The 72,089-nt window shown below is 34.0% G+C and overlaps 1 protein-coding gene across 1 annotated transcript; it reads right to left on the bottom strand.

Annotated features, from left to right (window-relative positions):
* Positions 1–44,516: 44,516 nt before the first annotated feature.
* Positions 44,517–48,734, bottom strand: LOC135847327 (uncharacterized protein K02A2.6-like). The gene has a single exon (XM_065366799.1). It carries the CDS (start codon positions 48,732–48,734, stop codon positions 44,517–44,519), a length of 4,218 nt encoding a protein of 1,405 aa, XP_065222871.1.
* Positions 48,735–72,089: the final 23,355 nt, after the last annotated feature.

Raw genomic sequence — 72,089 nt, 5'->3', positions numbered from 1 at the left:
ATTTTTTGCCCCAAACATTTCAAAATTTGAGTTATTTTTTTTTAGTAATTTCAGTTACTTATGAAAAATAAAAGCAAAAAACTCGAACGAAGTGAGGGCTAAAGTGCTCAAAATTTGATACTTCGAGAAATAAAAAAATATTTGTTTTTAAGGTGCGGAGTTTATTTGTGGATTTTTGAAAATTCAATTATTTACTCATCGGTTTTCATTTTTATTCTTTTTTTTTTTTTTTTGGAGAATGAACAACTGCGCCTGGTGCACAGTGGCACTCGATCCACTACTGACAATATGGTTTCAATTGAAATAATCATCAGTTGATCACTGATTGTAAGAGGGTTTCTTCTTTCTGTTTTGTGTTTGTTTTTAAATTTACATCTTCACACATTCGAAGATCAAACTTTTGTTTTACAATACACTTTTCAGTATTTTGTACTTCCTAATTGAATCCAACAGAATTGAATAGGTACCTATAAGTACGATGTTGCAAATCATAATGATTCTGTGAATGTTGGTAATATCTTCAGAAATATGTTTTCATATGTTTTGAAATGATTTTTTGTCATTATTTATATTATTAATATCAATTTTTTTTTTAAAATAAAAGAACAATTTTTCAATTTTTTAAAATATAAAAACGCCTTTGCGAGTGAAATACGGAACCTATTCGAAAGGAATGCCATGGAAGCTATAATATGGTAAGTTATTTTTCTCCTTTCTAAAATATCCCACAAAGAATTGAATGGAGTTTCAAAACATGGTGATATTGGTAAATGTTTGCTATAGAAGCTACATATGTACATAATTATAATAAGGTAAGTTATTTTTTCCCCTTCTAAAATATTCACGATTCACAGCATTTCGAGTAGGCCCTTTCACAGCATGTGGAATCACACTACAGAGAAATAATTCTAGTCCATTGGCGCCCCAAGCTAATTCAGCGCACAAATTGGTAAAATTCTTGTACAAAAATTGTATACTGAAAATTTGGTTTCTGTTCGAAAAAAAGTGAATTCAAGTCATCACTCGATTGGAAATCTAGAATTTATCTCAACCTTCTCGGTACCCTAACTGTTTCGAGGAGATTGAGACAGACATCCCTTGAACTCGTCTGGACTAATGATGTGTCGAGTTTGAAGCTGCACTGCGTTCCTAGCCGCTTTTCAAAAAAACAAACAAAAAAATAACTGTAACCTAAGCAGCCACATTCTGGGAAGATTTCAATTTCATAATAAAGAACCCATTACTTTCTGAGAAGATTTCAATTTCATAATTATGCAAAATAATAGAAACTTGCTCCATGATTTCATCGCCTACAAATGTATCCAATTTCTTCCTTCCCAATTGAATCTCGCAGAATTAAAGAAGTACGGAGTTGCAAATCATAATGATTTTGTGAGTACCTAATTGATAATACGGATATTGTAAAGAAATTTGTGAATATCGATATATCTCGATATTTTTCCAAGAAAGGAATTGATTCCTCGATATTAATTTTAAACTGAATAAAAAGTACCCAGCCTAATTGCACATTTTCAAAATGTAAATAATATGATGTCATTCAGTTCAATTAAATAACAGAAGTTTTTGGTTTTGAATGAAAATGACATAAAATGCCCAAGTGTCCTCATTTTTCAAGATTTTTTAGGCTCTGCAGCATGAAACAACAAGATTTTTGCACAGCTGGTCATATTATACCTATTACTTTTCTCACAGATATAAGTTATACAATATTTTTCCCACCCTGTTGGTTGGACTAATTTTGGGAAGTGAAAATACAAATCATTATGGACGATCGATGCACTCTGACCAATGTAAGCATTAATCACTTATTTGATGATTTCTTGCATAATGATACCTCTATTAGTAATTTGATATTTCGCTTTCATTCTTTCTATTTTCAACAAAATTGAGATTAATTTAATTGCACAAGCAGACCGATTGCAAGACGTTTTTTGCTTTTTGCTCACAAGTTGTTTTTTTTAAAGTTTTCAACTTTCGACGAATGCAATTTGAATACTAATCCGCAAATGAAAAGAAAATCGCAGGATTTCGAAAAAAGGGTGCAACTTTTATTCCGAGTTTCTAGTCGCAGAAAAATTTCCATCTCCAGAGTTGCCCCTGATGGAAAGATATGAAGCCTCAAAGAGTGGACATTTCCGATAGAAAAAAAAACCTTGGTTTCTTCGTTCTAGCTCTCACCCAATGTGTTTGGAAAAAAAAATGGTCGAATTTCACAAGGTCTTCGGTTTAGAAGATTAAATTGAGCTGTAATAAGGTAAGTCATTTTTCCCCTTTCTAAATTCATGCAAAAGTGAGAGTTATTTTTTTTAATTATTTATTTTTTTTTGCATTTTCAACACACTTGCTGTATTCTTCGTGTCATTTGCTAACTTTTGATCAATACCTACGTTTTCCATGCGAGAAAAGAAGATGCAAATAGCACGAGCCAAGCGAGGACAAAGGCTCTGAAAACGTGTAATTCAAAATCTAAAAAAGTCGACAAATGAGCCCTTTTTTACAAAATTTGTTCACTTTTGGACAAAATTGTTGAAACATTTGACTTTAGTAGGACTAAAAGAACTTTTGAGAAAAAGTAGGACTTTTAGTAGGACCTGTTAGACACCTTGAATAAGGTATGCAATTATTTTGAATTCGAAATTGCAAAAAACGGAAAAATGATTTCAAAATTTGTTTGAAAGAGGAGAAAATCGCAAATTCGTCCAGCCTGGGCAAAGCGCTATGACAGCCAGGGCCCTTATCCAGGCTACGGGCCTGCCGCAACGCATTATTTTATGGAACTCAAAGCTAAAGTAAGTAAATCAACTTATTTTCTGAAAAATCGATCGAACGTAATCCATTGCCAACGTTTTGTTCAAAATTTCTGGTTCTAAAAGTATGCTTAGAGTTTCATCAAAGTTGCATAAACGATCTGCGCTGACGATTAATTATTAAAGATATCAACGTAACATATGAGAACAGAACATGAATATTGAATAATTATATGAGAAGTGCCTTTTTTGCCTTGGTTGGCCCACCCCTCTTCTTCTTCTATCCCAGAGGCACATTTCTTGCATCTATTGCTAGGTGTCCACTCATTTCTGGAAATGATTTTCCCTGACTTTTCCAGGATTTCCAGACCAATTTTCCCATTATGACCTAAATTTCGTACTTATGCAAAAAAAATCAATTAACTAGGTAAGTAAGTAAATATACATTTTTATTTCAACCGAAATTCCTAAAATTCTTAAAATTTGACCCAGTTTTATCCATAGGTATTTGATCACGATGTCAATGTGATAATTTTTTTTTGTGAGCTGTCCAAGTTGCCAAAAAAAGGAAGGAATTAAATGCTGTGTTTTCGGGGCATTTTTTTGCTTCTCAAGTCTCACATGCGAACAATTATTGAAGAGAAAAGATATGAAAAAAATTCGTTACAGATGAGATTATACAGCCAAATTTCCATAAATTTGACTTTTCGACTTTTCAATTCCATTTGCATTTTTAAATTTGGCATTAAAAATCCACATACTCATGAAAATAAGTTTAGATCAAAACTGATTACAAATTCTTGATCAGATTTTATCTTCACAATGTTTTCAACATTGGATCCCATTTATATACCGTAGTTTGGGGTAATATCGGCCTCCTGGGTTAATATCGGCCACTCTCATTTACGTTCGAATTTATTCCACTACCACTCCTAGTGATGATCAAAAGTACTAAAATTTGGTATCATTGGAAAGAGAAAACTCAGGGCTATCGATTCGTGTAATTACAAAGCCTGTAGAAGTAACTGGGGAGGTTTCCGGTATCAGTAAACAAAAATGTGAAAAAAAGAGAAAATTTTTTGTCTGCAAAACTCTTTCTCGATCATAATGAAGATATAGAAATACAGTAAAACTGATTGCAGAAATGGATTCCTTGTGTTTTTTAGCATCTAGTTACGAAAAAAAAATGGCCAAAAGATTAATTTGCGAGAGAGTAGGGCACATTTTATTGAAAAAAGGCTGTGATTTTGCTGTCAAAAAAGTTGATATTTTCACTGTTATCAACGCTATTCTGCCAAAATTATGTCGAAATGAATTTAAAATTGTGAGTGGTGATGTTTTAAAAACACGATCTAGTATAAAAAGTAAGTCCGAAGATAAGAAATGCAAAATTGGGCCCACCATAAGCAATTTTTGAAATTTTGAACAATGACAGCGCCAATACAGTAGAAATATCCGATATTATCTTTTGCACTCGACCAATTTTGGGCAGATGGACCAATAAACGCCTAAAATGGGCTGCTTTTCAATTTCTAACAGTAAATGAAAAATTTGAGAAATTTTAAACTGATTTTTTATGGGAAATTTTTAAGGTGGCCGATATTAGCCGAACTGCTGGCTAATATCGGCCACCTTTTGAGAAGCCATAAATCAAAAACATATAATCCAAATCCAATTTTGCACACATTAATCGATAGCAGAAGGTTCAAGGTACCTTCATTTCAAATTTCAACCCCCCAAGTCTCCCCATTGTGGAGACGCATTGAAAAAACCTCCAAAACCCGGCCGATATTACCCCAAACTACGGTATCCAAATAAGTACATAATCATAATTTCGATCTAATTATAATTTTTTTCAAACGAGTGTGAGGGGGGGGGTTGAAACTCACAACGTCATATTCACTAATTAATAGGTATGCCATGCCAGCTGTAATATGGTAAGTTATTTTTCCTCTTTCTAAAATATTCGTGATTCATTGCATTCCAAGCTGTCCATTTGACAGCATGTGCAATAGTGCATTGTGCAATCATACTACAGAGAAATAATTCTAGCGCATTGGTGCACGAAGCTGATTCAGCCTACAAATTAATAAAATTCTTGTATATACAAAAATTGTACTGAAGAATTGGTTTATATTTTCGAAAAAAAAGTGAATTCAAGTCATCACTCGATTGGAAATCTAGAATTTTTCTAAAATTCTCGAAACAATTAGGTTACACCCGAACTGTTTCGAGGAGATTGAGACAGACATCCCTTGAACTCGTCTGGACTAAGGCTGTGTCAAGTTTGATGCTGCACTGTTCGTAGCAGCTTTTCGAATTGAAAAAAAAACAACTGCAAGCAGCTACCTTTTGGGAAGATTTCAATTTCATAGTAAAAAAAAACAACTGAAAGTCCTATACCTACTATTTTGAACAGAATTAAACCGATTGCAAGATGTTTTTTGCTTTTTGCTCACTGGTGGATTTTTTTTTCAAAGCTTCAACTTTCGACGAATGCAATTTGAATATAGGTACTAATCTGTAAATTCAATGAAAAGAAAATCTCAGGATTTTGAAAAAAAATGAAACTTTTATTTCGAGTTGCTGGTCACAGAAAAATTTTTACCTCCGGAGTTCCCCCTGATCAGAAGATATAAGGCTTCAAAGAGTGGACATTTTCGAAAGAAAAAAAAAATAACGTTTCTTTGCTATAATTCTTACCCAATGTGTTTTGAAAAACATAGTCCAATTTCAGAAAAACGATGCAGTTAAGAAGATTAGATTAAGCTGTAATAAGGTAAGTTATTTTTCCCCTTTCTAACATTCATGATTCATAGCATTTCGAGAGTAGGTAGGCCATTTCACAGCATGTGCAATCTTACACTACAGAGAAATCATTCTAGCCTAATGTTCAAATTACAAGAAAAATTCTCGTACAAGAATTTGTACTGAAAAATTGGCTGATGTTCGAAAAAAAAATGAATTCAAATCATCAAGTGATTGAAAACCGAGAATTTTTCTCAATTTCAGGTAAAGTGAAGTTTTGTATCAACGATTGTGCAGTATTCAACTTCGAACAAAAACCTACCTATATGATTGAAAAGAACCATCAGTTGTTCGCTGATTGCAAGAGGATTTTTTCTTTTTGTATTGTGTTTGTTTTTAAATTTACACATTCGCACTGTTCTAGATTGGAACTTTTGTTTTACGATAGACTACACAGTATTTTTCATTTCCTGATTGAATTACACATAATTGAAGAAGTATGAAGTTGCAAATAATAATTATTTTGTGAGTATTGGCGCATATTTTGAAGAAATGTTTGGCTTTTTAGAAATTTCATTTCATCTCTTCTAAAAAATGTGTTTTCATATGCTTTGAACTGACTTTTTGTCATATTTATATTATTAATATTATTACTTTTTTTCCCTATATAAATGTACCTACAATTTTTCAATTTTTTAAAAATGAAAACGCCTCTGCATGTTACGTCAATAGGTATGGCATGGCAGCTGTAATATGGTAAGTTATTTTTGCCCTTTCTAAAATATTCATGATTCACAGTATGTGCGATCGTACTTACTCAAACTACATAGAAAGAATTCTGGGCCATCGGTGCCCCAAGCTAATTCAACGTACAAATTAGAAAAATTCTTGTGTGTACAAAAATTTGTCCTGAAAAATTGGTTGTTGATGTTCGAAAAAAAAGTGAATTCAAGTCATCACTCGATTGGAAATCGAGAATTTTTCTCAATCATCACGAAACAATTAGGTTAGGTATACCCTAATTGTTTCGAGAAGATTGGGACACGTCCCTTGAACTTGTATGGACTAATGCTGTGCAGAGTTCGAACCTGCACAGTTCCTAGCCACTTTTCGAATAAAAAAACTAACTGTAAGTAGCTATGTAAGTACCTTCTGAGAAGATTTCAATTCCATAATAATGCAAAATAATAGAGAAGCTTGCTCCGAGATTTCCTCAACGAGAAAGTATCAGTTCGAATTTTCATACAATAAGTAACGAAATTACGAGATGATTTTGAATCATGATTTAACTATTCTTCAGACAATCCGGTAAAAGTGTCGAATAGCATGTTTTCGAAGGTAGGTACCTTTTTTTTTGGAGGGGGGTTGCTTTATGCGTAATGCTATTAAGCCAATACACTATGCCTTAGGCTTATAAGTAGGTACCTACATATGTATATGTATATGCTTTACTACGACTAAACTGAATAGAGCCATGTCCCAGTCATGGCACCCACCCCTTGGGGATTGATGAAGCCTGCTAGAGGAAAACCCTGATGAGTGTTTTGTGTAAAAATGCTTCATGTGCCTCTCCTAATCAAAGTCGGCATTGAAGAGGTTTCATTTGCCGAGCTTGTTCAGATACCCATAGTTCCCTCACTGTTTATCGTAGGTATGTATGTACTTTCTGTGAATGGGGTCTCATGAACATCTGGTAGGTTTGTTGGGAGTATCCGTAAATTCAATGAAAAGAGAATCGCAGGATTTCGACAAAAAATTATGCTCAATGAAAGAATCATCGCTACGCATCGCGCCGAATTTTCAAAGGTATCAAACCAACTTACAAGTAAGCAAGTATAGATTTTTATTTCAACCGAAATTCCAAAAATTCTCTACATTTGAGCCAGTTTTATCTCTATTTGGTCACGATGTGAACATTTTATCTTGTTAGCTGTCGAAGTTGCCCAACAGAAAAGAATTAAATGCAGTGTTTTTTGGTACAGTTTTTTTCCTTCTCAAATCTCACATACGAACAATTGATGAGAAAAGAAATGAATAACATTTTCAATGGATAAGATTTTACAGACAAATTTTCATCAATTTGACTTTTCGATTCATCTTTAAATTTATACCCATAAAAAAAATAATTAACTAGGCAAGTAAGTAAATATACATTTTTATTTGAACCGAAATTCCAAAAATTCTCTACATTTGACCCAGTTTCATCCATATTTGATCACGATGTCGATGTGATAATGTTTTCTAGTGAACTGTCCAAGTTGCCAAAAGAAAAGGGATTAAATGCTGTGTTTTGGGGTATTTTTTTGCTTCTCAGGTCTCACATACGAACAATTCAGGAGAAAAGAATAAAAAAAATTCGCTACAGATGAGATTATTCAGCCAAATTTACATCAATTTGACTTTTCGAATAACTTCGTCTCACATATTGTTCCTCATATTCCTTGATTAAAAAGATTTTAAAAGCTTATACACTTTCTTTTTTCTAAAAGGCTCTGAACTGAGGAAAATTTCAACACTTACTTATTGCAAAATAACACAGATTCGAATGTTTTTGAAGATTTACGCAATCAACTGACTTTGAAACATCATATTTTGATATATAAATCTATATATTTATAATTGAATAGGTAGAATCGCCCCCCCCCCCTTCCTTCAGAATTGTGGGAGAAAAATTTGGTCTAACTCGATCAACTTTGACCAAGTTGAGTGATACCTAAGTATGTAGTTACATTTTATGATTAAAAGAACCATCGTCGGTTGTTCACTAATTGCAAGAGGATTTTTTTTTCTGATTTGTAGATATTTGTTTTTAAATTTAATATCTTCGCACGGTCAAGATTGGAACTTTTGTTTTACCATAGACTACTCAGTATTTTTAATTTCTTGATCGAATTCCACAGAATTGAAAAGCATGGAGTTGCAAATCATAATGATTTTGTGAGTGTTAGTTAATATGGATACTTATTGAAGAAATTTTTGACTTTTTAAAAATTTCATGTCTTCTAAAAAAAAAGTGTTTTCATATGTTTTGAACTGATTTTTTGTCATAGGTAAATATTTATATTCTTATTTCATCTAAATAAAAGTACAATCATTCAATTTTTCAAAAATGAAAACGCCTTCACATAAAATGCATATGAAGACTGAAGAGTTTCATTCGAATATAGGTATGCCATGTCAGCTGTAATATGGTAAGTTATTTTTCCTATTTCTAAAATATTCGTGATTCACTGCATTCCGAGCTGTACATTTCACAGCATGTGTAATCATACTACAGAGAAATAATTCTAGCCCAATGGCACCCCAAGCTAATTCAGCGTACAAATTAATACAATTCTTGTACAAAAATTGTACTGAAGAATTGGTTTATGTTCGAAAAAAAAGTGAATTCAAGTCATCACTCGATTGGAAATCTGAATTTTGTCTCAAATTCTCGAAACAATTAGTTTATACCCGAACTGTTTCGAGGATATTGAGACAGACATCCTCTGAACTCGTCTGGACTAAGGCTGTGTCAAGTTTGATGCTGCACTGTTTTCGAATAAAAAAAAAACAACAACAAACTGTAAGCAGGTACCTTTTATAAAAAACCCAACTGTAAGTTTCTGATTACCTTCTGAGAAGATTTCAATATCATAATTATGCAAAATAATAGAAACTTGCTCTAAGATTTCATCGCTTAAAAATGTATCCAATTTGGTAAGCAAAAATTATTTGATGACTTTTTGCATATCTTTTTTACAGGAAAAATGATAGATTCATTAACAAGCTGATATTGATTAAAATTAATTTCTTCTATTTTGAACAGAATTAAACTGATTGCAAGATGTTTTTTGCTTTTTGCTCACTAGTGGCTTTATTTTTCAAATCTTCAACTTTCGACGAATGCAATTTGAATAGGTACTAATCCGTAAATTCAATGAAAATAAAATCCCAGGATTTCGACAAAAAGTGGAACTTTTATTCCGAGTTGCCAGTCGCAGAAAAATTTTCACCCCCGGAGTTGCCCCTGATTGGAAGATATGAGGTCTCGAAGAGTGGACATTTTTCAAAAGAATAAAATACTTGGTTTCTTCGCTCCAACTCTACCCAATGTGTTTTGAAAAACATGGTCGAAACTCACAACCAAAGAAATTTAGGGGATCAAATTTGAGCTGTAATAAGGTAAATTATTTTTCCCCTTTCTAAATTCATGATTCACATCATTTCGAGTAGGTAGGTCATCTCACAGCATGTGCAATTCCTACACTACAGAGAACTCATTCTAGCCTAATTTATTTGTAGGTACTGAAAAATTGGCTGATGTTGTTCGAAAAAAAAATGAATTCAAATCATCACGCGATTGGAAATCGAGAATTTTTCTCAATCTCCTCGAAACAATTAGGCAAGGCCAAAATAATAGAAATGGTCTAGGTGAAGTGGAGTTTTATATTAACGATCGTGCATGTACACTGTAGATACAAGAAGTATGCAACCTCGTGACAAAACTTCGCACAAGATTTCAGGTGATAACTAGTTATTTATGTATATGGGGTTGCATTTGCCACACTGAGTGAAAACGGATTAAGAAATGCGGTCTTCACATGTAAACCAATCAACGATCGTCACACTGCTGAAAACATCGCAATTTTCTTGAATGAAACCGTAAAGAAAGTGCTCATTGAATTGAAAACAGCGATGCAGAGAAGCTGTGATCCAACACGCAACGCATTATTTTATGAAACTCAAAGATAAAGTAAGTAAATCAACTTATTTTCTGGAAAATCAGCCGAACGAAATCCATTGTCAACGTTTTGTTCAAAGTTTCTGGAAACAGTTGGCTCTAAAAGTATGCTTAGAGTTTCATCAAAGTTGCATAAACGATCTGTGCTGTTACAGATTTTTTTCTACATACTCATAAAATTAAAATAAGTTTTTTCCAGAAAGCCCTTCAACACTCCAGAGCATTTCAAGGGATGGATTTAGGAATTAATTATCATGCAAGGAGTGAAGCAGAATAATTGACTTCTACCATTTGAGAAAAAAATACAAAAAAAAATTAAACTCAATGGTTCACTTGAGAAATAATGAATTCCCTCAATTTCCTTAAAACGAATACACTGATTTTTAAAAGCGAAAATTTAAAATGCAGACTGAAACAAAATACCAAGACAGTAAAAATTTGCTGCCAATACATCATCTGAAAATCTTTCTGATTCCCTCCTAAATTCTTCCAACGCCCAAAAAAGAAAAATTAAAACGCAGTCATTCGCTTCTTTTGACAACTTCATCTCACCAAAAAAAAATTCATATCATAAGAAAATTACAAAAAAAGGTCAGATTTGACAAGCGTTTTGGATCTTGAAAAAATTTTGTTTATAAATTTTTAAATTCAGAAGAATTTGGTAAAAAAAATGAAATAATTGAAAATGTGAACATTCTCGGTATACGTATGGATAAACTTGTGTAGGTGAGCAGAAAAGAAACAAATATTGTAAATTTGTTGGAATTTTACGTAGTCGGGAATTAAGTATAGGTAGAAGAGGAAAATAAAATGAATGTAAAAACATCTCATTTCAAAGCAAAACTGGGAAGATTGACTATAAGTTCCAACACTTTCAAAATTAAATGACGAGTGATCGAAAAACTACATTTTGCATTAGGTATCCAGGAAACTCAAAAAACGTTAACTACACGTCATCTAATTGAATTGCATATCTCATACAGATAAGAATAAAAAATGAGTAAGTAAGTGAGTAAGTGAGTATAAGTTTTTATTTCAACCAAAATTCCAAAACTTCTTTACATTTGACCAAGTTTCATCCATATTTGGCCATGATGTACCAATATAATGTTTTCTTGTGAACTGTCGAAGTTGCAAAAAAGAAAGTAGAAAAAAAGGAATTAAAAAATGCTGTGTTTAGGGACATTTTTTTCCATCTCAAGTCTCACATAATTACAAACATTTGAGGAGAAAAAAGGATGAAAAAACTTATGTATCTACAGATGAGATTTTACAAGCTAAATTTTCATCAATTTTGACTTTTCGATTCCATCTGCATCTTCAAATTTGGCATTGGAAATCCACATACCTATGAAAAAACGTTTTGATCAAAATTGATCACAAATTGTTGATCGAATTTCATCTTCAAAATGTCTTAAAGAAATTGGATTCGATTAAGCGTATATTCAAATACGAGTACATAAGGTCAGGTGGAATAGGTAACCTCGAAATTGAATTTGAAATGAACCATTGGTTAAACGCTGATTGCAATAGGGTTTTTTCCTTTCTGATTTATTGTTTGTTTTTGAATATGGTCACACGTCCGAAGTTTGAACGTTTGTTTTTCGATACACTACTACACGGTAATTTTTATTTCTTGATTGAATCCCACAGAATTAAAGAAGTACGGAATTGCAAATCATAATGATTTTGTGAGTGTTATGTTAGTACCTAATCATTTGAAGCATAAATCTATATTATTGTATAGGTAGTTTCCCAGGTTAAAATAATAGCAAGCTCCCCCTTCCATCAGAATAGTGAGAGAAATGCTTACTCGATCAACTTTGACCAAGTTGAATCAAATATGTTCCCAAAAAATTATGATGAACCAATTAAAAGAACCATCAGTTGAGTTGATCGCTGATTGCAAGAGGATTTTTTCTTTCTGTTTAGTGCTTGTTTTTAAATTTAAATTTTCACACGTTCGAAGTCATCTGAAAAGTTTTTCGGATTCCCTTCCCAAATTTTAAACATTCAGTCATCCACAAAGAAGAAATTGAAAAAAATCGTGAAAGCAGCGATAATAAAAAATGAATACTATGCAAGTAAAAAAATAAAGTAAATATCTAGGTACATTTTTATTTTTACAGAAATTCCAAAAATTCTTAACGTTTAACCCAGTTTTATCCCTATTTTTGGTCACGACGTGAACATTATTTCTTGTGAGATGTCGAAGACCCCCCTGCCCCCCCCAAAAAAAAGAAATTAAATGCTGTGTTTTGAAATAGTTTTTTTTCTTCTCAAGTCTCACATAAAATTGAGGAGAAACGAAATGAAATGCATTCTTGACTGATTAGATTTTACAGCCAAATTTTTAACAATTCGACTATACAATTCCGTCTGCATTTTTGAATTTGGCATTGGAAATCCACATTCTCATGAAAAAAAGATTATACCAAAATTGATTTCAAATTCTTGATCAAATGACATCTTCACAATGTCTTCAACATTGGATCCAATTTATATCCAAATATATAATGATAATTCGATCTAATTATCATTTTTTTCAAACCAGAGTGAGGGTGTGGCGGGTGGTTGAAATTCATAACCTCATAACCTCGTCTCACATATTGCTTCCTCCTATTCCAAGAATATTAATAGAAATTTTAAAAGCTTACACAATTTGTTTTCTGAAAATACTTCAAAATTGCACAAGCAAGCCAATTGCAAGATGGTTTTTGCTTTTTGCTCACTATAGTTACTTCGGTTTGTTTTTCACAGGTTCAACTTTCAACGAATGCAATTTGAATTGTAATCAGCAAATTGAATGGAACGAAAAATCGCAGGATTTCGACAAAAGGTGAGACTTTCATTTCGAGTTGCCAGTCACAGAAAAATTTTCACCTGCAGAGGTGCCCATGACGGAAAGATATGGAAACTCAAAGAGAAGAAATTTTTGAGGGGAAAAACGTGGTTTCTTCGCTCTAGCTCGACTATCCAATGTGTTTTGGAAAAAAAATAGTCCAATCTCACAACGTTTTTCAACTTTGAAAGATCAAATTGAACTGTAGGTAATAAGGTAAGTTATTTTCCCCTTCCTAAATTCGTGATTCACAGCATTACGAGTCGGTCATTTCACAGCATGTGCAATCCTATTACACAGAAATGATTCTAGCCCATCGGTGCCCAAGCTAATTAAACGCACAAATTAGGAAAATTCTCGTACGTACAAGAATTTGTACTGAACCCAGTTGGTTGGGCTCATTGGGTAGTGAAAATATAAATCATTACGGATGATCGATGCACCCTGACCAAGTGACCAAGGTGAGCATAAATTATTTGATGATTTCTTGCATACCTTTTTTACAGTTAAGATGACGTTCATTTAATAATTTGATACTTGCACAAGCAACCCGATTGCAAGAGGGTTTTTGCTTTTTGCTCACTATAGTTACTTTGTTTTTTTTTCCAAAGCTTCAATTTTCGACGAATGCAATTTGAATTTTAATCCGTAAATTTAATGAAACAAAAAATCGCAGGATTTCGACAAAAGGTGAAATTTTTATTTCGAGGTACCAGTCGCAGAAAAATTTTCACGTCCAGAGGTGCCCCTGATGGAAAGATATGGGACCTCAAAGAAAGGACATTTTCAAGAGCGAAAGAAAAACATGGCTTTTTTCGCTCTAGCAGTACCTAAGGTGTTTTGATAAAAATGGCTCAATTTCACAGCATTAGTTCACAGTTTGTATTTTGTAGTTTGAATAATTGTTGAGCTGTAATAAGGTAAGTTATTTTTCCCATTTCTTAATTCATGATTCATAGCATTTCGAGAAGGCCACCTCGCAGCATGTGCAATCCTATACTACGTAGAAAGAATTCTATCACATCGGTGCCTTTAGCTAATTCAGCATACAAATCAGAAATATTCTTCTACCTACAAGAATTTGTACTGAATAATTGACTGATAGTTGAGAAAAAAATGAAATACGTGTCTTCACTCAACTTGGAAATCGAGAATTTTTCTGAATCTCCTCGAAACAATTGGGCCAAAATAATTGAAACGGTTCCTTCCCCAAATGTTTAATATCCAGCCACCCACAAAAGAGGAATTTGAAAAACAATGATCACCATATTTGTACAAAATTAAAATAAATACTAGACAAGTAAGTAAGTATACATTTTTATTTCAACCAAAATTCCAAAAATTCTTTACATTTGACCCAGATTTATCTCTATTTTGTTCACCTTGTGAAAAATTTGCCCCCCCCCCCCAAAAAAAAAAGGAATTAAATGCTGTTTTTTGAAGTAGTTTTTATTTTTCTCAACTCTCACATACTTACAAACATTTGATGAGAAAATAAATGAATACAATTCTCGACAGATAAGATTTTACAGTCAAATTTTCATCAATTTGACTTTTCGACTCCGTCTGCCTATTTAAATTTGGCATTGGAAATCCGAAAAAAAGATCAAGTAGGTCAAAATTGATTGCAAATTTTTGATCAAAATATATCATCTTCACAATGTCTTCAACATTGGACACAATTTATATCCAAATAGATACATAATCATAAATCGATCTAATAATTATTTTTTTTCAAACCAAAGTGTGGGTGGGTGGGTGGTTGAAACCCACCTCATAACCTCGTCTCAGTGGCGTAGCCAAGGGGGGGGGGCGAAGGGGGCCATGGCCCCCCCCTTGAGAGCGAAAATTTGAAAGAAAACATGCAAAAATGGACGTTTTTTCGTTGTTTGGACCCATTTTTTCCAAAAATTTTCGCTCTCGCTTCGCTCGAGCAGTAATTTTGCCTTCATTTTCATGAAATAATCACACATTACAATAGATTTCCAGAAAATTACCCCTCATTTCGATTTTTCATGCCTAAAAATCTGGTTTTGCCCCCTCCTTGAGAAAATCCTGGCTACGCCACTGCCTCGTCTCACATATTATTCCTCCTATTCCTTGATATAAGAGATTTTAAAAGCCTATAGGTACATTCTCTTTCTTCTAAATTAAGGCTCTGGATTTGGAAAAATTCCAACACTTACTTATTGCAAATTAAGACAGATTTGAATGTTTTTGAAGATTTACGCAATCAACTGACTTCGAAACATCATATTTCAAGGGATAAATCTATATTATTGTATAGGTAGGTAGTTGTTGGTTCGGGTTGAAATGACAGCAATTCCTGCCCCTCCCTTCCTTCAGAATTGTGGGAGAAATGTTTGATCAAACTCGATCAACTTTGACCAAATTGAATAGTTCCCCAAACGTGACGTAAAGTAATAATTACTAGTCTTAATGATTGAAAGGAACCATCAGTTGTTCGCTGATTGCAAGAGGATTTCTTCTTTTTGTTTTGCGTTTGTTATTAAATTTACATCATTCGCATGGTCAAGATGGAACTGTTGTTTTACGATAGACCACACAGTATTTTTCATTTCCTGATTGTATCCCACAGAATTGAAAAAGTAAGTATGGAGTTGCAAATCATAATGATTTTGTAGTGTTAGCAATATAGATATTTTGAAGATATGTTTGAGTTTTTTAAAATTTCAGCTTCTCTTAAAACTGTGTTTTCATATGTTTTGAACTGACTCTTTTGTCATATTTATATTATTATTATTATTATTATTATTATTAGATATTACTTTTTTTTCTACATAAAAGTTCAATTTTAAAATTTTTTAAAAATGAAAACGCGTCCGCTTGAACTACTTACTTTCAGTGCCGGTTTTAAGGGGGGATTTGGGTGATAATCCCCCCCCCCCCAAGAGGCCAGTTTTTTTGGAAAAAGTTTTGATGCTATAAAGTGGGAATTTTCCAAGCATTTTTGCGCTCTTGTTTCACTGAGATGGATGCCAATTACAAACGGATGTTCATTTGTTTTTCATCTTTTTTGAGAAGAACAAGCCTTTTTTTTCTTCTCAAGCCCACATTATAGGTGTATTCGTACACAATTTACTTTGAATAATACTTTGCAGGAAAATTTCAGTCACTGAGGCCCCTCATTTTTGAAAATCAAATAAATAAATGACATATTTATTCAGTGGCGTGGCCAGGGAGTGAAGGGGGCCATTGTCCTCCCTTGCGAACGAAAATTTGAAATAAAACATGCAAAAGTGAACGGTTTTTTTTGTTGTTCGGACCCATTTTTTCTAAAAATTTTCGCTCTCGCTTCGTTCGAGCAGTAATTTTACCTTCATTTTCATAATATAATCACCATACATCACGATAGGTTTCCAGAAAATGACTCCTAATTTCGATGTTTCATGCCTAAAAATCTGGTTTTGCCTCCTCCTTGAGGAAATTCTGACTATGCCACTGTATTTATTTGATTTCTGCTCTCCGAGAAGCTTAATTTTACCCCCCCCCCTCACCCAAAAAAATGAGACGGCAAAATTGTTTGGTTCTGACCCAATTATCCCCCTCCAAGGAAAAATCCTGGCACCGGTACTGAACTTACTTTACATGATAGGTATGGCATGGCAGCTGTAATATGGTAAGTTATTTTTCTCCTTTCTAAAATATTCATGATTCTCACTGTAATTGTACTACAAAGAAATGATTCTAGTCCATCTGCGCCCCAAACTAATTCAGCGTACAAATTAGAAAAATTCTTGTACAAAAATTCGAACTGAAAACTAGGTGGATTTGGTTCGAGAAAAAATTGAATTCAAGTCATTATGGTACTCGATTGGAAATCAAGAATTTTTCTCAATTGCCTCGAAACAATTAGGTTATACTCTCGTATACATCTATTTATTATTGTACAGTTGTTTCGTGTTGAATACCAGTACTTGCTCCCCTTCCTCCTCAGAAGAGTGGGAGAAATGTTTGATTTAACTTGATCAAGATCAAATTTGATCAAAAGTGTGATTGAATTTCATTAAGTTGTTATATTTACCTATGTATCAAATTGAAAAGACTTTTCTTTTGGATAGGAAACAGTAAGACTATTTTAAGGGTCTCAGGAAAGACTAGTTTTGCCTACGAAATCCGTGTTTTTTCATAAAAGAAAAGCCGAAATACTAACCTCCACCCTCAAATGAAGTACTCATGAACCATCGGATCGGTTGATCGCTGATTGCAAGAGGGTTGTTTGCTTTCTGCTAATTGATCAAATTGAGCTATAATAAAGGTAAGAAAGAGCGGGAGAAATGTTGGATCTTACCTGATCAAATTTGATCAAAAATGTAATTGAATTTTGAAATTACATCAAGTTTAAAACATTTTTCTTTTGGACAAGAAACCAGATTCTGCCCGAGGGCCTTAGTAGAGACTCTATAGTATTGCGTAGGAAATTCGTGTTTTGGGCTTGTTCCGTAGCATACAAACACCGACAAAAGTAAGTAAGTATTGGCTGAAGGAAAGTATTACCTAAATAACAAATACTCAGGTAAAGTATGTTCTGTTTATTTGAAGTGAACCATCAACAGATCGCTGATTGCAAGATAGTTTTGTCTTTCTGCTGATTGTTTTTTTTTTTTTTTTTTTTTTTTTGAGTTCCACATAATAAAAGATGAAGTGGCAAATCATAATTCTGTGAGTTTTGGTATTAATAATATGGATATTCGAGAAAAATTCATAATTAATATCGATAAGTTTCGATATTTTTCCAAGAGACGTCAATTCTTAAATAGGTATTCATATGAAACTTGATATAAAGTACATTACCTAATTGCGTATTTTCATGGTTGCATTGGTTGCTAAGTTTGATTTTAAATATAAACTTGAAGCAGGAAGCTGATTTTTCTTCTCTTCATCTTTTTTTTTTATAATTTATAAAGTAGAATGTACCTAGACCTACTACTTTTATTAAAATGAAGTCGACTAAAAAAATATTAAAAATTAAATTCCATATCGGTCTCAAATTTGGTTCTCATACACAGTAATTTGTTGATTGCCTTTATGTCGAAACACCGTTTGTTGATTGGCTATGAAGTGAAAATTCATAAATTTTATTGTCTTAAAATTGTGTAGAAATTTCTGATGGATATCAGTGCTAAAATTTCCAATTTCACTTCAATGCAAAGATTGGGTGATACGCGAAATAACAAATTGTCAAATTTAAATGACAAAATTGACCACAAAATTATATTTTGCATTTTCCATGAAAAGTCAAACTGATGAAAGAGCGGAGTAATTTTTATGCCTCATGAAAATAAAAACCAAGTAAGTAAAAGTTTGTATTTCAACCAAAACTTCAAAAATTCGCTACATTTGATCCAGTTTATATCCATATTTGGACACGATGTGAATGAATTTTTTTGTGAACTGCCCGAGCAGCAAAAAAAAAAAGAAATTAAATGCTGTGTTTTGAAGAAATTATCCACAGGTGAGATTTCACAAGACAAATTTTCATAAATTTTGACTTTTCGATTCCATCTGCATCTTTAAATTTGGCATTGGAAATCCACATACCTATTATGAATAAAGGTTTTGATCAAAATTGATCACAAATTGTTGATCGAATTTCATCTTCAAAATGTCTTCAACGAACTGGATCTGATTACCGTAAAACTGCCTATTAGTACGCACCGCCTATTAGTACGCATTGCGTTTTTCTCGCGATTCGTAACACTGATCGAAAATTTGACCACACCATGACGTAGCTGACTAATGAACCTAGTTTCTCCGAAAAAATCACGCAGTTTGATTGAAAACTCTGTCTCTGAGAACAATTTGAATGAAAAACTGTGTTTTGGATTTTTTTTTCATCAAAATGGGAAATGAGATTGAACATATTAAAATAATGTTATTTGGTAAGTATCTTATACCAATCGATCCGTAATTTTATGTAGTTTCTTATGAAAAAAAAGAAATTTCGAAAATATTATTTTATTGTAGAGCTAGACATAATTTTATGTCAGAACAAAAAACTTCCTATAAGTACGCACCTCCTAAGTCCTATTAGTACGCATCATTTTTGCATGTAAATTTTCATTTTTTTGATCATTTTGCATTAAAATGAATAAAATTAGCTGAAATTGGTATTTAGTCCATCTAAGTTCAAGATTATGAAGTCTGATCATGATACTGACGCTAATTTTAAAAAAATGGACAAAAAATATGATGTCAAAAAAATGTATTTTTTTTAAATCTGAAAACTTTGCTTTTTCGGATATTTGAATTGCTAATTTGGTTTTTTTCACAGTAATTCCCTCTAAAAATGCCATTACACTTTTTCAGTGCTTTTTGTTGGATTTTGTACCATTTTCAACGTGTATTTACTCATGCGTACTTATAGGCGGACGTTTGCGTACTAATAGGAAGGTACCTTCCTATTAGTACGCATGTGAGTTGCCCTCATTTTTGCGTTATTACAAAAAAGCAGCAATGGGAAACTCAAAAGTGAGTAAGCAGTTATGTAGCCAAGGGTTCAAAGTTTATGTGTACAAAATTTCATAAATTTTTATGCACAACTCTGGGAGCTGGAGCGTCTCAAACCTTAACCGCGTACTAATAGGCGGTCTTACCTTACGTATTATAGGTACCTATTCAGTAACCGGAACCCCCAAATAGTATTTGAAATGTACCATCGGTTGATCGCTGATTGCAAGAGGGTTTTCTCTTTTCTGCTTTATTGCTTGTTTTTAAATAAGTATGTTCTAAGGTATATCGTCACACTTTCGAAGTTCGACCTTTTGGTTTCCGAAACACTAGGTACACAGGGTATTTTTCATTTCTTGATTGAATCGCATATTTATAAAGAAGTAGGGAGTTGCAAAGCGTAATGATTTTGCGAGCGTTGATAATATGGGTGTTTTAGAGAAATTAGTAGATAATTAAAAGTACCTACCCAACCTAATTGCACAATAATTTTAAAATGTAAAAGAATGAGCTCGAGTTCGATTAAATAACAGAACTTTTAGGTTTTATTGAAAACTAGGGGAAACTGTTGTACCAGGGACCATAGATTTTTCCTCAAATTTCAACCAATTTTAACCAATTTCGAAACGTTTTCAGATGCTACAATGTAAAAACTGTGTAAAGGGCATCCTGGCATCTGAAGAAGTATCAAAATTCGTGAAAATTAGATGAAAAAATTGCGGTCCGTGGTACACGATGAAATTTGGTCCCAGGTACAAGACCTCCCAAAATTTAGAAAAATTTTTTTACAAAATTTCACAAAATATTTTTCCAAAAAGTGAATATGTGTACTTACACTTGGATGGTGTAGCTACACGTTGCACTAATTGCTTTGACAAATTTCAAATAAACAATAGGTCAAAATGAGTTCACAAAACATGGCAAAATGTAATTTTTCGTTTTCAGACGTGATAATCGTGTGCAAAATTTTCAAATGAAAACTTTATCGCCTATAGTTCATTTTGTGACATACTCTAGTGATGCTTTAAAAAGTAGTGGGGTCCGAATTCCGTTAGGGGCCTTAGTGAGGGAATGGTCCCTGGTACAACAGGTCCGGGGTACAACAATCTCCCCTACATAAAATGCCAAAGTGCCCTGATTTTGCCAGATTTCTTAGGCTCTACTGCATGAAACCCCGAAATTTGTAGCACATGCTGGTCAAATACGATATTATATTAAGTCCGCCCCCCCCCCCTGTACAAGTGGAAACTTTTCCACCAACGACAGAATTCTTGGAAAAAAGCAACGCGAATTTGTAAATTTTGCATTCAGTGAGCGATTGCAAGAGGGTTATTGCTTTTTGCTCTCTAGTTGCTGTGGTTTCTTTTTCAAAGCTTCAACTTTCGACGAATGCAATTCGAATAGTATTCCGCAAATTCAATGAAACAAAAATTGCAGGATTTCGACAAGGTGGAATTTTTATCCCGAGTTGCCAGTCGCTGAAAAATTTCACCTCCAGAGGTGACCTTGATGGGAAGATATGTGGCCTCAAAAAGGGGACATTTTTGAGGGAAAGAAGGTTTCTTCGCTCTAGCTTCAAACCAACTCGTTTAGAGAAGAAATATCATAATTCTGGAGATGATTAAATTAAGCTGTAATAAAGGTATGGGGAAGAGTGGGAGAAATGTCGGATCTTACCTGATCAACTTTGATCAAGTTGGATAAAATTTGATCAAAAGTGTAATTGAATGTCATTAAATTAGAAAAGTAGAAAACATTTTCTTTTTGAACAGGAAACCAGATTCTCCTGAGGACCTTAGGAGAGACTAGTATCGCGTAGGAAATTCGTGTTTTGGGCTTGTCCCGTAGCATATACAAAAGTAAGTATTGGTTGAAGGAAAGCGTTGATAACAAAAACGAAGTAGCAAGTGTTCAGCTTAATTAAAATGAACCATCAACAGCTGATCGCTGATTGCAAGAAAGTTTTTTCTTCCTGCTTATTATTTGCGTACATTTTCACCTCCAGAGGTGCCCCTGATGGGAAGATATGAAGCCTCAAAGGGTGGACATTTTCGAGGGAAAAAAGACGGCTTCATCTAGCTCTTACCCAACGTGTGTTGAAAAAAAGGGTCAATTTCACGAGCAACATTCTAAAAGAAAACCTGGATTTTTTTAATGGAACCTAAAAATAAAGTAAGTAAGTAAATCAACTTATTTAATGAAAAAATCAGCGGAATGTTGCACGCAGTTTTCTAAAGGTGATTGTAAATACAAACGATATCCATTGCCATCGTTTTGTTAAACATTTTTGGAAAAAATCGGTTTCAAGTACCTACCTACGCTTACTTGGGGTTTTATCAAAGTTGCACAAACGATCTGTGCTGTTACAGATTTTTTTTCTATGTACATACCTACTCATAAAATTAAAATAAGTATTTTCTGAAAGCTCTTCAACGTCCTATACAGCAATTTAGAGGATAGATTTGGAAAGTTATCATACGAGAAGTGAGCCAGAAAAATTGGCTTGAACCATTTGAAAAAAAGATTAAGGAACCAAATTCAACTCATCACTCACTGAGGAAATGAAGAATTGCCTCAATTTCCTCAAAACGACTATGCTGATTTTCAAAACCTTTGAAGATGCGAACGGAAACAAGAAACCAAGATGGTAGAAATTTGCTAAAAAAATTTCATCAACCGAGAATTTTTTTGGTTCTGTCCTAAATTTTTCCAACACCCGCAAATGAGATATTAAATTAAACCAGGCTTGTTAACCGGTTTTTAACCATTAACCGTAACCGCAAATTAACCGGTAAATTAACTGAAAAAAAATTAACCGTAACCAAAAAACCTTTTTTTTTGAAATATCACTAACCATAAACATAACCGTAACCGTTTTCTGAGATCAAAATAAACCGTAACCATAACCTTAACCGAAAAATGTTTAGAAAAAAACCGGTTACAAAATTTTAAAATTTATTTCTTTATATCTGAGTTTTTTTTCAGTGTGATTTGTAGTGATTTGAAATTTTAATCAAAAAAATGATCAAAAGATTAAAAATATTACCAGTTTTCCAATTTTTTAAACTTCAAAATTTCAAACTTCAAAAGAATTTTTGGAAATTTTCAAATTTTTAACTGTAATTTTAACCATTAACCGAAATTCTAAGTTCAACTGGAAAAATTACCACCAAAAACTGTAACCTTAACCTTAACCATTAACCGAAAAAAATGGTCATCAATAACCGTAACCTGAACCTTAACCGTAACTTTAAAAAATGAATAACCTTAACCGTAACCTTTAACCGAAATTTTGAATTTCTTGTTTAATTTTTAACCGTAACCTTAACCGGAAATATTTTTTTTTCGGTTAACAAGCCTGAATTAAACGAATGAATTGGTAAACAAGCCATCAGCTATTCACTGATTGTAAGATCGTTTTTGCATTTGTTTCACCATATTGGTTGATGGTTGCATTGGTTGCTAAGTTTGCTTTTAAATATCAACTTGAAGCAGGAAGCTGATTTTTCATATCTTGATCTCTTTTTAATAATTTATGAAGTAGAATGTACATACCTAGACCTACTAAGTTACTTTTATTAAAATGAAGTCAAATAAAAAAATATTAAAAATTAAATTCCAAATCAGTCTCAAATTTGGTTCTCATACACAGTAATTTGTTGATTGCCTTTATGTCGAAACACCGTTTGTTGATTGGCTATGAAGTGAAAATTCATAAATTTTATTGTCTTAAAATTGTGTAGAAATTTCTGATGGATATCAGTGCTAAAATTTCCAATTTCACTTCAATGCAAAGATTGGGTGATACGCGAAATACCAAATTGTCAAATTTAAATGACAAAATTGACCACAAAATTATATTTTGCATTTTCCATGAAAACTCAAACTGATGAAAGAGCGGAGTAATTTTTATGCCTCATAAAAATAAAAACCAAGTTAACCTTAACCAGATAAAAATTAATTTTCAGCTTTTCTATACTTAATAAAAGACATCAGAAAGGCAAAAAAATTCAAACGTTCGAAAATTTAGATTTCTTAAAACTTTGAGCACTCTTTAGGGAGGGAGGCCAAACATTGACCTATAAATTCAAAGTTTTCCTATGTCTGACAAGGGTCCAGAAGACCCACTAAAATGACTTTACCATAATCCAATGTCGTTAGTCAAAGTGGTGAAATAGGTACTAGAAGAAACAAGCTCATTTTAGTTGATTTTTTAGGCGATTTGTTTTTTTTTTTTAGCAATGGCCTCTCCCCCCCCATCCCATCCAGAAACAAGTAAATGAAAACAAAATGAAGGCTCGAACAATTAAAAATGTTTTCGACCACTAAATTTAGGCATAAGTTGCTGTACATTGAGAATTTTTTTTGATTAGGTCTACACACAGTCGTACCTATAGAGATTCAGATTCTTCATCTTGTTAACGTGTACATCCAAAAAACTACTTACTAACTCGAAAACCTTTCAAAGGTACTCTTATATTCGAAAGCAATTACATGTATTCGACCCTTGTACTTGGAACAACTGCATTCAATAGGTCCACTTTTGGCCTTCTAAGAAATGCTTTTGAGAATTTTTCTCAATTGCTATGCCCAAGTCCAGTCTGCTTCTGCGTCTACCTACATAGGCCTATGTGATTGTTGTAAAAATTCAACACCACTTTCGAGGGATAGTTTTGTTCTCCGTGGTAAAAATCGGCTGATTGTTTAAATCCGGGTACCAATTTACTTATTTCCCTATTTCGAAAATATTCATCACTGGAGAAGACATTTTTCAATACAAAGGCAGCCAGGCACTTCAACTGATAAACCAAACAATAAAAAATTCTAGGTACAACGAGCAGTCGTTGCAATTTCAACCTCACTTCATGGCCTACGTGACTACCTGAAAACATCCCCACTGGCGCCCCTAGCCAGTAAATGGCAACATCGCAGATGCGCGGGCAGCAAACGGAAGTGGAACGTTGGCTGGAACTGGTTTCTGTGGTCAAAGTGCGAGTCAATTTGCTTTTGTTGCTCGGTACGCTCATGTCAGTTTTCACTGCTGCTCTTCATTTTGTTGCCAAACGTTGTACGCATTCGGATGAAATTCAGACTGCTGAAGTGTTTTCTATCTGAAGTGTAATTTTCTAATTTGAGTACGCTCATTGCTCAAGTCAGTTTTAATCGCTGCTCTTCATTTGTTGCCATACGTTGTACTCATTCGGATGAAATTCAGACTGCTGAAGTGTGTTCTATCTGAAGTGTAAATTTCCAATTTGAGTATTACGCAATTCGTCACTGTTTTTTTCCTCGACGATACCGAAGACATACATATTCTGATAAAATGGATGATTTGTCCGTGTTTTTGGAATGTGTGAGTACCTAACTAATTGTAATATCAATTTATAATTTGCTCAATTTGGTCTCTATGTAATCCATACCTACGTACACAATTCAGTATATCTGTAATTTTATCGAGGTGGTCATTTTTACCCCTGTGTACAACTGTGGGTCCTTTGTAAAAATAAAATATTTCAGAACCTTCGACTTGCATAATTCAATTACACTCGTGTTTAATTCAGATGATCTACACACGCGTATTAAAAATTCATCAGAAAGTTGTTTGTTTGAGATTTTAATTTTTGTCCGCCATATTGTTTTTTCAAACGCTAGAGCGTTGTTTACTGATGTTCAACGAAATCACGACGAAGTTGCTGTGCGAGACCACGTGTGCTTTGTTTGAAATCTCATGTAGCCTCGTGGAACGCTTCTTAACACTCTGGAAATTTTCAGGGAAAAATGGCAGGCCTACATATTTTATGCATCTGAGCAGAAAGAGTTCTTAAAAACACCTAACGAAAGAAAAGCGTTTTAGAGATTTTAACCAATATATGATTTCGCAGCGAAAGACCCAAAATTTCAATAATTCGGTCAACCCAATATATTTTTATGGATTTTTTTTTGTGGAATTCCGATTGCAAATGTAACAAAATCGTTTTCCGTTCTAGAAAATTTCTTTTTCAAATAAGTCCAACTTAATTTCAAACACACATTTTCCCTTAAAATGTACATTAATTTACGTATTCGATTGCTATTCCAATATTATCGTCCATTGATCAAATAAATGTTATCGTCTAATTGATTCACAATTTATCGAATATTTTGACTTTTTTTTTCAAAATTTCGATTTACTTTAACATGAAATTTTTTTCAAAACATAGTACCTATTTGATTGTTGTTGGTGTTAAAAATACAATTTTCATTCGATCATTTTGTTTCATTATCTGAAAATTCGCATACTTTCAAATATTTTTAGCGAATCTAAATATTTTGGGACTTTTGGGCAATATTTCGCCCAAATAATCAAATAAAATATTCTTCGAATAAGAGCATGAATGTAAGTAATCACATAAGAAATAAAAAACATGAAATTTCGTATTATTCAGGATGAAGTATGGTGGGAAAAGTAGCTAAACTATGGCTACAAAGTTGATCATTTATCATTGTACATAGGTATGTCACATCAAAATCGTGTTCGATTCCATTCACTTTCTTATTCTATTTACTTGAGGGTCATTCCATGTCAACTCAACCAACGTTTTTGGGTCATATCCTTCGATTTTGCTGAAATTTGTTTTTACAATATCTACCCACCCAGTAAGTAAAAAAGCCGCAATCAGTTTGGTGCCAACCTCCTCAGGGGGCAGGTGGGGGGAGGCTTCCATTATTTTCACATTGTCTCGAGGTACTCAACTTCAGCAACCCATTCCTCCAAAACTATGATACTTTAATCAAAACTGATTTCACAGTTCGAAAGGGCATTGAATTTTGAACTTTTGAAGCATTTTTAAATTTTCAAAAGTTGAAAGTTGAACTTTCAAAATGACGCTGTAACTGGGAGCTACCATTTAAAATTTTGAAAAAATTTCCATGGATGTACATTTTGATACTTTTTCGAAATATTTAGGTTTCAAGATGGAACTCTTGACGGAGGGGGAGCACCCATACCCCCAATTTTGGGTGAAACTTTCAAAAGAAAATCTGGGGCATGTGACATATCGAATTGTATGTTTTCGGCGACGCTGAACACGAATATGACGTCAGATTTTTGATTGGACCCCATCCACAGCCCCCGACACCTCCCTAAAGGGGGTAAAAATTCAAAAAAGTGTTTTGTTTGTGTGAGACATGGAATAGTATGTTTTTGGTGACGCTGAACACGAATATGACGTCAGGTTTGTGATTGGACCCGTCCACGGCCCCCAGCACCTCTACAAAGGGGGCGAGCCCTCCAAAAATTGTTACATTCGTGTCACACATGCAATAGTATGTTATCGATATCGCTGAACACGAATATTGCCTTAGTTTTTCGAATCGACTTCACCCATGGCCCCCAAAACCTTCCCCAATATGTAAAAGTCCAAAAAAATTGTTTGGGGCCGTGGATGGGGTCCAATAACAAATCCGACGTTATATTCGTGTTCAGCGTCACCAAAAACATACTATTTCATGTGTCGCACGAACAAAACACTTTTTTGAATTTTTACCGCTTTTGGGGAGGGGCCGGGGGCCGTGGATGGGGTCCAATAAAAAATCTGACGTCATATTCGTGTTCAGCGTCGCCGAAACCATACAATTCGATATATCACATTCCCCAGATTTTCTTTTGAAAGTTTCACCCAAAATTGGGGGTATGGGTGCTCCCCCTCCGTCAAGAGTTCCATCTCGAAACCTAAATATTTCGAAAAAGTATCAAAATGTACATCCATGGAAATTTTTTCAAAATTTTAAATGGTAGCTCCCACTCACAGCGCCATTTTGAAAATTTAAAAATACTTAAAAAGTTCAAAATTCAATGCCCTTTCGAACTGTGGAATCAGTTTTGATCATAGTATCATAGTTTTGGAGGAATGGGTTGCTGAAGTTGAGTACCTCGAGACAATGTGAAAATAATGGAAGCCCCCCCCACCCACCCTCTGAGTGGGCTTGGACCAAACTGATTGCGGATTTCTTACTTACTGGGTGGGTAGATATTGTAAAAAAAATTTGAGCGAAATCGAAAGACATGACTTTCAAAATTGCCTTTTTTTGGTTGAGTTGACATGGAATGACCCTTGAGTGGTTACTCGAACCTCAAATCATCACTGATTTTCTAAGCTCTGAGATTTAAATGAATACTTTCTACATTTTTCCATGCCTATCAATATTTCAATCAATCAATATTTATTTATTTCCAAAAAGATATTACAAAATACAAAATATCCTCCCCTCCAAATATTCGATACAATGTACCAAAAAACATGAAAAAACTGCAATATCAGTATTAATTCATCCTCCATTAAATACTTCGAACCTTGTCCCGCGCAATTTTTGGTCATTTCAAGTTCTTGAAATCAGTTTCAAAAGAATAAAGGATATCAGTCGTAGGTAAAAATCCACGACATCCATAGAAACAGTAACGACTGACTGGCGCGCCAACCTGGAGTCACGTTTCCAAAAATGAATAGCGTTGTGAACAAAATGTAAAGATAAAAGGCGCGCCAAAGAAATTTTAAATACCTAGGTATACCTTTTCAAATTTGAGTTTTATTATGTTATTTGCGTAGGTATGTAGTTTGTAATTGTTTGTTTGTAGTCCTGACATATACGTGTGTAGATATTTGTGTAGACCGCGTCTGTCTACAGTTTCTTAAAATCCCTGTAATTTTGGAGCCAATTAAATGAGGCTGCTTTGAACGGCAAATTACTGCAATTGATCAGATTTTTTATATTCTCGATTCTTGCAAAATAAATCATTCGCTACACTTCATTTCACCTCAAAAAATCTTTGTAATGTCATTACCTACTTCAAATATCAAAAACGTAAATGTGTATTTTGTTCCATTACCAAAGAACATTATCGATAAATGGAACCTCTCGAGGATTTCATCTCCGACTTGACCTACCACAAGTTTTGAAAATACATAGAATTATCTGAAATCCCCACAACCGAAATTTTAGCAGCCCAAATACTGCAGGGGGATTTTCAATTCATGGTGGGTTTTTAATAATTCGAAATTGGCTATTTTCGATTATCCATTTATTTATATTATTTTGATTTTTTTTTTAAATACATATTATTTGTTCAGTTAAAATGATGGAAATCTGTCTTGGAACAAAATATCAACTCTCCCGAACCGAATGTCGTCTGTCTTAAAAATTCATGAGCTTCCATCGTGATTTCCAAGTTTTCTAGAACTTCAAAATTTTCCCAGAACACCTGGAAATCAATTTGGGCCACTAAGATCAAGTTTGTGACATAATCTTGACCTGTTTAGAGGGCTCGTCCTCATTTGAGCCGAATTCTGGGTGGTATCTCGAGAGTGTTTTTTGACCAACGTTTTCCAAATTATCGGTCAAAAAACCCATTCGTCGAGAGGTTCATAGGTCGAGAAAAAATCACAGATCCATTTTTAGCTGCTCAAATTGATCTCCACACGTTTTGGAGAAATTAAAAATTACTCTGAAAGCTCCAGAATGATTCGAAGTGCTCAAATTCGGATTCGAGGGAGTTTCCCTCTGAATGGACCATCTTTAAGGGGGAAACGTCTCATGAAATTTTGTACCTTTTGACTATTAAAACGCTACAATGGAGGTTTTAAAAATGATTACGATCACAGAAACGGTCAAAAAAATGGTTTCAAATTTTAATATGTATCATTGTTCTCCCTCTAATGTAAGAAGCTTTGAAAATAAGGTGTTGATTTCTGTTTTAGAGTTATTTTTCTTTTCTAACTGTTTTTTTCTTGTTTCAGATGAAAATTAAATATGATCTCAAAAGAGCGATCAAGCAGGCACGAAAGGAAAATCGCCGGCAACGCCGCCAACAAAGGAAGTTGAAGCGTTTACAAAAGAACAAAAAAAAGGAACAGCGTCTGTGCGCAGAGCTGGAAAAAATCAATTTATAATAGTAAGTTTCCTCGAATTGTAATTATTGGTCAACCGGTAAATGCCCGGTGTATTTTTCATTTTTTAGTTTCTGTTAAATTTCTTGTACATACTTACTTACCTATTCATTGGATCATATTTGTATCAAGCATACTTATCTACCTTTTTTTCGTTTTTTTTTTTATTGTACATATCTACTTAATGTTCCTCTCATTTGTAATTTGTTTTTGATTTCAATTTTTTTTTCTTATTTCTAATTATGTGTAATGTTGTTAGTATAATCGATTGACACGGTGAATGCTGGATTTTTACTGGTTAATATACAATTTCCTAGCTGAAAATGGCTGTATTTATTTAACATAATTTACATTTTTTTTTTAAATTTCGTTTGTTGAATGCATAATTGATGATCTAAGAAGTACCTCATCGACACTTCGGGAAAATATTCAAGTCTAAAATGAGCTGTAATAAAGGTTAGAAAGAGTGGGAGAAATGTTGAATCTTACCTGATCAACTTTGATCAAGTTGGATAAAATTTGATCAAAAGTGTAATTGAATGTCATTAAATTAGATCAAGTTGAAAAAATTTTTCTTTTGGACAAGAAACCAGATTCTCCTGAGGGTCTTAGGAGAGACTAGTATCGCGTAGGAAATTCGTGTTTTGGGCTTGTTCCGTAGCATACAGTAGGGTCGGGCACATTGAACCAGTTTTAGGTTTTTTCATCATTGCTTAAAAAGTTTTGAACCTAGAATGCTCAAATAAGTTTTAAATTGAAGCTTGATATTTTGGCTATAAACCCTAGGAATTTAAAGGATTTTGATCGGTAAGTTTTTTCAGAAAAAAATTTTGAAGTGGCGTCCATTTTTGGTTCAATGTGCCCAATCCTTCGGGCACATTGAACCACCCCCTCAGGCACATTGAACCAACATAGAATTCACATAAGAGGGCACATTGAACCATGATGATTGATAACCATGGAGTGTATACGTGAAATTAATGCTTAATCAAGATCACAGAGACTGGGGAATGTAATTATAAGTTATTTACTATGGTATGATCTGAAAAATGAATGAAAAAATTGAAATTCCTGATAGGGATGGTCACAAGAGGTAGTGGTTCAAGCTGCCTGTTTTGCACATGCATTACTCATAGCAGATGCATAAAAAGAGTGATACACTTACAATAGATTTTATTGAAGAAAAATGACGCCGATGTATACAGCATCAATAATAAGTAACGCCGATCTCTTAAAAATGGAAACTTTTACCAGAATTTGAACTTTCCTGCCGGCAAAATTATTTTTTTTCGTTTTTTTTTTCATTGAAAAAGTACTTTTTTTGACTTTACTCATCGGATTTTTGTGCTACAGTGATGAATTTTCGTATGAAAATACAGTTCAGTGTTACCAACAAATAAACGTTGAAACCACATTTTTACACACAATAGGAAAAAAGTTATGGCCTCTGGTTCAACCTGCCCGGTGGTTCAACCTGCCCGACCCTACTGTACACAAAAGTAAGTATTGGCTGAAGGGAAGTACATAACAAATCCTGGAATTAACCAATATTATCTGAAATGAATCATCAATTGATTGCTGATCGCAAGAGAGTTTCTTCTCTCTGCTTATTGTTTGTTTTTAAATTTTACATCTTCAAACGTTGGAAGATTGAACTTTTGTTTCTGATACACTAGACGTATTTTTAATTCATCCATTGAATCCCACATAATAATAGATGAAATCGCAAATCATGATAATTTTCTGAATAAAGAATTCGTACTCGAAAAATCCTAAACCGCTACACCATGTAAATAAAATTGCACAAGTACTTGAACCGATTGCAAGAAGGAGTTTGTCTTTTGCTCACTAGTTGATTTTGTTGTTTTTTTTCCAAAGCTTCAACTTTCGACGAATGCAATTTGAATAGCGATCCGCAAATTCAATGAAACAAAAAATCGCAGAATTTTGACAAAAGATGAAACTTTTATTTCGAGTTTCCAGTCATGGAGAAATTTTCACCTCAAGAGGTGCCCCTGATGGGAAGATATGAAGCCTCAAAGGGTGGACATTTTCGAAGGAAAAAAAACACGGTTTCTTCCCTCTAGCTCTTACCCAACGTGTGTTGAAAAAAAGGGCAAATTTCACCAGCAACATTCTAAACGAAAAACCAAATTTTTTTATGAAACCCAAAACTAAAGGAAGTAAATCAACTTAATTAGGTACTCAAAAATCAGCGGAAATTTGCACGCAGTTTTCTAGAGGCGAGTGTAAAATACAAAAGAAATCCATTGCCTAAGTTTTGTTAAAAATTTTTGGAGAAAAATTGGTTTTAAGTATGTACCTACACTTGAGGGTAAGGGCACCAATTATGGACCAGTCCAAAATATGTATCAGTGCCCGTTCTCGTCAGTAATTTGCGCAATCTGATGGGCAAAAATGTATTCCGATGTATTTCTCACTAAAAAAATAAATGAGACAAAAATTACAACTGTAAAGTCAAAACTCGCTGAGAAATTTACAAAAAACTATTTTGAGACACCGAAAAATTTTTTAAATTGTTTTTCAACTTTTATTAAAATATATATGTGGTGTAATTTTCTAAATGTCATTGATGTTCATAATATCAAAAAAGGATGTAGTTTCTGCTGGAGTGATCAGTTTTTGCTAAAAATGAGGGTATGTAGTACAGAAATTGTTGGTGCGAAGTTTTTTTAATGGGGTGCGCTAATATGGACCACCTGTGATATTGAATTTTTCACTCATTTTTTACAGCCGCTGAAAAAGGGAATGCTTGAAATGCTTTTTTTTGTTCATTTCTACAAATAACTAAATAATATGATGTTTTGAAACATAAAAATATAATTCTTTAGGTGGTCCATATTAAGCGTCCAAAATTTTGAACTGTCATTTTGACACTCGTCATTCAACAATTTTAAAAAAAATATTCAAAATTAACCTGAACTGCTTAAAATATGTTTTTTTGTTAATTTCTACAAATAAATTGACCTTTTGAAAAATGTGAAAGCATGTTTATTTTAAAATTTTATAGGTGGTCCATATTTAGGCGTCCAAAATTTCGAACTGTCATTTTTGACACTCATCACTCAACAATAAAAAAAACATACTTAAAGTTGACTTTCACGCCTTAAATATTGTACAGTGTTACTGGAAGGATGGAACTTAAGCCAAATTCAGCTCATCACTCACCGAGGAATTAAAGAATTGCCTCAATTTCTTCAAAACGACTACGCTTTTTTTGGTTCTGTCCTGCAACGCGTTCAATGAATTGGTAAGCAAGCCATCAGATATTCGCTGATAGAAAGATAGTTTTTGCATTTGCTTTCACCATAAATTGGTTGATGGTTGCATAGGTTGCTAAGTTTGCTTTTAAATATCAACCTGAAGCAGGAAGCAGATTTTTCATCTCTTCATCTTTATTTTTATTAATTTATAAAGTGCCTCTAATGTACCTAGACCTACTACTTTTCGTTTGTGATTTTCCCTACCACTATATCTTATCGATGTTTCTCCCCCTCCCCCTTTAAAAATAGGGCTTTCAACTGAAGTGTACGTTGCTTCCATTAAAAATGATTTTCGAATCCAAAATTCCACTTTTCTGGAATCAAAGCTCGAAACCACTGAAAGCTAAAGCTGATACGTAAGCATACTCCACCTGCAAACTTGCTCATTATTTTAGCGGTTAAAAATCAATATTTTGCACAATAATAATCAAAAATTCGTGCTTTCCTTCATAAACAGTCAGTTTCGCTTTTCGTTTAAAATTGTAAAAATTCTCATTGTTTTTTCACAAAAAATTTTATAAGTTTTTTTCTTCAAAATTAACTAAAAGCCAAGCTTGGGTAAGTATTTTGCCAGAAATTGCCAAAGTATCTTTTCTTGCCAATAGGTAATTCTCACAAAGTTCTTATTGCTAAAATTGTCAAAATCCTGCTGTTTGCCAAAAATTGTAAAAAAATCCTCGCTTTTTAACAAATTTCCTAAACATACAAAATTTTTTTTCTTCAAACTTAACTAAAAGCCAAGCTTAGGTAAGTATTTTGCCAGAAATTGCCAAAGTATCTTTTTTTGCCGATAGGTAATTCTCTCAAAGTTCTTTTTGCTAAAATTGTCAAAATTCTGCTGTTTGCCAAAAATTGTAAATAAATCCTCGCTTTTTAACGAAGTTTCTAAACATAGTTAATTTTTCAAACCAACCCATAATCTCGTCTCACATCACATATTGTTCCTCCTATTTTTTGACTAGGTACGAGTATTATAGAGATTTTAAAGGGGTATACATTTTCGTTCTTCTAAAAGGCTCTGGACTTGGAAAAATTCCAACACTTACTTATTGCAAATTACCAGATTTGAAACGGTATATTTCATTTCCTGATTGAATTCCACAGAATTGAAATAAAAGTATTTATGGAGTTTCAAATCATAATGATTTTACAAGTGTTAGTAATATGGATATTTTGAAGAAACGTTTGAATTTTCAAAAATTTCATCTCTTCTAAAAGATGCACATTTTCATGATTTTTTGTCATAGGTACATATTTAGATATATTATTACGTATTACGTGCTTCTTACTTTTTTACTTTATTATACTTAAGAGTACAATATTTTAATTTTTTAAAATAAAAACTCCTCCGCATAAAAGGCATCGAATACCTTCCTCATGCGCCCATTCCTTAGGTATACCATGGCAGCTGTAATATGGTAAGTTATTTTTCCCCTTTCTAAAATATTCAAGATTCACTGGATTCTGAGGAGAGTTTTGGCCATTCCACAGCATGAAAAATCATACTACAAAGTAATAATTCTAGCCCATCGGAACCCCACAGCTAATTCAGAGTACAAATTAGTAAAATTCTTGTAAGTATAACAATTTGTACTGACAAATTGGCTGATGTGGGTAGTTTGAAAAAAAGTGAATTCAAGTCATCATCACTCGATTGGATGACGATGTCTAAGTAGATACCCGATGTGCGAAAACGTCGACACAATGTGTCTGCAGTGTCCGCGGATTTGTGACTGCTTGTGTCTGCTTTTTCAGACACATTGTGTCCATTTTTTGTGTTTCTCCTAATGCAAATGTGTAGGCAATCTATTCCACATGGCATGCTTCTTCTTTTATCACAATAGTATTTCTTACTGGTATGTAGTCAAACAAAAGAAAACATTCTTTTGTGCAAGAACTACAATGAACAGAAAGATAAATTCCTCTAGGGTAGGTGCAGGTAGCAGGTATGTTGTTGTTGCATAGAAATGTCATTGTCTGTCTCCTCTGTGCATCTTAAATACAGTGGAACTGGTTTTCTTCTACTTTCTCTCGGATGTTCGGTCAAGTTGCTGCTGATTTCATCCTACCCCTCACAACTGGTACTGATACCTATAAGGGAACTTCGTTTATAGGAGTATACCACTAGTGCTGGTTCAGAAATAGGCATCAAATTGTGCATATATGTCCATCAAGCCTCATTCAAGAAGATAATTTTTATTGATCAATTTTGAGTAATTTATTCCCCCAAAAATATGTGCGTGTAGAAAATAATTTTTCAAATTTTTTGAGGTGTGTTTAAGTAGCTTGTGATGCGTTTACGAGGATGAAATATTTTTTTGAAGAAAAAACAAAGAAAATTGTGGGTTTTCTGAAAAAAATTGAAATTTTAGTGTGCTAAACACCAGTGGAGTGTAGATTTCTAGACACAAAAAATCGAAATTTTAGGTAATTTTCCGAAATTCCTTCAAAATGAATGATTATTTCATCGGAAAAAAGGCAAAATTACTGCTTGAGCGAAGTAAGAGCAAAAACTTTATGAAAAAATTGTTTAAAAAATGAAAAAACAACCACTTTTGTGATGTTTAATGTTACATTTTCAGCAGAGCACAATTTAGTGACTCTGTTCAAAAACAATGAAAGATTTGCACTTTTCAAATAGTTTAAATATTAAATAAGAGTACCTATTTCTGAAATTTTCCTTTCAATTTTTGAATTTTTCAATTCTTGAAATTTTTGAGAGGAGCATCTTGAATAGCCCAAGCAAAGGGAAGGAAAACTTTTGAAAAATTTGTGATTTGAATCAATTTAAATAAAAAATTCAATATTGTTCTGAAGTACAGACACAAAGTGTCCGTTTTACTGGATTTGTATACCGTTGTGTCCGATTTTTACGGACACGCTTGCACATCGGGATACTCGCACCTATGATTTTTCAGTAATAGTAAATTGACCAGTTATCGGTTGATCGCTGATTGTAAGAGGGTTGTTTGCTTTCTGCTTTACCTATTGTTAGTCTTTAAATTTAAATCTTCACACGTTTGAAGTTCGTTTATATGGAGATGCAAATCATAATGAATTTGTGAGTGTTTGATCGATATGATCGATCATGCATAAATCTTTTTCACAGCCAAAATGATAATTTCAATAATGATTTGATATTTCGCCTCTATTTTTTCAGCTTTAGACTGAATTGAGATTAATTTTCGCCAAACTGAAAAGAAAAGATGAGCAGCGAAAAGAAATGACGGATGAGCATATAAACAAAAAATTGAAACAGCAAAAAGGAATTGTGCAACGACAATTGTCTTTTTATAAACATTGCATTCAGTGAGCGATTGCAAGAAGGTCATTGCTTTTTGCTCACTAGGTGCCTTGGTTTCTTTTTCAAAGCTTTTACTTTCGACGAAGGCAATTTGAATTGTATTCCGCAAATTCAATGAAACAAAAATCGCAGGATTTCGACAAGGTGGAGTTCTTAAATTTTTACCTCCAGAGGTGCTCCCGACGAGAAGATATGTGGCCTCAAAAAGAGGATAATTTTGAGGGGTAAAAAGATTTCTTCACTCTAGCTTCAACCCAACTCGTTTAGAGAAAAAATATCATATCCTTTTTTGATTCTCGAGATGATCAAATTGAGCTGTACTAAAGGTAAGGAAGAGTGGGAGAAATGTTAGATCTCACCTGATCAACTTTGATCAAGTTGGATCAAATTTGATTAAAAGTGTAATTGAACGTCATTAAATTAGATCAAGTTGAAAACATTTTTGTTTAGAACAAAAAACCAGGTTCTCCTGAAGGCCTTAGAAGATAACTAATCCTGGAAATGGCTATTAAGATTACTGCTTATTGTTTGTTTTTAAATTTTACATCTTCAAACGTTGTAAGTTCGATCTTTTGTTTTCTGATACACTACTCAGTATTTTTAATTCATCCATTGAGTCCCACAAAATAAAAGATGAAGTCCCAAATCATAATAATTTTGTGAATAAAACATTTGTACGCAAAAAAATTTGAATTGTAAAATATATACATACAATTACATAAATAAACTGATTGTAAAAAGGTTTTCGTCTTTTGCCCACTAGTTGATTTTGTTGTCCCCCCCCCCCCAAAAAAAAGCTTCAACTTTCGACGAATGCAACTTGAATATATAGCGATCCGCAAATTGACAAAAGGTGAACTTTTATTTCGAGTTGCCAGTCGCGTAAAAAAACTACTACGCTGATTTTCAATGCCAAATTTCAAGTTGCAGACGGAAACAAAAAACCAAAAATTTGCTTAAAAATGTCATCTACTGAGGTTTTTTTGATTCTCTCCTAAATTTTTTTACACTCACAAAAAAATTTAAGCACTGCAGTCATTCCTTTCTTTTGACAACTTCTACATCTCACAAAGAAAAATGTTCACAATGGTGAGAAAATTAGAAAAAAAAAACAGCCAAATGAGGCGAGCGTTTTAGATTTCAAAAACAAAACTCTAATGAATGTCCGAAGAATATAGGTAAACGAGCCATTATTCGTCGATTGCAAGATAGTTGTTGCATTTGCTTTCACCATATTGGTTGATGGTTGCATTCGTTGCTAAGTTTGATGAATGTTTGAAAAAATGTAAACATTCCCATTTTGGATAAAGTTTTGTATAGGGAGTGTAAAACAGAAAAATTTTGTTTATTTGTTAAGTACCTATTGATCAGAAAATTTTACATCTCCAACTTGTGTTTTCTGATACACCACACGGTTTTTTTAATCCATCCATTGAATCGCACATTATAAAAGATGGAGTCGCAAATCGTAATAAATTTTTGAGTTTTGATATAGTACCTACCTAAAGTAGGGATATTTTGGAGAAATTCATAATTAATATCGATATGTCTCAATATTTTGGTAACAGAAGTTTTCGGTTTTGAAGAAAATGACATAAAATGCTGAAGTCCTCCATATAAGCACCGCATTTCAAAATTATTATTATATATCAAGTAGGCACGCTGGTTAGTTAATAAATTTTGAATGAATTTGTACCTATTCCAACCTCTTGTCGCCGATCACGCAACCAATAATTTTATATCCGAGCATTATAAAATTAGGTATTCTAATATTCCCGATTCCATTAAAAATATTCTTAACTGATTGGACAGGTATTGGAAAGAAAACTTTCGACGAATGCAATTTGAATAGTGATCCGCAAATTCAATGAAACAAAAAATCGCAGGATTTTGACAAAAGGTGAAACTGTTATTTCGAGTTGCCAGTCGCGGAAAAATTTTCACTCCAGAGGTGCCCCTGATGGGAAGATATGGAGGCCTCAAAGAGTGCATATTTTCGAGAAAAAAACACAGTTTCTTCGTTCTATGTAGCTCCTATCCAATGTGTGCGAAAATGAAATGGTTCCACAATATAGTAGATCAAATTGAGCTATAATAAGGTAGGTAAGTTATTTTTCCCCTTTCTAAATTCATGATTCACAGCATTTCGAGTTGGCTATTTCACAGCACCTGCAATTGTACTACAGAGAAAGAATTCTAGCCCATCGGCGCCTCGAGCTAATTCAACGTGCAGATTACAAGAAAAATCATCACGTGAATGGAAATATAGAATTTTTCTAAATCTTCTCGAAACAGTTAGACCAAAATAATCGAAATAGTGCTCTCCCAATTTTTTTATGGAACCCAAAACTAAAGTAAGTAAATAAATTTATTTGCTGAAAAATCAGTGGAAAGTTGCACACAGTTCTCCAGAAGCGATTGTGAATACTTACGACATCCATTGGTAACATTGGACCAAAATAATTGAAATGGTCCAGCGCTTTCACCATATTGGTTGATGGTTGCACTGATTGCTAAGTTTGCTTTTAAATATCAACTTGAAGCAGGAAGCTAATTTTTCATCTCTTTGCTCTTATTTTTTTTTGTAATTTATAAAGTAGAATAAACCTAGACCTACTACTTTTATTAAAATGAAGTCAAATAAATTTCTCGTAAATTAGAACATTCAACTAAGTACATACATAAATAAAGTAGGTAAATTGTACACGAATAAAAAAATACTAAAAATTAAATTCCAAATCAGTCCCAAATTCGGTTTTGATGAACAGTAATTTGCTGATTGCCTTCAAGTCGAAATACCTACCGTTTGTTGAATGGTTATGAACTCATTTCAATTTAAAAATGCTTTGAGTCGAGTACCTAGTCTTGGACTGAACTGGGTAGACATTGGCATATACCTACTTAGTTATCCTCCGAGCACTCAATGAAGCATATTCGAATCATTTTCTTCATAATTCATCATCTCGATCGATATTCAATTTTTCCAAGGATGTCTTCTTAGAAGCAAACCGAGATTGCAAGAGGGTTTTTGCTTTATTTTTTTTCCCTCAAAGCTTCAACTTTTGACGAATGCAATTTGAATACTGATCGACGAATTCAATGAAAAAAAAAATCGCAGAATTCCGACAAAAGGTGGAATTTATGTACATATATTTCTAGTTGATCAGTCGCTGAAAAATTTTCATCTCCTGAGGTGCCCTTGATGGGGAGAAATGAGGCTTTGAAGAGTGGACATTTTTGAGAGAAATAAAACATGGTTTCTTATTCGCTCAGGCTCCTATCCAATGTGTTTTGAATGAAATGGCCCAATGTCACTATAGCGATTAGCGATACATGTTATTAAGATTCTTAATAACATCATTTCAATATTCTTAATTTAAGAATATTAAAATGAGCTGTAATAAGGTAAGTTATTTTCCCCCCTTCTAAATTGATAATTAACTGCATTTCCAATAGGTAGGCCATTTCACAGCATGTGCAAGCCTACGCAATAGAGAATATAACTATAGCCTATCGAGCGACGCCTTTAGCTAATTCAGCTTGCAAATTAGAAAAATTCTAGTACATACAAGAAATTTGTACTTACTGAAAAATTGACAGATTTTGTATTTACAAGAAAAAAAATTGAGTTCAAATCATAACAGACAAGATGATACACACAACCAAAAAATAAATAGGTAGCCTACTAGGCAAGTTAGAAAGTAAGTATTTATAACTATACATTTCTATTTCGACCAAAATTTAAAAAATTCTTTACATTTGACCCGGTTTTATCTCTATTTGGTCACGATGAGAAAATTTTGCTCAAAAAAAGGAATTAAATGCTGCGTTTTGAGGTAGTTTTTTGTTCTTCTCAAGTCTCACATACGATCAATTGATGAGAAAAGAAATGAATAAAATTCTCGACAGATACGATTTTACAGCCAAATCTTCATCAATTTTACTTTTAGATTTAGGCAGCACCTTTAAATTTTGCATTGGAAATTCGCATGTTCATGGAAAAAAGAATAATTAAATCAAAATTGATTGCAAATTCTTGATCAAATATGTAATATCTTCACAATGTCTTCAACATTGGATCCAACTTACCTATATCCAAATAATACATAATCATAACTCGATCTAATTATCATTTTTTTTAAAACCAATTGGAGGGGGGGAGTTGGAACTCATAACCTCATGACGTCATGACCTTGTCTCGCATATTTTTTCTCCCATTCCTTGAATACAGAGATTTTAAAAGCCTATACATTTTCTTTATTCTAAAAGGCTCTGGACTTGGGAAAATTCCAACACTTATGCGTCTTACCTATTGCAAATTAGCAGATTTGAATGTTTTTGAAGATTTACGCAATCAAGTGATTTCGAAACATCATTTGAAGTATAAATCTATATTATTGCATACCTAGTTAGTTCGAGTTGAAATGACAGCAATTTCTCTTCCCCCCACCCCTTCAGAATTGTGGGAGAAATTTTTGATCTAACTCGATCAACTTTGACCAAGTTGAATCAAATTTGTTTCCAAGTTTGATGTTGATCCAAGATTGAATAGAACCATCAGCTGATCGCTGATTGCAAGAGGATTTTTTTCTTTCTGTTTTGTGTTTGTTTTTAAATTTACTTCTTCACACGTGTTCGAAGTTCAAACTTTTGTTTTTTAATACACAACACAGTATTTTTCATTTCCTGATTAAATCCCACAGAATTAAAAAAGTATGGAGTTGCAAATCATAATGATTTTGTGAGTGTTGGTACGTGTATGGATATTTTTAAAAAACGTTTGACTTTTTTAGAAATTTCATCTCTTCTAAAAAATGTGTTTTCATATGTTTTGAATTGATTTTCTGTCATGCGAGTAATTATGTAGGTACCTATATTATTATAATTTATAACTTTTTTTTGTTTTTTAAATGAAAGTACTCACAATTTTTCAAATTTTTAACTGACTTCTTGTCCTGCTTAGGTATGCCCTGGAAGCTGTAATAAGGTAAGTTACTTTTCCTCTTTCTAAAATATTCATGATTCACTGCATTCCGAGCTGGTCATTTCACAGGATGGGCAATCATACTACAGAGAAATAATTATAGCCGATTGGCACCCCGAGCTAATTCAGCGTACAAATTAGTCAACAAAAAAATCGCGGGATTTCGACAAAATGTCATGATTCTGATTCCATTCTCAATAAATTTCCAAGTTTTGAATTTACAAAATACGTGTGTACGTTTGTTAGTTACCTACTTAATTGCATACATAATTTTTCCTTAACATAAAAGCGAATAAGTTTCAAGATTCATTCTCCAAGTTTTTGGCGCTTCAAGTTTTAAGTAAGTAGCTTATAGGCCTACGGTACACTGGTCGAAAAATAATTCTAAAAAACATTATACTTTGACGTGAGAATCGGTATTTTGAGCAAAATATATTATGTTATTCTAGGGTTAAAAACGCATCTAAAAATGTTGGTTTAAAAAGTTTACCTCTTGAAGTTCTTAGGTAAGGAAGGGGTCGAACGCTTGATTTTAATATTTGGAGAGGGTAAAATGGTGGGAGGGAGCTGTCAATTTTTTCAATCAAAGCTCTTTGGTTGATCTATAAGTTGGTTCAAGTTTGAAAGAAATCGGTCAAGCCAATCCAGAGAAAAAAAATAAAAACCATTTTGACTGATAAGCTCGTTACTCAAGGACCACTCACAATTGAGGCCTGAAACTTTGTCAATGAACATGCCTCAATGTACCTACCCCTAAGATTTCGTTACACTATGTGCAAAAGGCAAAATCAGCCATCTTATCCACCCATGTCCTTTGATGGAAACTGTAATTGAATGTCATTAATTTTGTGGAAAACATTTATTTATTTTTTTTTTGGATAAGAAACCAGATTCCCTATTGACAATTTCAAGTGGCAGAATGCTAGCAATTTGCTAGCATTATGCTAGCACTTGACTGCTAGCACCTGGATAAGAATATCTTTCAACAAAAATCTAGCTCCATGCTATATACCTTGACTGCTAGCTTTACCAAGATTGGAATAGCGCTAGCAGTAGACTATAGTGCATGTTTACCAGTGATTGTCCTTCTAGCATGTAACTAGCATATTGCTAGCATGCCTTTTGCTAGTTCACCTCATGCTAGCGCCATTACAGTGCGCTAGCAATATGCTATGTAGTAGTGACTGCTAGCTGTACTCAGTGGTTATGCTGCTAGCATGTAACCAGAAAATTGCTGGTCTGCCTTTTTTGCTAGTTCACCTCATGCTAGCACAATACCAGTTCTATGCTAGGATGCATTTTCCAATAAAAAGTCTGCTGGCAAAGTGCTAACACCATTCTAACTAGTAATCTGCTAGTTAATTCCATGCTAATACTGTGCTAGTCTTCCGCTACTCATGCTAGATGGGCGCTACTAATGCTAGCATTCTGCTAGGATTAACTAGTGTATGGCCAGTGTACTTTTTACTAGCTCATATCAAGCTAGCAACATGGTAGCTTTATGCTTGTAGGAACTGCTACATAGCTTCATTTGGTAGTCATGCTGCTAGTGTACTCTGCCAGTTCACATCATGCTAGCAATATGGTAGCATCATGCTAGCAGAACTGCCAGCATTGCTCAGTAATTATGGTGATAGGATGTAACTAGCATATTGCTAGCATATACTGTGCTAGCTCATCTCATGCTGGCATTTTTGCTAGTGTGAAATGCTGGGATCACTCGGTAATTACGGTGCTGGGATTTAACTGGCATATTGCTAGCATATATTTTGCCAGCTCATCTCATACTAGCAATATGATAGTATTTTGCTAGAGGGAAATACTAGCATCACTCAGTAATTGTGGAGCGAGGTTTCAACTAACATATTGCTAGCATACATTGTGCTAGCTTATTTCATACTAGCAATATGATAGCATTTTGCTAGTGTGAAATGCTAGCTTCAATCAGTAGTTATGTTGCTAGCATGTAGCTAGCTCATTGCTAGCATACTTATTGCTAGTTTGTATCATGCTAGAAATAAGCTGGCATTTTGATAGCATGTTATGCTAGTTCATTTCATGCTAGCATCATGCTGGTATCTTGCTAGTTGCTAGTTTCCTACTCCCTAAATGACCAAGATTATTTGAAATGAATCATCAACTGATTGCTGATTGCAAGAAACTTTCTTCTGTCTGCTCATTGTTTGTTTTTAAATTTTACATCTTCAAACGTTGAAAGATTGAACTTTTGTTTCTGATACAGTGGACAATATTTTCAATTCACCCATTGAATCACACATAATAAAAGATGAAGTCGCAAATCATAATAATTTTGTGAATAAAACATTCGTACGCCAAACATTCCAAAAAGTTTATGTGTAGGTACAATGGTACGTACATAAAATTGCACAAGTAAACCGATTACAAGAAAGTTTTTGGTCTTTTGCCCACTACTTGATTTTGTTGTTTTTCCCCCCAAAGCTTTAACTTTCGACAAATATAATTTGAATAGTGATCCGCAAATTCAAACTCGAACGCCTCAAACGGAATTTGAATGAACAATTGGTTGATCGCTGATTGCAAGAGGTTTTTTTTCTTTCTGCTTTATTGTTTGTTTCTAAATACCAATACGAGTATGTTAGTATCGTCACACGTTCGAAATTTGAACGTTTGTTTTTCGATGCACTATTAACACGGTATTTTTTATTTCTTGATTGAATCCCACAGAATTAAAGAAGCTCGAAGTTGCAAATTCAAATGGTTCATAAAATTGCACATGCAAACCGATTGCAAGAGGGTTTTTGCTTTTTGCTCACTATTCGCTTTGGTTTATTTTTTTCAAAGCTTCAACTTTCGACGAATTCAACTTGAATACTAATCCGCATATTCAATGGAAAAAAATCGCAGGATTTCGGCAAAAAGTGGAATTTTCACTTTGAATTGCCAGTCGCTGAAAAATTTTCACATCCAGAGATGCTCCTGATGGGAAGAAATAAGGCCTTAAAGAGTAGACATTTTCAAGAGAAAAAAAAACATGGTTTCTTATTTGCTCTAGCTCCTATCCAATGTGTTTTGAAAAAAGAGCGCAAACTACAGAAGATTACGTTGAGCTGTAATAAAGTAAGTTATTTTTCCTCTTTCTTAATTCATGATTCACAACATTTCGAATAGGTAGGTGTAGGAACTCGAACACGCTTGTATAACACATACGTTTATTCATGATTATGTACAATGATAGAATAATATACTCGAGTATAAATGGTAACTTAGTTGCTACGTACGTATAGATAACAATCGAATAGGTGGGGGTATTTGACGGATACTACAGTCTCCCCTTGCGCAAAAATTTCAAAAATTGATAAATAGAAAATAGAATAAATAGAATTGAATAAACACAATAGAATAAATAAAAACATAGAAAAATGATCGAAAAAATGATCAAAAATAGTAGAAAATAAATAGAAAAATATTCGAATAAAGTATGTACAAATTATTGAACGTAATCGTCCAGATATCTCGGCCTTTTACGTTCCCTTGAAGATAGTTGACGCATAACTGGAGGCGGACGTCTTCCTTGTTGATTTTGACTCGATTGTGCTGGTACAGCATCTGTATCTGACGTATTCGAAGATAGAATTCCTCGTAACGGAGTCAACGGCGGTTTCCGCGTTCGATGAGGTTCAACTACTTCAGGTACTGATTCATCCGCAAATGCCACTTTCCGCGAACCTTGTCGGAGCTGATTGATATGTCGTTTGATTTTATAACCGGTATCGAACTCGACTAGATAATGGAGATTTCCCATTTTCTGGACAATCTCTCCCGGACGCCATTGAGGTTTATTATTCGAATAATATCGTGCTTGAACACGATCTCCAGGTTGAAAATGACGCGTTCCTTTGAAATTCGATTTGATAACTGGTTCTGGTTTTACTGGAAAAATCGCGTCTAATTGAATGCGTAATTTTCGATTCAGGTATAACTCAGCTGGAGATTTTCCATTTTTCAATGGCGTTGCTCGATATCGCATTAGAATTTGTTGTAATTTCTCGTTCATCGGCTGCATGTCGTCTGCTGAAGATAATCGTTTCTTCAGAGTTTGAATGTTTCTTTCTGCTAGCCCATTGGTAGCAGGATGACCCGGAGCGATGAATTTCTGAGAGATACTTCGATTTTTACAATAATTCGAAAAGGTTTCGCTGGTGAAGATAGTAGCGTTGTCTGAAACGATTATTTCTGGAAAACCAGTTCGAGCAAAAATTTGATTCAGCATTTCGATGGTTGATTCGGAAGAGGGTGCATTTCTTTGACAGCCAACCTCCATCCATTTTGATTTCGCATCGACAACGACTAGAAAATGATACCCTTGAAAAGGACCGGCATAATCAATATGAATGCGCTGCCAATTGCTGCTAGGCTCGTCCCAAGGATGTAATGGAGCTTTTGCAGGACTTTTCTGAGCTGCGGCACATTTTTCACAATCTCTCACCATACGCTCGATGTCTTTATCGATGTTTTTCCAGTATAGATATTTTCGAGCTAACTGTTTCATTTTTGTTACTCCGATGTGCGTATGATGGAGTTCGTTGAGAGCGATTTGTCGAAGGGATTCTGGAATTACAATTCGGTGACCTCTGTAAGCTACACCGTCGTCGATCGTGAATAAGCTGTCTGCATCGCTAGTTGATTGTAGATTTCGAATGATTTGTTGGATTTCGTTATCGCTTGCAGATTCGCTTTTGATTCCATCGTACGTAAGGGTATTCGAAGATATTTGATGTATGGTGGTGAGTAGAATTTGATGAACTTCTTCGCCAATCGAATCAGGTATATAATTTGACGCAATAGGAACTGGAGCGCGAGATAAACAATCGACGTGAACATTTTCATCTCCCTTCTTATGGATGATTTCATAATTGAAGCTTGATAGGAACGCAGCATACCTTTGTAATCGAGCTGACGTCATTTCTGGTAGGGAAGCATCTTGATGAAAAATTCGAGTAAGTGGACGATTGTCACTGATGAGCTGGAATTTTCGTCCAAAGAGGTACTGGAAAAAGTGCTTTACCGCGAAGACAATCGCGAGAGCTTCTCGATCTAGCTGAGAGTAGTTTTTCTCAGCACTGGTTAATGCTCTGGAACCGTACGCAATTGGGTGCTCTTTACCATCGATGATGTGTGATAAAATTCCGGCTATTCCAACTGGACTTGCGTCACAAGCGAGTCGGACTGGTAAGGTAGGATCGAACGGTGTAAGTACTCGATCACTGGCAATTTCTTGCTTTAGACATTCGAACGCAATTTGAGCATCATTATCCCAAACGAAAGGTGTCTTTTCGTTGAGCAATTTACGTAACGGTGCTGTCAACGTAGAATGGTTGGGAATGAATCTCGAATAATGTGTCACCATACCAACGAATCTACGGACTTCTTCTTCGCCATTTGGGATTGGCATCTGCGTAATCGCTGTAACTTTCGAAGGCGATTTCTTGATTTTGTTGAATTCGACGATGTGTCCCAAATACTCGATACTTTCGGCGAAAAATACGCATTTGCTGGCGTTTAGATGCAGGTTGAATTTTTGAAGTTCTTTCAGAACTTCGATAAGTGCTGCACGACATTCTTCCAACGTAGCTCCGTACACAACGATGTCATCGAAATACCAGATGACATTACGAAGTTTCTTTAAAATTCGATGAAGGAACCGATTGAATTCGGCCGGAGCTGTCTTGATACCAAACGATAGTCGATTTACCTTGAATGTGCCAAATGGCGTTGTTATCGTTTGAATTTCACTCGATTCGTCATCTACCATAAGATGTAGATAAGCCTTGAATAGGTCTAGCCGACAGAAATACTTCGCATTGCGCAGCTTGTGTAGAGTTTCGTCGATCTTGTTGATAGGAAAATGTGCGTCTTTCAGAACTTTATTTACACTGATTTTGTAGTCCACACATAGTCGAACGCTTCCATCCGCTTTTAAGATAACTACTAGCGGAGAACCCCAATCACTCGTTTCCGTTTTCGTGATAATACCGGCTGCTTCTAGATCATTGAGTTCCTTTTCAACGAGTTCTGATAAGGCATAGGGTAACGGACGTTCTTTATGGTACACTGGTTTGGCACCTTCTCGGAGCTGGTGGTGCACTTTATAGTCTGGAACGCAACCAACTTTACTTTCGAACAGGTCTTTGAATTGGTCAACGATATCGTTCGAACTGACGTTATTGATCGAATCAGGAGTAATATCAAGAGAATTTTTCTCATCGATTTCTTCAAGCTTGATTTTTAGACCTCGGATCCAATTTCGGCCTAACACAGGTGCATACTGGTCTGGTACAATGTAGATATCTTCTTGCATCGTATTTCCATTGTAAGATGCAGAAACTGTGACTTTTCCATCTGGTTTGAACACATCACTGGTGTAGGCTCGAAGCGTCACAGTAGTAGGCTCTAGATCTCGATTAATATTCAGTTCATTATACAGCTGACGTGGTATCAACGTGTATCTGCAACCTGAGTCTACTTCGATCATCACTGGATTATTTTCGATATTGACGTAGATGAAGTAACGATCATCTTCACCTCCGTCTCTGCATTTGTAGACTTCTTCGATATGGTAAGTATGAGAATCGAATTCGAACTGACTCTGGATATTTTTAACACTGGTATGATTATTCGAACGATGTTTTCTGAGTAACGATGTGATGCATACTTTACTCACGTGACCGGTTTTATTACATAGATCGCATTTCAATTTAGCCTGCTCCACAGTACAATCACGAACAGCGTGATTATTTCGTCCGCAACGTAAACACAAGCCATCAATACCTAGCTCTTTGTAGTTGATTCGAATTCTCGTTTTTGAAGGGGTACGATGACTTGATTTCTGGTCTTTATAATCGTTATTCGGCTTGCCACTTTGTTGCTGACGATTGGTTTGATTATATCTCGATTTCGATCTGGAACGATGTTGATTTGACTGGAGTTTATTTACATTCTCTGGTTTCGGAGCTGGGCCATTCGTTGAAATTTGTTTCGAATCATTCTTAGATGCTTCTAAGGCGATCGCTTTTTTGATAATCGAATCGAATGCTTCGTCTGATGACTGGAGTAATTGTTCTCGAATATAATTATCACGCAGTCCTCGGATGAATTGAGCTCGAAGAAAAATATCCGAAATCGAAACTTTACAATCACAAGGTGACGTAAATTTGCAATCATGTAGCTCACTGCGTAACGAAGCGACGTATTCGCTAATTGACTGGTTTTCGTTTTGATATTTTGAAAGAAACTGGTGTTGAGCCACGAGAACATTACGAGCTGGTGCTAGATAGTCATCAAGTAACTCGATTAATTCTGTATACTTGAGAGATTCGACAGCTTTTGGAGATGCGAGGGAAGCTATCATCGTAAAATACTTCGCGCCAATCGAATCGAGTAGTAGCTTCGCGAAATCGCTATCATCTTCTTTGATTTTCAAACCCTTTCTGGTTGCATAATTTTCGAATCGCTGTTTGTAGTGGGTGAATGATTCAGATTTTTCGTTGAAATTCTCAAAGCTGGTAATGAATACACCTGATGGTAATGTATTCCCGGATGCACTGGTTTTGGGTTGATTTTGGAGTACCGTTTGCAGCATCTCCTTGAAACTGGTCTCTTGGCGCTTGAGAATCGCCTCAAGTTCGGCTGCTGTGATCGTAGACATGGTGTGCACGTTTCAACGATGATATCGCACATAGATAACGAACATATTCGAGCAGTTCACGTAACACTTTGATTCGAATTAATTTACGCGACAATTACGTTTGATTACGCATTTTGAAAGTTTGATTTAAAAATTCGAACTTGAGCTTGAATAAAAACGATCATTCGAACAAAACATTGATTACTTTTGAGAGAAAAAATTACATTTTCAATCCTCGTCGCCACTGTAGGAACTCGAACACGCTTGTATAACACATACGTTTATTCATGATTATGTACAATGATAGAATAATATACTCGAGTATAAATGGTAACTTAGTTGCTACGTACGTATAGATAACAATCGAATAGGTGGGGGTATTTGACGGATACTACAGTAGGTAGGCCATTTCACAGCTTGTGCAAGACTATAGCCTAATGTACTACTAAGAAACAACTATAGCCTATAGCCTATCGACGCCTTTAGCTAATTCGGCGTACTAATTAGAGAAATTCTAGTACAAGAATTCGTACTGAAAAATTGGTCGATGTTGTTCGAGAAAAAAATTGAATTCAAGTCATCACTAAATTGGAAATCGAGAATTTTTCTCAATCTCGTAGAAACAATTGGACCAAAATAATCGAAATGGTCCAGTTAAAGTGGAGTTTTATACGAACGAACATGTGTACAAGGAGTATGCTACCCCGAACAAAATTTCGCACACAACTTGAGACCACCAAAAAGGTTGAATACTACAATCTTATTCAAGGCTAGTAAGTACACCATTCGTAACTCGAATTCCCAATTCTGTCTCAGATTTTTAAGGGTCTTCAGCCCATTTTTTTTTTGTTGAAATTCAAAATTTAAATCTGTTTCATTGTTAATCAAGCACTGAGACTTCATAAAAAGCCCATTTGTTTTTTTTTCATTTGTTAGACAATGGCAGAGAATAATTTCTCAATTTTTTTTACCTTTAAATAATAGTAAGTTTACAAATTTAATCCCATCAATACCTACATGAAGTACCTATTCAAACGCGTTGACCGCTGCTCTTTTACAATAATCTGTACCCAAACACCAAAAAAAATGAAAAGATGAAAAAAGTTGCTCATAGTGTTATTAATGTGTATCAACAATATCAACATCATCTCATTCAAGTCATCATTTGATTGGAAGTTGAGATTTTTTCTCAAATCTCCTCGAAACAATCGGGCCAAAATAATCAAAATAGTCCTGGAAAAATGGATCTCGGACAAAACTTTGCAAAAGATTACAAGTCATAGTTATATGAAGGTACATATATACTTATTGTGTGACAAAAACCGGATTAATCCTGACATGTTATAAGCAGTCGAGCGATTGGCGGTCTAAAATTCCAGCATATGGTTTGCCAGCTTCGAGGTATCATGCAGCAGTAAAGCCGAATGAAACTGAACCTGGTGCACAAATTTCATAAAAACTAAAGTAAGTAAATCAACTTATTTACTGAAAAATCATGCGGAAATTCGGCACCCTATTTGAAAATGATTATCAGATAGCAAGTTCCTATTTGGTTGTACATTTTCAATAACTTATTCCAATCTCTTATCGCCAGACCATCGCTAGTATCAATTTGATAATCATAAAATTTTAATCTTCAAATAGGTAATTTCCAATTTCCATAAGAACGCAGTTGGAAGATTGACCAGGTGTTGATCAGCTATTCTCTGATTGCAAGACAGTTTTTGAATTTGCTTTCACCATATTGGTTGATGGTGGATAGGTTGCCAAGTTTGCTTTGAAACATCAACTTAAAGCAGGAAGCTGATTTTTCATCTGTTGATCTTTTTTTTATAATTTATGAAGTAGAATGTACCTAGACCTACTACTTTTATGTACTAAAAACATTCAACTAACTATAAGTAAATAAAATCAATTGCACACAAATGAAAAAATATTAAAAGTTAAATTCCAAATCAGTCCCAAATTCGATTTTGATGAACAGTAATTTGCTGATTGCCTTCAAGTCGAAATACCGTTTGTTGATTGGCTATGAACTGAAAATTCATAAATTTTATTGTCATTTGAAAATTGCGAAGAAATTTCTGATGGATAATGCTATTCGCTGATTGGCTATTGAAATACTGTTTGCTGATTGGCTACAAGTTGAACCCACTAGCATGAAAACGGTGATTTTTTCGCGCATCGCGCATAAACTATAGAAGATGAATGTTTGAAAAAATGTAAACATTCCCATTTTGGATAAAGTTGTGTATAGGGAGCGTAAAATAGAAAAATGTTGTTAATTTGTTGGAGAACCTACTTATTAGTTGGGAATTAGACAAAGAAAATGAAATGTAGAAGCATCTCATTTTGATGCAAAATTTGGAAATACTCTTAAGTACCAAATTGTCAAAATTAAATGACAGAAGTGACCAAAAAGTTATGTTTTGCATTTTCCATGAAAACTCAAATAAATCAAAACAATTCAATCTCGATTTATGCTCCATAAAAATAAAAACCAAGTAAGTAAGTAGGTATAAGTTTTTATTTCAACCAAAATCCCAAAAATTCTTTTAATTTTCACGCAGTTTTAAACCTATTTGGTCACGATGTGATAATTTTTTCTTGTGATCTGCCGAAGTTGCCAAAAAAAGAAAAGGGAATTGAATGCTGCGTTTAGAAATATGTTTTTCTCCTTCTCACGTCTCTCATAAGAATACGAACAATATTGAGAAAAGGAATGAAAAAACTAATCTACAGATGAGATTTTACGAGGCAAATTTTCTTCAATTTTGACTTTTCGATTCCATCTGCATCTTCAAATTTGCCATTGGAAATCCATAACCATAAAAAAAGGTTTTGATCAAATTGGTCACAAATTATTGATCGAATTTCATCTTCAAAATGTCTTCAACACGTTGGATCCGATTATATTCAAATACGAGTACATACCCCACTCAACAGACCTAAAATGGAATTTGAATAGAACCTTTGGTTGATCACTGATTGCAAGAGGGTTTTCACCTTTCTTATTGTTTGTTTTTAAACACAATGTTTTATATCATCACACGTTCGAAGTTCGAACTTTTGTTTTCCTTTTATTTTCCCCTTTCTAAATTCCTAATTCACAGCATTTGGAATAGGTAGGCCATTTCATAGCATGTGCAAGCCTACACAATACAGAAATAACTATAGCTTATCGTACATATTCATTATTGTACAGTTGATTTCGTGTTGAAGTAACAGTAATTTCTCCCCCTCCCCTTCGAAAGAGTCGGAGACATTTTTTCACAGCCAAAATGATAACTTCATTAGTAATTTGATATTTCGCCTTTATTTTTTCTGGACTTATTCCAATTTCTTGTCACCAATCACGCAACCGATACAGACCATCGCTAGTATCAATTTGATAAACATTATAAAATTGTAATACTCGATTAATTTCCATATTAGACTGCTCTAGCTGATTGACCAGGTGTTGAAAAAAAAAAGTGAAAACATAGATGATGTAAAACTTGGAAGGATTTTTCGCTCAAACATAAACCCCCCCCCTCCTCCCGAGACCGTACAAGTGTGAAGTTTTCCACCAACGATAAGTTTCCAGAAAAAAATATAACGCGAATTTGTAAATTTTGCATCGAGTGAGCGATTGCAAGAAGGTTATTGCTTTTTGCTCACTACGGTTGTTTTGGTTTATTTTTCAATGCTTCGCTTTTCGACGAATGCAATCTGAATTGTAATCCGCAAATTAAATGAAACAAATATCGCAGGATTTCGACAAAAAGTGGAGATTTCATTCATAGTTGCCAGTCGCTGAAAAATGTTCCCCTCCAGAGGTGCTCCTGATGGGAAGATAGGCTATGTGGCCTCAAGAAGAGGCCATTTTTGAGGGGAAAAAAGGTTTCTTCGCTTTAAGGCTTCAACCCAACGAGTTTACAAAGAAAAATGTCATATCCTTTTGTAATTCTCAAGATGATCAAATTGAGCTGTGTAATAAAGGAAAGGAGGAGTGGGAGAAATGTTGGATCAACTACCTGATCAGCTTTCGGAACAATTACGCCAAAATGATTGAAATGGTCCAAGTAAAGTGGATGTTATTATACTAACGAACATGTACAAGGAGTTTGCAACCTCGGACAAAATATTGCACAAGGATTCCGGTGATAGTTTTACATCAATGTATGCCTCTATATGGGGTGGCATTCACCGTACTGACTGAAAAAGGATTAAGAAATGTAATCCAATCAATGATCGTCACACTGCTGATAGCATCGCAACTTTCTTGAATGATACACTTCTTTTGTCGATGTTAGTATTCATCCAATACATAATAATTAGAAGGAATGTAAAAAGTAAAAAGTAATTTTACCCCCCCCCCGTTTTTGAGAAACCCCCCTTTTATGAAATTACAATAGAAATTTTTTTCTCAGCCCCATGTGAACCGATTTTTTCGAACCCCGAACTAAAAGTAAGTAAATTAACTTATTCACTGAAAAATCATCGGAAAGTTTCATGCAGTTCTTTAGAGACAATTGTACAATACAAAAGACACCCATTTCCAACGTTTTGTTAAAATTTTATTTTTCCCCTTTCCAAATTCATGATTCACAGCATTTCGAGTAGATAGGCCATCGCAGAAATGATCTGTGCTGTTACAGATTTTGGTTGAATTTGGAAAATTATCATACGAGAAATGAGGCAGAAAAATTGGCTTGAACCATTTGAAAAAAATAATAAGGAATCAAATTCAACTCGTCACTCACTGAGGAAATGAAGAATAGCCTCAATTTCTTCAAAACGACTAATTGTTTTGATTCTGTCCTAAATTTTTTTCAACGCCCACAATGGGAATATTAAAACACACTCATTCCTTTCTTTTGACAACTTCTGATTGCAAGAGGATTTCTTCTTTTTGTTTTGTGTTCGTTTTTAAATTGTATATCTTTGCAAGGCCAAGATTGGAACTTTTGTTTTAGGATAGACTACACAGCGTTTTTCATTTCCAGATTGAATTACACAGAATTGAATAAATATGGAGTTGCAAATCATAATGATTTTGTGAGTGTGATTAGTGATAACTAGCTCTTTTGAAGAAACGTTATGGCAGTATGTAATATATGGTAAGTTATTTTTCCCCTTTCTAAAATATTCCTGATTCGCTGTATTCCGATCTGGGCATTAACAATATAGGTACCTAATTGGGCCTCGAGAAGATTGTGACAGACGTCCCTTGAACTCGCCTGGACTAAATGCTAAGCCGAGTTCGAAACTGTACTGTTTCTAACAGCTCTTCGAATAAAAAACCCAACTGTATAAGTAGATACCTTCTGAGAAGATTTCAGTTCCATAGTTAGGCAAAATAATAGAAACTTGATCCTCTAAATAATTATAATGTTCATAAAAATAGTTCAAACAAGAAATTAGATCGCTTCAAAAGGGTGCCTTGCGGTTAGTATCACAAAGAAATACACAGTTTGAAGATTTACGCAATCAATTGACACATGATCTACTTTGATCAAGTTAGATTAGATTTTATCAAAAGTGTAATTTGAATGTCATTAAATTGGATCAAGTTGAAAAAATGGAACCAGAATTATTTGAAATGAACCATCAACTGATTACTGTTCGCAAGCGAGTTTCTTCTCTCTGCTTAATGTTTGTTTTTAAATTTTACATCTTCAAACGTTGGAAGATTGAACTTTTGTTTCTGATACACTACACGTTTTTTTTTATTCATCCATTGAATCCCACATAATAAAAGATGAAGTCACAAATCATAATAATTTTGTGAATACGACGAATGCAATTTGAATATAGTGATCCGCAAATTCAATGAAACAAAAAATTGCAGGATTTTGACAAAAGGAGAAACTTATTTCGAGTTGCCAGTCGCGGAAAAATTTTCACCTCCAGAGGTGCCCCTGATGGGAAGATATGGGGGCCTCAAAGAGTGCATATTTTCGAGAAAAAAATACAGTTTCTTCGTTCTATTGTAGCTCATACTATCCAATGGATTCTACCGAGAAATGATACAACAATAAATAGATCAAATTGAGCTATGATAAGGTAAGTTATTTTTCCCCTTTCTAAATTCATGATTCACAGCATTTCGACTTGACCATTTAACAGCATTGCCTCAAGCTAATTCAGCGTACAAATTAAAAGAAAAATCCTCGTACATACAAGAATTTGTAAGCACTGAAAAATTGGCCAATGGTGTTCGAAAAAAAAAAATGAATTCAAATCATCACGCGATTGGAAATAGAGAATTTTTCTAAATCTCCTTGAAACAATTAGTTAGGCCGAAATGATCTAAGTAAAGTGGAGTTTTACATTAACAATGATGCACTAGGAGTATTTCGAACAAAACTTAGCACAAAATTTCAGGTGATAGTCACATATGAGATGGCATTCGCCATAGTTACTGACTGAAAATGGATCAAGAAATGCCGTCCTGACATGTAAACCAATCAACGATCATCACACTGTTTCTTGAATGAAACCGTGAATGAGTGTGAATATTGAAAATACATCGATGGATAGTCAGTATTACCGACACCATTACATATCGAGATCGACGAAGCTCATTCTCTTTTGTAAGTAAATCAACTTATTTACTGAAAAATCATCGTAAAGTTGCATGCAGTTCTCTAGAGACGATTGTACAATACAAAACACCCATTTCCAACGTTTTGTTAAACATTTTTGAAAAAAAAAAATGATTTCAAGTTCCAACGCTTACATAGGATTTTATCAAAGTTGCAGAAACGATCTGCGCTGTTACAGATTTTCTAATTTGAATTGGTATTTTTTAAGAAGCCATTCAACACTCCAGAGCAATTCAAGGCATGGATTTGGACAATCACATACGAGCGAAGTGAGGCAGAAAAATTGGCTCGAACCTTTTGAAAAAAATAATAAGGAACCAATTTCAACTTACCACTCACTGAGGAAATTAAGAATTGCCTCAATTTATTCAAAACGACTACGCTGATTTTCAAAGCTCCAAATTTTAAGATGCAGACGGAAACAAAAATTTTTTTGATTCTGTCCTAAACTTTTCAACGCCCACAAAGGAAATATTAAAACACAGTCATTCCTTTCTTTTGACAACTTTTACATCTCACAAAGAAAAATATTCACAATCATGAGAAAATTAGAAAAAAAAACAGCCAAATGGAGCGAGCGTTTTAGATTTCAAAGAAAAAATTTCATACGCCTCATGAAAATTGGTAAACCAGCCATCAGCTATTCGCTGATTGCAAGATGGTTTTTGCATTTGCTTTCACCAAGTTGGTTGTTGGTTGCAGAGTTTGCTTTTAAATATCAACTTGAAGCAGGAAGTTGATTTTTCATCTCTTGATCTTTTTTTAAAAATAATTTATAAAATACCTAGAATGTACCAAGTACCATTGTACCTAGACCTACTACATTTATTAAAACGAAGTCAAATAAATTTTCCTTGCCTAAATTAAAACATTCAACTAAGTAAATAAAATAAATTGCACATGAATAAAAAAATATTAAAAATTAAATTCCTAATCAGTCCCAAACTCGGTTTTGATAAACAGTGATTTGCTGATTGCCTTTTAAGTCGAAATACTGTTCGCCGATTGGCTATAATTTGAACCCACTAGCATGGAAAAGTGGAAACAATATACCTAGTTTTTTCGCGCAAAAACTATAGAAGATGAATGTTTGAAAAAATGTAAACATTCCCGTTGTGGCGTAAAATAGAAAAATTTTGTCGATTTGTTGGAGTACCTATTAGTTGGGAATATCTCTTTTAAACACAAAATTCGGGAGTTTACTCTGTCAGGAGGCATCATGCCTTGCGACATTACGTGTTGCATCCTATAATATCTGTCTATGTGTCTATGTGTGTAATTACTCATAAATGAAATACCCCTACTAAAGGTGGGAGCAACTCGATCATCTAAGAGATGGAAGATGCGAGCATCAAGCCATCGAGATCGAGCAGCTCTCATCACTATGCTTTTGCTCTCGCTATGCAAATATCTTCTTTAAGGTTAAAATAGGGGACTCAGTATATGTCCATTCGCGGTGGGTGTATCTTAGACGAATATATCTAAGCGCATTCTTCAAGCCTGATCAACTCGCGGAAGCCCAGCTTTGATTCTGATATTCATGTGTGTTTAACAAAATTATCAAATAATTCCTTCATAAAAGGATTATTCAGTATTTATATTTTATTGGTTTAATTAATTAATACAACCCACGGGCTTATTTGTTATACTTCTCGCGAACGCGTCAGCTATAACAAACCTGGTGTCATAAGTAAAATAGTCTTATTTGTTACTTACTTACGTATATTATGTACAGCATCGTAATTAATTATAAGGTACAATTAGTTAGCATTATCATTAATTGTCTGTAATTTTAGGGTGTGTATTTCAATTATATCGAATACACGGAGTCAGACATAAGTGTTGGTCTCGTCTTAATTTATTTATTCATCTCCGAGCGCCATAAATAGGTTAAAACAAGTATCATCCCTTATCTCTCACTCTAGCACCCATTTGATCCTCATGGTCAAATGGGCCTAATTTTGTAAGAGTTAGAAGTAGTTAATAGTCCGATTTAGCTATCCAAGGCATCCAGGAAAGATTGGATTAAAGCCCCAATCTTACATTAGGTCTACCCCAAATACATAAATGCCTCAAAGTAGAATATATTCCCCTTAGGTGTTTATGAATTTCTCTATTCCTATACCTATTAATTACTATCTATCCCTTTACAACTCTAAACACCTACATAAAAAGGAGCAATCCTATTGCAAGATGGTTTTTGCATTTTGCTTTTTTTTTTCAAAGCTTCAACTTTAGACGAATGCAATTTAAATAGGTAGGTACTAATACGCAAATTCAATGGAAAAATTGCAGGATTTCAACAAAAAGTGGAATTGTTATTTTAAAATGCCAGTCACAGAAAAATTTCCACCTCCGGAAGTGTCCCTGATAGGAAGATACGTGACCTCAACGAGTATATATGTTACCGTTAAAGTATTTACTCCAGGTAATGTATGAAATAACTGGTAATGTATGAAATAACTAGTTATTTCATACATTAACGAAAAAGTGTGAAATCAGATTTTTTTCTACACTTTACCTAGTTATTTCATACATACACGAGGTGTGTTTAGTTAAAGTGTGAATTCAATGAATGAACTGCGATAAAGTAAGAAATGGAGGTTAATTCAAAAGCTAGAACATGTATGAGGGGTCATTCCACGTCAATTCAACCAAGAAGTGGTAAGGGGGGGGGATCGGCGATTTTTTTGAGATTTTTCCTGTGGAAAGACCTTCCGAAGGGATAACCAATGGGGCAATGGCAGAAATCGCAGCCCTCTAGCCCTTTTTTAAAGGCTGCTAGGGGTTGTCAAACTGAAAAAAAATATTATGAACAACTTTTTATGTTGAACAGCATATTAAAAAAATGGGATGGCATTATGTTGTAAAGTCGATTCAAAAAAATTGAAAGTTTGAGAAAAAATGCGATTTTTGATTTAAAACATGAAAAAAAGTTTTGACTGGTGAAGATGACCCATTTGACTCCTACTTTTACATATCCGTTGAAAAAGTTGAAAAAATAAACGTTGCCAATGTGTAAAAAATGGAATGAAGTGCAACTCAAAGTGTCATGCGAGCAAAAAGTGCCGTAATAAATAATTTTTTTTCAATTTTTGGAAGCTTTTTTTGTCACTAATGTTTTTTATCATGCTCAAAACTATATTTTTGTAATAAAATAATGTTTATCCGCTCATTTCATGATTTAACTGATCACACCTAGCTATTTCATGGAATAACTAGATTTTTCATACATTACCTAGGTGAACTGTGAACAATTTACTTGAATTAAATACTTTTTCGTTAATGTATGAAATAACTAGGAAATAACTAGTTATTTCATACATTACCTGGAGTAAATACTTTAACGGTAACATATATATTTTTAGGGGGAAAAAGTCTCTTCTCTCTAGCTCTTGACCAACGTGTTTAAAAAAAAATGTCATCTAGCTAGTATGTTGCGATTTGTTAGAAGATCCAAATTGAGCTGTAATAAGGCAAGTCATTTTTTCCCTTTCTAAATTAATGATTCACAGCATTTTGGAATAGGTAGGCCGTTTCACAGCATGTGCAAGCCTATACTACAGACGAAAAACTATAGCCTGTCGACGCCTTAGCTAATTCAGCGTACAAATTATAAAAATTCTAGTACAAGAATTTGTAATGAAAAATTGGCTGATGTTGCTTGAGAAAAAAATTGAATTCAAATCATGACTCAATTGAAAATCGAGAATTTTTCTCAATCTCTAATCTCTTCGAAACAATTTGACCAAAATATTTCAAATTTTCGATCAATCATCTTCCTAATTGGTATCTTCAACAAATAGGATCCAACTTATAGGTATTCAAATTCATAATCGTAATTTGATCTGATTATCATTTTTTTTTAAACCAACTCATAATCTCGTGTTCGTCTCACATAATTTACCTCCATTTTTTGACTATTGTAGAGATTCTAAAAGCGTACTTATGCATTTTCTTTCTTCTAAAAGTCTCTGGACTTGGAAAAAATTAAAACATCGCAACTTGTTGCCAATTAATACAGATTTGAATGTCTTTGAAGATTTATGCGATCAACTGACTTCGTAACATCATTTGAAGCAGGTATAAATCTATATTGTTGTACAGCTATGTAGTTGGTTCGAGTTGAAATGACACTAAGTTTTCTCCCCTCTCCCCCTTCTTTCAGAATGGCTGGAGAAATGTTCGATCTAACTCTATCAATTTTAACCAAGTTTAAAAATTTGTTCTTTGTTTTGAAATTCGCCAATGATTACTGATTGAAAAAAACCATCAATTGATCGCTGATTGCAAGAGAATTTTTTCCTTTCTGTTTTGTGTTTGCTTTTAAATTCAAATCTTGGCACAGTGAAGATTGGAACTATGTTTTACGATACACTACCCAGTATTTTCCATTTCCTGATTGAATCCCACAAAATTGAACAAGTATAATATGGAGTTGCAAATCATAATGATTTTGTGAGTGTTAGTAATATGGACATTTTATAGAAATGTTTGACTTTTTAAAATGTTTTGAACTGAATTTTTGTCATATTTAAATTATTGCTGCCTATTCTTACTTTTATTTCTAAAAATGAAAGTACAATTTTTCTTTTTTTTTAAATAAAAAGGCCTCCGTGTATGAAATGTATCAGAAAACATAATTGTCCATCAAGCACGCCATGGCAGCTGTAATATGGTAGGTAAGTTATTTTTCCCTTTCTAAAATACTCATGATTGCATTCAGAGCTGGCCATTTCACAGCATGTGCAATCCTACTAGGTACAGAGAAATAATTCTAGCCCATCAGCGCGTACCAGTGCTCCAAAACAAAATAAAATTTTTTCAGAGTAAAAGAAGCAGAAAGATTTTCAAAATTGAAATTCCATTTTGAAATTTGAAGGAGAGACTGAGATGCGATTTTTTCATTTTAAAGAATTGAAACATTATTGAATTTGAAAAAAATCTTCAATTCAAACTGATATTTTTTCCGTACAAGTCCAAAATTTTATTTCAAAGCTGCATTTTGAAAAATTAGTTTTTTTACTTTAACCAAATTTTATATTCAGCGTACAAATTATAAAAATTCTCACAAATAAAATTGGTGAATGTGGTTTGAAAAAAAAAATGAATTCGAGTCATCACTCGATTAGAAATCGAGAAATTAGGTGTCATCACGTGCGTCGATCCTATCTCTTGGTTTCTGTCTATTGAGTAGGTACAATTTTACGCCGTAAATTTTGAAAATTTGTGAACGCCGCCATTATTGCATCCATAGCAGATTTCAAAATTGCTCAAGCAAACCAATTGCAAGAGGTTTATTGGTTTTTGCTCACTACTTGCTTTGTTTTTTCTTCAAAGCTTCAACTTTCAACGAATGCAATTCGAATTGTAATCCGCAAATTCAATGGAACAAAAAATCGCAGGATTTCGAAAAAAGGCGAGACTTTTATTTCGAGTTGCCAGTTGCAGAAAAGCTTTCACCTCCAGAGGTGCCCATGATGGACAGAAATGGGACCTCAAAGAGAGGATATTTTCGAGAGAAAAAAACATGGCTTCCACTATGACAGGAGCATCGCATTTTTTTTATGGAATCCAAAACTATAGTAAGTAAATCAACTTATTTATTGAAAAATCATCGTAAAGTTGCATGCAGTTCTGTAAAGACAATTGTAACCACAAACGACATCCATTGCCAACGTTTTGTTAAAAAATTTTGAAAAAAAAATGGTTTCAAGTACCTACGCTTACTTAAGATTTTATCAAAATTGCAGAAACGATCTGTGCTGTTATACAGATTTTTTTCTACATAGATGGGTACCTACCCTTAAATATGAATTGGTATTTTTTAGGAAGTCATTCCACACCCTAGAGCGATTCGTGGGTTGGATTTGAAAAATTATCATACGAGAAGTGAGGCAAAAAATTGGCTCGAACCATTTGAAAAACAAAAATAAGGAATCAAATTCGACTCATCACTCACTGAGAAAATAAAGAATTGCATTAATTTCCTCAAAACGACTACGCTGGTTTTCAAAGCCGAATTTTAAGATGTGGATGGAAACAAAAAACCTAAACCACCAGCTATTCGCTGATTGCAAGATTGTTTTTGCATTTGCTTTCACCAGTTGATGGTTGCATTGGTAGCTAAGTTCGCTTTTAAATATCAACTTGAAGCAGGAAGCTAATTTTTCATCTCTTGGTCTTTTTTTATAAATTTATAAAGTAAGTACCTACATAGAATGTACCTAGACCTACTACTTATATTAAAATGAAGTTGAATAAATTTCTTATAAATTGGAACATTCAACTAAGTAGGTAAATAAAAATTGTACATGAATAAAAAAAATATTAAAAATAGCAAAAGCTATTTAAAAAATGGATGTTTGAAAAAAGGTAAACATTCCCATTTTGGATAAAATAGTGTAGGTAAGTATAGGGAGCGTAAAATAGAAAAATTTTGTTAATTTGATGGAGTACCTATTAGTCGAAAATTAGAAGAAGAAAATGAAATGTAGAAGCTTATCATTTCAATGCAATTAGATTGGGTGATATGCTGAATACCAAATTGTCAAAATTAAATGACAAAATTGACCACAAAAGTATATTTTGCATTTTCCATGAAAACTAAAGTGATGAAAGAGCAAAGTCACTCTAAGTATATGCTTCATAAAAATGAAAACCAAGTAAGTCAGTTAAAGTTTTTATTTCAACCAAAATTCCAAAAATTCTCTTTATTTTACCCAGTTTTATCCATATTTGGACATGATGTGAACATTTTTTTTTTGTAAACAGCCCACGTGGCTACAAAAAAAGAAGAAATCAAATGCTGTGTTTTAAGGTATTTTTTTCCTTCCCAAGTCTCACATATGTACAAACAATTGAGGAGAAAAGAATAATGAAAACGCTTGACAGATGTGCAAGCCAGAACATTTAATTATTGCAAGAGAGTTTTTTTCTTTCTGGTTTATTGTTTGTTATTAAATATGTTATAAGTACCTACTTATAATATGGGCACACGTTCGAAGTTTGAAAGTTTGTTTTTCGATTGATTGAATGCCACAGAATTAGGTAAAGAAGTATGGAGTTGCAAATCATAGGTAATGATTTTTCGAGGGTTGATAATATGGATATCTTAGAGAAATTCGTAATTAATATCGATATGTCTCGATAATTATTTTTCCAAGAGAGAAATGAATTCCTCGATATTCATTAGAAATTGAACCTGATTGCATATTTTCAAAATGTAAAAGAATGAGCTCGAGTTCGATTAAATAACAGAAATTTTTGGTTTCGATGAAAATGACATAAAATGCCTACATGCCCTCATTTTTCCAGATTTCTCAGGCTCTACTGCATGACACTTCAAGACTTTTGCACCGCTGGTCATATCTCTTCATTCTACATAAAAATGGACTCCTGTAAAATTACCTACTATACAAATGAAACAGTCCTCAACATACAGAAAATAAAACGACGTACTCCCTTTTGCAAGAGGGTTTTTGCTTTTTGCTCACTAGCTGTTTTTTTTAAGCTTCAAATTCAAACGAATGTGACCGCAAATTCAATGAAAAAAAATCGCAGGATTTCTACAAAAAGTGTAATTTTCATTTCGAGTTGCCAGTCGCTGAAGAATTTTCATCTCCAAAGGTGTCCCTGATCGGAAGATATGAGGCCTCAAAGAATGGACAATTTCCGAGAGAAAAAAACATGGTTTTTTCGCTCCAGCTCCTACTCAATGTGTTTTGAAAAAAGAAGTCCAATTCCACAAGCAAAACATGTTGGTCAAAATTTAATGACAAAATTGACCACAAAATTATGTTTTGTATTTTCCATGAAAACTGAAACTGATGAAAGAGCGGAGTATTTTTCATGAAAACTTACCTCACGATTTCAGCTGTGATAGTTACATAAATGAGGTGGCATTCCCAATACTGACTGAAAACCGATTCAGAAATGCAATCCTCACATGTACACCAATCAATGATCTTGTGAACATTTGAAAAAACATCCATAGGCACTCAGCATCACATCAGAACGCATACGATCAATTTTTCTATAGAACTCTAAGCTATACAGTAAGTAAATCAACTTATTTTATGAAAAATCAGCCGAACGAAATCCGTTGCTATCGTTTTGTTTTGTTCAACGTTTCTGGAAACAGTTGGCTTCAAGTATCCTCAGAGTTTCAACAAAGTTCCATAAACAGAGAGGAATTGATCCCTCGATATTATTCATTTGAAGCTGAATAAAAAGTAGCCAACCTAGTTGCACATTTTTAAAATGTAAAAAAATGAGCTCGAGTTTGATTGATTTTCGAGAGAAAAAAAACATGGTTTCTTCGCTGTAGCTCTTACACAATGTGTTTTGAAAAAACAAGTCCAATTCCACAACCAAAATATATTGTTAAAACGACCAAATTGAGCTAAGTACCTACTTATAATAAAGTAAGTTATTTTTTTCCTTTCTAAATTATTCATGATTCACAGCATTCCGAATAGGTAGGTAGGCCATTTCAGAGCATGTGCAAGTCTACACAACAGAGAAATGACTATAGCCTATCGACGCCTTTAGCATAATTCAGCGTACAAATTAGAAAAATTCTAGTACATACAAGAAATTTGTACTGAAAAATTGGCTGATGTTGTTCGAGAAAAAAATTGAATTCAACTCACAAAAAGACATGATGATACACATGTGTAACCAGAAAATAAATAGGTAGCCTACTAGGCAAGTAAGGAAGGAAGTATGTGAGTATTCATTTTTATTTCAACCAAAATTTCAGAAATTCTTTACATTTGACACAGTTTTATCTCTATCTGGTCACGATGAGAAAATTCTGCCCAAAAAAAAAGGAATTAAATGTTGCGTTTTGAGGTAAGTAGTTTTTTTTCTTCTCAAGTCTCACATATGAACAATTGATGAGAAAAGAAATGAATAAAATTCTTGACTGATAAGATTTTACAGCCAAATCATCAATTTGATTTTTCGATTCCAGCTGCATCTTTGAATTTTGCATTGGAAATTCGCATGTTCATGAAAAAAAGATCGAGTAGATCCAAATTGATTGCAAATTCTTGATCAAATGACATCTTTAGAATGTCCTTCAACAAATTGGATCAAATTTATATCCAAATACATAATCACAATTCGATCTGATTGTCACTTTTTTCAAACCAAAGTGGGGGGGGGGGGGGTTGGAAGCCATAACCTCACAGCAGATTTGAATGTTTTTGAAGATTTACGTAATGAACTGACTTCGAAATGTCATTATTTTGAAGTATAAATCTATATTATTGTACCTATAGGTAGGTAGTTGATTCGGGTCGAAATGACAGCAATTTCTGTCCCTCACACCTTCAGAATTGTGAGAGAAATGTTTGATCTAACTCGATCAACTTTGACCAAGTTGAATCAAAGTTTCCGTTTTGATTTCGATTTATGATTGAAAAGAACCATATCAGTTGATCGCTGATTGCAAGAGGATTTTTCTTTTTGTTTTGTGTTTGTTTTCAAATTTACATCTTCGCAGGGTCAAGATTGGAACTTTTGTTTTACGATAGACTACACAGCATTTTTCATCTCCAGATTGAATTACCACAGAATTGAATAAATATGGAGTTGCAAATCATAATGATTTTGTGAGTGTGATTAGTGATAACTAGCTACACTGAAGAAACGTTATGGCAGTATGTAATATATGGTAAGTTATTTTTCCCCTTTCTAAAATATTCCTGATTCACTGTATTCCGATCTGGGAATTTCACAGCATGTGCAATTGTACTAGAGAAAAATAATTCTAGCCCATCGGCGCCTCAAGCTAATTCAGTGTGTGATATACTTTATGCCTTGCCTGTTTATGCTAGTACTTTACGGGTGCGCTTGAGTGGTAACACTGATTGTTGTCTCCCACTGGCAACGCCGAGGGCGTGGCTTAGTGGCAGTAGCCGAGCCGAAGCGCGAGGTTACGAGGTAAAGACAAGTCAGTAGTGTAGTTGTAGCCACTCAGTGCAGTAGCTCTTCTGTTTAGTTGCAAGTGCTCTATTCGTGGTTAATGTCTGTGGGTTAATTCCCTCTCTGATGCCTGTTTCGGCACACTTGTGTACCCTTCGGGGTGCATTGTCAATGTAATGTTAAAGTGAAGTGATAAAGTATGCTTATTACGGTTCGACATCCGTAATAAGATCGGTTAACGTGTTGGTTGAATGGTGAAATAATCCGTTCCGTCCGTATTCGTGAGGTGGTTTCGTACCCTCCAGGTTAAGTACGTAGATATTACACCTTAATTGGTGGAATATTTACTCAACGATATAGCTCGAGTATCCGTGAGCAGGTAAGAAGTTAGTTAAGGAGTAGATTTGAGGCGTTACGCTGAGGATCTAAGCACGAGGAAAGTAATACGTGACTACTTACTCATTGCAGGAAGTAGTTATTTATTACATTGTGAGGTATTAAGTGGATAGTAACTCCACGACCCAGGTTCGGGCAAAAACCTATCACCTATAGTGATATTTCCTAGAATTATTCCTATAGGTGTGGATCCATTCAATATACCAATAGCGTATAAGATAATTAATACCTTTACAAGTGTCCAATTAGAAAAATTCTTGTATGAAAATTCGTTCTGAAAAATTGTCTGATGTTGTTTCAAACAAAAGTGAATTCAAGTCATTAGGTACTCGATTAGAAATCGAGAATTTTTCTCAATCTCCTCGAAACAATAATTGGGTTTTGAGAAGATTGTGACAGACGTCCCTTTTGAACTCACCTGGACTAATGCTAAGCCGAGTTTGAAATTGTACCATTTGCAACAGCTCTTCGAATAAAAACCCCAACTGTAAGTACCTTCTGAGAATATTTCAATTTCGTAATTAGGCAAAGTAATAGAAACTTGATCCTATAAGATTTCATCGCCTAAAAATGTAGGTGTCCAATTTCTTGCTTCCCAATTGAAAAACTGCTACATTTTTTCCTCATAAGTAGCACACATTTCATCTTATATAGGATGAATTTTATATAATGTACATAAAAATAGATCAAACGAGAAATTAGATCGCTTCAAAAGGGTGCCTTGCGGTTAGTATCACAAAGAAATGCATAGTTTGAAGATTTACGCAATCAATTGACACATGATCAACTTTGATCAAGAGATTTTATCAAAAGTGTAATTGAATGTCATTAAATTGGATCAAGTTGAAAAAATTTTCCTTTTGGACAGGAAACCAGATTCTCCTGAGGGCCTTAGGAGAGACTAGTATTGCGTAGGAAATTCGAGTTTTGGGCTTGTCCCGTTGCATATACACAAAAGTAAGTGGGCAAATTCCTAATAATAATTTGAAATGAACCATCAACTGATTGCTGATCGCAAGAGAGTTTCTTCACTCTGCTTATGGTTTGTTTTTAAATTTTACATCTTCAAACGTTGGAAGATTGAACTTTTGTTTCTGTTACACTACACGGTTTTTTTTATTCATCCATTGAATCCCACATAATAAAAGATGAAGTCGCAAATCATAATAATTTTGTGAATACGACGAATGCAATTTGAATAGTGATCGGCAAATTCAATAAAACAAAAATCGCAGGATATTGACAAAAGGTGAAACTTTCATTTCGAGTTGCCAGTCGCGGAAAAATTTTCATCTCCAGAGGTGCCCCTGATGGGAAGATATGGAGACCTCAAAGAGTGCATATTTTCGAGAAAAAACACAGTTTCTTCGTTCTATGTAGCTCCTACCCAATGGATCCAAAAAAGAAATGGCTCTTCACAATATGATAGATCAAAAACGAAGCTCATCCTCTTTTATTTATGGAACCCAAAACTAAAGTAAGTAAATCAACTTATTCACTGAAAAATCATCGTAAAGTTGCATGCAGTTCTCTAGAGACGATTGTACAATACAAAACATTCATTTCCAACGTTTTGTTAAACATGTTTGAAAAAAAAAATTGGTTTCAAGTACCAACGCATACATAAGATTTCATCAAAGTTGCAGAAACGATCTGTGCTGTTACAGATTTTCTTCTACAAAGATACCCTTAAATTTGAATTGATATTTTTTAGGAAGCCATTCAACACCTCAGAGCAATTCGAGGGTAGGATTTGGAAAATTATCATACGAGAAATGAAGCAAAAAAATTGGCTTGAATCATTTGAAAAAAATAATAAGGGACCAAATTCAACTCGTCACTCACTGAGAAAATAAAGAATTGCCTCAATTTCCTCAAAACGACTACGCTGATTTTCAAAGCTCCAAATTACAAAATGCAGACGGAAATAAAAAACTAGGATGGTAGAAATTTGCTAAAACATTTCATCTGAGAATTGTTTTGGTTCTGTCCTAAATTTTTCTAACACCCACTGAAGAAATATTAAATCACAGTCATTCCTTTCTTTTGACAACTTCTACGGGCATATACAATTTGGGCACATTCTCACTCCTGGCATACAAACTGGGCACACTGCTAGAAATCGCCCTCTAATGACACATTCAAATTGGGCACATACAAACTGGGCACACTAGAAAAAAAAGAACGAAAAGAGCACATACAAACTGGGCACACAGGAAAGAATGAACCTCGCATTTAAAACTTTTATTTAAAAACTTGAATGTAAAAAATTTGTCACACCTAACCTGCGCATAAATACGCAAGTAGGTACCTAGTTTAGGTACAGTACTCTAATACGGATAATAGGGATGGATGTAAGTTTAATTTTATGTACCTAACAAGGGAGGTGCCCCAGGTGACATTCACCGATTTCAAAGATTCTTGCACCATTAGATAGAGGACATCAAATTTAGCCTAACCACAATTAATTTTCAGGTGCTGAAGTTGATATTACGATTTTTGAGAGCGATTTTTCGATTTTTCACATCTCGTAAGTATAAATCCGAGTAGCAATTTTGAAAAATTGATCAAAAATAGCCGGCGCAGGTTGCATATCGAAAACTTCCATATTATTTGGGAATTTTAATACATTTATGATGACACTAACCCACAGTGAAATTTGTTGCTGCTGAAGTTGATATTTTGGCCGTGCAGGGCGATTTTTCGATTTTCACATTGCATATTTTGAAATAAAAATTGGTCAAAAAATATCAACTTCAGCAGCTGAAAATTTCACCACGGGCTAGTCTCATGATATGTATTAAAATGCCCAAATAATACGAGAGGATTTGGTATGCGACCTGGGCCGACGATTTCTGGGCAATTTTTCAAAATTGCCATGTGAAAATCGAAAAACCCCCTGGGATTACTGAAATATCTACTTCAGCAGCTGAAAATTTGGGGTTAGGCTATGTCCGATGTCCTCTATTCAATGGTGCAAAAATCGTTGAAATCGGTGAATGTCACCAGGGGCACCTTCCTTGTAAGTATTGTAAGTACATGAATTAGCAGAGTAGGTACTAGGTACCTACTTTGTTGATGAGTACCTACATATGTACAATTGTACATCTTGGATGAAATCTATTGAGAACATATGTGTGGATACATGTCTTTACTTATTTGATTATTTTCTAGTGTGTCGAAATAGTATGGCTTCTTTTCGATTTCGTTCATTTTTTCTAATGTGCCCAATTTGTATGTGTTCCTTTCGATTTCGTTCGCTCATTCTAATGTGCCCAATTTGTATGTGTTCCTTTCGTTCTTTTTTTCTTATGTGCCCAGTTTGTATGTGTCATTACTGACCCCCTGGTGTGCTTGCTTATCTTGTGCCCAAATTGTATATGCCCACTTCTACATCTCACAAAGAAAAATATTCACAATCGTGAGAAAATTAGAAAAAAACGGCCAAATGTGGCGAGCGTTTTCGATTTCAAAAACAAAATTTTAAACACCTCCAGAGATAAGAAAATAGGTAAACAAGCCATCAGCCGCTGATTGCAAGATAGTTTTTGCATTTGCTTTCACCATATTGGTTGTTGGTTGCATTGGTTGCTGAGTTTGCTTTTAAATATCAACTTGAAGCAGGAAGCTGATTTTCATCTCTTGATCTTTTTTAAATAATTTATAAAGTACCTATCTAGAATGTACGTAGACTACTACTTTTATTAAAACTAAGTCAAATAAATTTCTTGTTCCTAAATTAAAACATTCAACTAAGTAAATAAAATCAATTACACATGAATAAAAAAATATTAAAAATTAAGTATTAAATTTCTAATCAGTCCCAAACTCGGTTTTGAAAAACAGTAATTTGCTGATTGTCTTTAAGTCAAAATACTGTTCGCTGATTGGCTATAAGTTAAACCCACTAGTATGGAAACGTGAAAACGATATACCTAGCTAGTTTTTTCGCGCCAAAACTATAGAAGGTGAATGTTTGAAAAAATTTAAACATTCCCATTTTGGCGTAAAATAAAAAAATGTTGGTAATTTGTTGGAATAATTAGTTGAGAATTAGAAAAAGGAAATGAAATGTAGAAGAATCTCATTCCAATGCAAAATTGGGAGATACACTAAGTACCAAATTGTCAAAATTAAATGACAAAAGTGAACAAAAAATTATGTTTTGCATTTTCCATGAAAACTCCAACAGATGAACAATTTGAAGAACGATTTATGCTCCATAAAAATAAAAACCAAGTAAGTAAGTATAAGTTTTTATTTCAACCAAAATCCCAAAAACTCTCTAAATTTGACCCAGTTTTATTCCTATCTATTTGGCCACGATGTGAAAATTTTTTCTTGTGAGCTTCCGAAGATACCAAAAAAAAGAAAAGGGAATTGAATGCTGTGTTTAGGAATATGTTTTTTTCCTTCTCACGTCTCTCATACGAATACGAACAATTGAGAGAAGGAATGAAAAAACTAAATCTACAGATGAGATTTAACAAGCCAAATTTTCTTCAATTTTGACTTTTCGATTCCATCTGCATCTTCAAATTTGCCATTGGAAATCCATAACCATGAAAAAAGGTTTCGATTAAAATTGGTCACAAATTGTTGATCGAATTTCATCTTCATAATGTCTTCAACACGTTGGATTCGATTATATTCAAATACGAGTACATTTATACCCCAAGCAACAAAACTCGAAAGGAATTTGACAAGAACCTTTGGTTGATCACTGATTGCAAGAGGGTTTTCACTTTTCTGCTTTATTGTTTGTTTTTAAATAAGTAAAGATGTACCTATGTAGTTGCATGATTTTACGAATGTAACCTAATATGGATATTTTAGAGAAACTCGAAAATAATATCGATATGTCTCGATAATTATATTTTTTCCAACAAAGGAATTTTGATTTCTCGATATTAATTTGAAACTGAATAAAAAGTACCAAACCTAATTACACATTTTCAAAATGCAAAAGAATGAGCTCGAGCTCGATTAAATAACAAAAATGTTTGCTGTTTTTGATAAAAATGACATAAAATTCCCAAATACCCTCATTTTGCCAGATTTCTCATGGCTCTACTGCATGACTTCATTCTACACAAAAATGGACTCCTGTAAAAATCACTGTAAATGTAACAGTCCTCCATCCTACAGAAAATTCGCCCCCGTAAGAAAACGACGGACCAGCACATCCCCTGCTACAACGCTCTGCGATTTATTAGAAGATCTATAATCGAGCATTAATGAGGTAATTTATTTTTTCCCTTTCTAAATTCATAATTCACAGCATTTGGAATAGGTAGGCCATTTCACAGCATGTGCAAGCCTACACAATACAGAAATAACTATAGCTTATCGTACATATTCATTATTGTACAGTTGATTTCGTGTTGAAATAACAGTAATTTCTCCCCCCCTCCCCCTCAAAAGAGTCGGAGACATTTTTTCACAGCCAAAATAATAACTTCATTACTTAGTAATTTGATATTTCGCCTTTATTTAATTTTTCTGGACTTATTCCAATCTCTTGTCACCAATCACGCGACCGATACAGACCATCGCTAGTATCAATTTGATAAACATTATAAAATTGTAATCTTCGATTAATTTCCATATTAGACTGCCCTTAGCTGATTGACCAGGTGTTGAAAAAAAAAGTGAAAACATAGATTATGATGTAAAACTTGGAAGGATTTTTCGCTCAAACATAAATCCCCCCCCCCCTCCCGAGACTGTACAAGTGTGAAGTTTTCCACCAACGATAAGCCTCCAGAAAATAATATAACGCGAATTTGTAAATTTTGCATCGAGTGAGCGATTGCAAGAAGGTTATTGCTTTTTGCTCACTACGGTTGTTTTGGTTTATTTTTCAATGCTTCGCTTTTCGACGAATGCAATCTGAATTGTAATCCGCAAATTAAATGAAACAAATATCGCAGGATTTCGACAAAAAGTGGAGATTTCATTCATAGTTGCCAGTCGCTGAAAAATGTTCCCCTCCAGAGGTGCTCCTGATGGGAAGATAGGCTATGTGGCCTCAAGAAGAGGCCATTTTTGATGGAAAAAAATGTTTCTTCGTTTTATTAAGGCTTCAACCCAACGCATTTACAAAGAAAAATGTCATATCCTTTTGTAATTCTCTAGATGATCAAATTGAGCTGTGTAATAAAGGTAAGGAGGGGTGGGAGAAATGTTGGATCCTACCTGATCAGCTTTCGGAACAATTACGCCAAAATGATTGAAATGGTCCAAGTAAAGTGGATGTTATTATACTAACGAACATGTACAAGGAGTTTGCAACCTCGGACAAAACATTGCACAAGGATTCCGGTGATAGTTTTACATCAATGTATGCCTCTATATGGGGTGGCATTCACCGTACTGACTGAAAAGGATTAAGAAATGTAATCCAATCAATGATCGTCACACTGCTGACAGCATCGCAACTTTCTTGAATGATACA

The sequence above is a fragment of the Planococcus citri genome, chromosome 1 (genome assembly GCF_950023065.1).
Source record: "Planococcus citri chromosome 1, ihPlaCitr1.1, whole genome shotgun sequence".
Taxonomy (NCBI): domain Eukaryota; kingdom Metazoa; phylum Arthropoda; class Insecta; order Hemiptera; family Pseudococcidae; genus Planococcus; species Planococcus citri.
This window is presented reverse-complemented; position numbering and strand designations above follow the sequence as displayed.

What these genes read in the sequence shown, in the direction of transcription:
- LOC135847327 (XM_065366799.1), bottom strand. Translation starts at nt 48,734, where the DNA reads ATGTCTACGATCACAGCAGCCGAACTTGAGGCGATTCTCAAGCGCCAA.